Here is a 72,089-nt window from a genome sequence, read left to right on the forward strand (position 1 = left end):
AATGAAATTATTAATGTCAGCAAAGGAGCTTTAAAATCAAAGACAATCAGTGTAAAAGGACCTTTGTGCAGAATCACTCTGCTGACAATAATAACTGACAAAAATAAATTCATCCTTTCTAGGTCAGCTATCTCCCTTACCACAGACAAAAAGGATGCATGCTTATGGATTCTGTGAATTGTAGATTGGGTAAGACAGGACAGCCTGATGTTTCACCAAAAGAAGGTTTCTGGTATCTGCAGCTTCCACAGGTGTGAAACAGCTCCAACTCAGGCAGCTCCCACAACCTTAATTTTTCATGCCAGCAATCTACAGTATTTGAGGTGCAAGACAGACTATCTCCCTTCCTTAAATGGAAAGCTTCTTTTTTAGCTGTATGCCTGGTCAAAAGTTCTGGTCACATTTGCATGGTACCACCTGCACTCTCTGTGGAGTGAAGTCGATGGCTGGAGAAGATGATAAATTATAATTTAATCTTAGAAAAGAGCATGAAGTACAGTTTTGAACATGTATAAATCATACTATTGAGTTAAAACAGTTCCAAAATATTTTTTTGGGACTGACTTCTGAAAATGCTAAGTGATTCCAAAACATTCTGAATGGCAGAACACCTTTTTTTGAGCCAACATATCAATTTATAAGGATGAGGAAGGGTAGGGTGAACATTGCTTTTTAGCTGCTCTGAACACTCTGTTTTTTTCCTTTAATCTGACTCACATCAAGCACTGGATTCTTCGTGCTTTAATTTCTTATGAACAGCAGTGAATCATGAAAAGCACAGTAGCCTTCACAGACATTTCAGAGCTGACAGCTCTATTCTCTGTTTGTGCACAAGCAGATATGTTATTGCTGATAAAATTTTGGTTTTCACCTTAATCAGATTTTTTAAAAAGTGTGCTCAAAAATTCATTTGAGTGATTTGAGGGCTTCACTACAACTTTAAGATAGAGTCAAACAACCTCTGAATTATGTTTTGCTTGGTTTTCACAGCTCTCCTCCATAGGTATAACTGATGTCTGAAATATGATTGTATAATGTGAAGTTTAACAGGGGCACACTAGGATCAGAATATGCTATCATGTAGTTAACAGTGATGTAAGTATAGGGAGGACAGAGTATTTTGTGTAGTTTGCCATTTGGCTTGATTTCATTCTTCCAGCCTAACCTGGATAATATGTTACCTTACTGGTTTACTTTTGTTTGAATTATCCTGAGGTACACATAGGTCTCCAAGCGTTGACACTGAGAAATCGCAATTATTATGGAGTTGGACTTGGATATATTTCATTACACTGATATTTATTTTTCTCTTCTGAACTGCAATATATAGCTGTCGTCTTCAACTCAGAATACACCAAAGTTTTTAAAGAACTTGAGCACATTACTGAAGTCACATTGCAATAACTCTAATAAATTGCACCTGTGAACTCCTCTCTGGTTTATTTATATACTGTATCACAGGTTATTAACAGAAAATAACCCACTGAGATACAACATTCTTGTTTACAGTGAGATGCTGGTGGTGACAGCAGGAATATAAAACATAAAATCAACAGGGAACACAGAACTAATAAAAAGACAAGGGTCTATAAAGCAGAAAAAAAAACCCAAAGCCAACTGTGAAGGCAAAAATAAAATAAAATAAACTTCCATCATAAAACAATCAAAATCTGCAGTATATTTATAGATACCAGGGAGCACAAATACCCACTGAGCTTGAATATTTATGGGTGTCAGGAAATCTGTGAGCTATTCAGAATCAAAACTTGATCAGCAGGACATATCTCTCTAAAAAGCTGGTTATGTCTACGTCACTATAGCAAAGGAAAAGAAAAATAAAGAAAAAAAGGAAAGAAGAAAAGACAAGAAAAGGAAAGGGAAAAAAACCCACCCACTGAGAAAACTCTTATGTTTAAAGAGGGGGGAAAAAAAAGATTTGAGAAACTGAGAATCTTGTGAAACTGTTTGGAGTTGTTATTCCCCTTAAAGTTGTTTTCAGATTAACATCTGGTATCTTTACACCTATCCTGATACATACACTGGAGAGATGCCATGAATATATATATTAACCATTCAGTTGCTCAGCGTCAGAAGGTCTCTTTGTAGTACCAAGAGAAAAATCACCTGAGAAAAGAATGAGAAACTGGAAGTGGTGAGGATATGGTGATTATTTTATATATCATATTATATTCTGTAGAGTGTACCCTATAGAGGTCTGTAGAGCTCCTTGTCATTCTATAATTCTCCACATCACACTTTATATTGTGCTTCTCTCTATACCTGCATTTGGTATCACCTTAGTTTCAAAGGGACAGAAGGATTTGTCAGAAAGAAGAGAAAATAAAATTTTTTAAGAAAAATGACAGGTGGAGAGTATCTCTTACTCTTGACTGTTTGCAGAAAACATGAAATGCTACAATTTTTAGTACTCATTAGCTGACAAATTCAAAAGTACTATCTATCAAAATAAATGAAAGGCAGAAATATATCTTCGCTATAAGTACTATATGCTCAGGCTAGACAACATAGCCACAAAACACTGGTGGGGTTGGAAAAGGCTAAACTTTGATACAAGGCACACATTTACATCCTCAGATGTAAAAATACTTCAAACAAAATACTTCACAATATTGTCAGGAAGGCTGAAGTAGAGAAAAACCTGTGTTATTTTTTCAGCTGAAGGGAATCATCATTGTTACAAATAGCATTAGTTTATGTATCAGCTTCCCCCTCACCCCTCCTAATGAGCACAGATATCTGATTTATTCACTTCTTTCTGGGTTTAAAGTAATTGTCTATAGCAGTTGCAATGAAAGTGATATACAGCGTGTAAGTCATGCTCATCCCTTGTGAGATTTTCCAAGGAGAATGTCAGCCTTCTTGTATGTTTTTGAGGAAAATCTTCCCTTAATTTTAATTAAAAAATAGTGGGCAACAATCCTCTGCACTATTTCCTGTGCACCTATATGCAACCAACTGTTCAAGGTCGATTAATATTCACATTCTAAGTATTATATATTAAGTTGATTAGTATTATCTGACTCCTTGCCACTCTACCAAATACCCTACTGTCTTCAGCAGATCTTGGAAGTTAACTGGTCTGATCCAAAGCAGTTATTGCTTGCCTTTGCCTTGGAATAGTGTTAATATGTAGTGTAACCTACACTTTGTTCCACTTCATCCAATATATATTGGTCTGAATGTAAAATTAGGTATTTAATTATAAGTAATAATTTTAATTGTACAAAAAAGTAACAAATAAAACATATTCTCATCTGTTTTGTCTTAAGCAGTGATATGCAAATTGAACTTTAACTGCCAAATCAGAAGTGGACACCTAATCTACAGTATAAAGCTATTTAATTTATAATGGACATTTTTGCTTAGCTCATATATATCTGATGCATTTAACGGGGGGGGGGGGGGGGGGGGGGGAAGCATTTACAAAGGGGTACAATGGTCCCTGGAGACACAACATCTCATTTTAAATTCGGTTGGCAAGAATACTAATTGCATTATCACATATTCAGCAGCATTCAGCAAAGTTATTTATTCATTCATCCTTAAGACCCAGGATGTCTAGCAGGTCACTGCCAATAAGCACTACCTTGGGAATCTCAGACGATGGTATACAAAGAAAATTAGATGTAGAGCTGCTTTAAAAAAAATCTCTTACAAAGAAGCTAAACCTCTGAGATTTGCCTCTTTGCTGGCTTCATGACTGAGTGAAAAAATTTACTTGTCTCCATGAACAAAACAAAACAAAAACCCCCATGGCTTTCATGAGCATAAAAGAGAAAGGAGGAAAGAAAGGAAGGGAAAATATACAGGCTGATCTGCAAATCATAAAGCATGAGATTATAAAGGATGCAGAGGAGCTAGGAGTCAACATGCCGAACAAGAAGCTGCATCCCACAGTCTGATCCTATATCGTGTGTGTTGTGCTGAGCTTCACTGATTCTGAGGCAAGCCAATGAAATTCCAGAATAGTTTTCAATATTTTTTTATGTTTCCTTTTTTTCATTACATTTGGCATTAAATTAAAGCCTACATCTTTCACAGCATGGAGAGAGAAATTGGGAAAATAAGGAGAAAAGACAGGCAAAATTAGGACATGTAATGATATTTATTGTCTGTTCTGAGGAATAGGGGCTTCAACAATGTGTTGTTTAAACAAGACAGGAACAAATTAAGACTCAAAGAATGAGTTTAAACAGTAGTCATGCAAATGACAGTGGAATGGAAATACCTGAACTCAATTCAGACAAACTGGTTTGAGTACAAGTAACACAGCAGACTGCAGCAGAGATCTCTATGAGTTTTCATTTACTCAGTTTCTCAACATGACTTTATTATAAAACAGAAGGGGAGAAGGAGGAAAATCAAAATGGAATAGACTGGGAAAAATGGATTTTTGGTGGGAAACAGAAGCTGTAGCACACCAGAAAGATGAGAAGAAAATCAAAGCTACAGCTGAAACAGGAATAGGTTTGGATGAGCAGGGTAAGAAGCTTGGGACTAAATCTGAGACCTAGGTCCAATTCAGAGAGAAACCAGATATGGAACAAGGAGGAAAGAGGCAACCTTATTAAAAGGGAGGGGAAAACAACAGTAAGAGGGAAATTATTTTGGATGAAGTCTAGGTCACCCACTTTGGCTGGGCAGGGAGACCGGGACAGGGAACCTGTGCATCAGAGAAAACTTGGTCAGGTGTTACTGAGAAATTGTAGGTGACAGTTATGGATCTAAAGCACAGACAGGAAAGTTATGGTATGACAGAAAATTAGCTCACATCAGGAACATGAAAATGGAATTGTACCCAACTGGGCAGAAAGACTGGGGATAGACATTTTGTGGAAAAAAAGAAAGATGCTGCAACTAGGAACAAGGATTAGGTCACAGTGAGACAAGAATGTGCTGAGACTGCATATCATCCACTTGATGCCAGCAAAGAGCTGGAAAACCCACTGACCACTAGTCTGTATCATAGAATCATAGAATAGTTTGGGTTGGAAGGGACCTTTAAAGGTCACCTAGTCCAACTCCCCCCTGCAGTGAGCAGGGACATCTTCAACTAGATCAGGTTGCTCAGAGCCCCATGCAACCTGACCTTCAATGTTTCCAGAGATGGGGCATCTACCACCTCTCTGGGCAACCTGTGCCAGTGTTTCAGCTCCTTCATGGTAAAAAATTTCTTCCTTATATCTAGTCTGAATCTACCATTTTTCAGTTTGAAACCATTACCCCTTGTCCTATCACAACAGGCCCTGCTAAAATGTTTGTCCCCATCTTTCTTATAAGCCCCCTTTAAGTGCTGAAAGGACGCAGTAAGGTCTCCCCAGAGCCTTCTCTTCTCCAGGCTGAACAACCCCAACTCTCTCAGCCTTTCCTCATAGGAGAGGTGTTCCACCCCTCTGATCATTTTTATGGCCCTCCTCTGGACCTGCTCCAACAGATCCATGTCTTGGATCAAGGATAAGAACTTGTAATTTCCATTAACCTCTCACTGTCTAACCTCTCACAAGAGGCAGAGATCTGTTGGGAGGAAGTCATGGGGCTGATCATGTTAATAACCTGCAATAACATGATGCTCTGTGACAACAATTCTACCTTCCCACCTTATTTTCAGATGAAAACTCAGTTGTTGCACTCTGACACATTTAAATGTTAACATTAAAAGAAAACTATGTGACCTCTTGAGGCTGTAACACAGAGAGTTTGAAGTCCATTGACATAATATTTTCTGTATAAGCATACAGCTTATAGAGTTCTTTTGCTTTCAGTTTTAATCTAGCCTTTTATTAGATTTCAGGAAGTAGATCTTCAGCTGATGTTAACAGTAGCTATTCATTTTAATAGTTCTTCATGATTCGTTGCATGAAGCTGAAGGACAATACATTTGAACAGACCTGATTTTTTCTTGTTTCTTTTCCAGCTTCCTCTGCAAGTTTGCCAGATACCATTACACGCTCAGACCATCTTATGTTCTTCTGCTGACTCAGTCACTCATAGTAAAGCAATAAACACCAAAGGAGATGGTTTTTAATAAGTAATTCTTCTGACAGGCTCAGTGGGAGTATTTCTAACCAGAGTTAAAACCCAGTCTTACTTCAGGAAATTCAAGAAATTCAAGATAAGCTTTCCCACTAACCTTTAAGGATGTATAGTTTTGGACCATAATATGCATACTTTTTAATGTCATAAAGGACCACAATGTAAGGTGATCATGTAAAAAAGACCATAGTGTTTACCAAGGGATTTCTAAATAGCATCTCAAACTATTTATTGAGCTATTAAATATTTTTAGAAAATTATAAAATCTTAATATTAACTTAAAATGACTGAGAAAAATACCACATCTTTACTAGGTAATTTAATAAATTAATAATAATAATTATTATTATTATTATTACTATTATCATTATCATTTTCTCTTTTCCTACCATTATGCTCTCTTTTCCTATTAGATTATAACACTGTTTGCTGTCAGATAAACTCTTTTCCAGCCAGGTATTTTGAAAATCTCATTAAAATAGCTCCTCAGCTTCTTTCCCAAGAAAAAAATCATAACAAGGCAGGATTTTCTTGCCTTGACTAGCATTTTGGCAATTCTTTTCAATTTTTTTCCCTCAAAGGTATACAGTAAAACAGTATACAGTAATGACCTCATCAAAACTTCCTCAGAAACAACATCTCTAGCATGACTGAATTGCCATGCTTAACAATATCAATAACAATAACAATGCCAGTCAAACAATATCCCTTTTAAGCACAACACTATTTCAAAAGGTCATTTTTCACTGGCTATCTCAGTGATACTATATTCCTTCTCATTGTCACTGATTGTAGGATACTGTTTCCCATCTAATGAAGTGTGACCTAAACCTTTCTTTTCCTTTTTTTTTTTCTTTTAAGCTATGTGAACTTGAATTTGGCTGTATAAAAATGAACATAGTTCAGATTAATATCTTCTACCAAGCAACTCAGAGTGGTCAGTTTAGTGGACTTGTACCTACTGTTATTTACCACTCCATCAATTTTTGCTGTCTTACAGGTTTGGGGTTTTTTTATATTCCTGGTAAGTTTTTTATTATTTTTTCAGTGGTGAAAGCATTCCTGAGGCTCAGAAACTGCAAACATCAGGAGTCTGGACCTGGATATTAATTTAATTCAATTGACCTACACAGTATCTGCAACAATCCAAACCACTGGATAGAATGCAAACACATTTTCCAGTGTTTGAGCAATGGGTTCAGATTTGTCACTCTGTACTCCACCCTCTCCCCCAGCATTCTCAATGTGATCATAACTTAGCAATATCCTTCTTTCCTTACTATTTTAGCAACTTTATCTCTCAGCATTAGTTCAGTCTAACTTAACTAACAACAACTGCAGGATCTTTAAGCAATCTTTTTAGAATCCATTAAATCTTATCATTAGTGGCCTTCACAGCAATGCAGTATAAGCTAAATTCACTAAGTAGAAAAGAGTTAATTTTTCAAACAGACCCCCATGGAGATATTGTGTCTTCATAACTGATGACTGAAAAGGCAATGAAACAGCGCTTAAAACAAGTACTGTGTTTTGGCCTTGTTGTACGTTACTAATAATAATATCCTCGACAGAGCTGAGCAAACAGCTTACTCTATTTCAGTGGGGTTATTTGTGAGGCGAGCTATTATCAATATAATAGTAGCAGAGTCAAATTCATGGACGATGTTTACAACGTGCTAAAATGTTGAATGTGGTAAAGTGCTATCGAGACTGCTTTCATAGGAGAATGCAGAATGAAGTATCTTGCAAAGTCAAAGTAATGCAGCATGCCATATAGCCTGCCTTCAAGTGTGGAATCTATCTATCTGTCCCACTTGTCTTGCTGCAGGACATACAAGGTCTTCTGACATCTGTGCTGTGCTTTACTGCACTCCACACTACCACACCCCACCTTTGTCCTTCAGTGCCCATATTAATTTTTCATTATCTCCCATTTTTCCAAGTTATTACTTATGCAGTTGGGGAATGACAAGAGGTAGAGCAGCAAACCTGACAGCCATAAGGGTGTAAGGATAGCCACACCCACTGCTAGAGACCATAATCAACTGCAGTAGGTCATTTCATCTCACAAGTCATACTATCCTGAATGGTGTAAGCCTCAGCCTTAGCTGAAACCACGGTATAGGGCCTAAGTGGAAGCATGAAAGCTTCATTAATCATAAATGCTCAAGACACTCTCGTCTACAGTGAGGGTTTTACACTGATGCTGAAGACATGCTAAATTTATGCCCGCCATCTCACAATAGTTCTGAAACTGCATCACAGACACCTACTGGAGAACCATGATCTCTTACATGATCTTGAACTTCATGATCTCTTACAACAGCCCAGCACAGGATCTGAAACAGAAGAAATCTCATTTCCAGGCTGTCATTTCAGCCTATGTATAGGTGGGCATCTCTCTGCCAGACTGACATTGGTTTTAATACAGCTGTTTGGCATTAGTGAGTCCATCAGAGGTGACATAGTCAAGAAAGCATTATGGGATTTTAATACATTCTCATCTCCTTCTGTTTATCCATCTAGCTTAAGGTCTCCTGACATTGCTTTCAAAAGTGGATCAATGCTAGCATGAACAATGCTATCAAGATCAAGATGGCCTTCTCTGCCCTACCCAGTTTGTGCACCGACAGCAGGATGCCTTTCCAAGCAGAGTAGCTACTACATGACCAGTGAGGGTTGTAGAGTTCACTAGTCACTGCCTCCAGGAAGGAATGCAGAATGCCATTTCCTCATCTATAACCCTTATACACTTCATCCACACAGTCCCATTGTGAAAATTTCTGCTGCTCCAATTGTAGGTCCTAAACTAATTTTCTTTCCCCCTCCTTTCTCTTTCATTTTCCCTGCTCTCCTGAAACAGACTCTACAGCCTGTTCCCACAACATCAATACAGCATCCTGGCTTCATTGTTCAGCCCTAGTCACAGTTTTCCATCTCCATTCTTTAATAAAATCTCCCTACACAGCTCTTTTTCCATCTAGGAAAAACAGGGATAAGGATTCTTCAAAATCAAAGTAGTTTTTACTCTTCTCCCAACAACACACACAGCATAATCAATATATAACTGTAGAATGAGATCTTATACTATTTCACTATCTGCATCTGTCCAATAAAAAGACTATTACAGAAAAAGATACATATTTCAGCTTCACTTCATACATAAACCTCTTATCTATTCCCATGCTTCAGTCACATTCCTTTGTGCACATAAACAGTAAACATGAGCTACAGAGCCCTTCTGAATTTCTCACTTTAACATAATTTTCTATGTGGTTCTAGCCTCTTGGGGGTTTTTTTGATAAAATTTTATTTTACTTTATTTTAGTTTAGTTTGGGTTGGGTTTTTTATTTTGTTTTATTTTTTAGGCGTGCAATAAACCTGATGTAGACTAACAAAATTCTCCTTCCCCAAGTGGTACTTATGTCCCCATTTGCCAATAGGAGAGCTTTAGAGTTAAGAGTCTTCCCAAAGAGTATCAAACTAGGAAAGCAGAAACATTTTTAAAAAAAGAGAAACCCAACCAAAATAAACCCCTTTATTTTTAAAGCCCTAAACCAAAAAACATCAATTAACATGAATTAGTAAACTTTATAGTTCTTATACAAAGAAACTGTGACTACGGAGCACACCTTAAGAACAAGCCCAAAACATACATGTTTTCAATACTGTCTACCTCACAGACACAGACACACACACACAAAAGAACATTTGCGAATACAAAGCTTGTCCTTTCTAACTCAGGCCTTTTGAAATTATTCAGTTCACAGCTAGGGAATATTTCCATACAGACCACTCTTGATTAATGGGGCCAGCTCACATTAGTCACAGCTCTTTCAAGAAAAACTTTGATACAGGCCATCTGTTGGAGTCTAGTAAGACTATATGCACATGCAGGCTGGAGTATTAAGCAAAGTATCCAGAGAGAGATAAAGAACACAAAAACAGGCTGTGTTCTGACTTAGTTCCTTTAATCTGCTAAAAAGTGATTTGACATCAATATAAGGAAAACCAGGGCAACTTGTCCTCCACTGCTTTTCAGATAAACCTTAAATCCAGATCCTGGACTGTTCTTCCACATATTCAATAAAATGGACCTACTATCACTTTTTTTTTTAAAGTACAGTATTAAAGGCATGCAGTCCCTGTTAAAAAAGACTGGAAATCTCCAGCTTTATGCCTTTAATTTTCTTCCAAGCTAATAAAAGTGAAGGCGGCTGTGAAATGCTACATGCTGCATAGAAGCAACCTTCCTGCCTTCCTGTGAAATACCTCCCTTATAACCTAGTCGGGAAGACAGCTCTCTTTTCAGCCCTCTCCCTTATTACGTTGAGGAAGTTACTTTCCTTGGGTAAGGCCTCTTCTTTTTTTCAGTATTGCTCCAGGTGTTGTGATCTCCGAGTCAGTTATCTGTTGTTTGTTGCAAGGTGTTTGTAGCTCACCTTGCTGTAGCTGTGGTGAAACATTTCATTTTTTCTCTTTCTCTCCTTTACAGACAAAGAGAAGGGCAGGCACTCTTCACACAGGTCATGATCCAGATAGCAGTCTCCAGGTTGCTGTGAACCCTATGGCAATTTGCCTGTCATATCGAGAAGCCTGCTCATCTTGCTCTGCTATGGACTTCTAGAAAAGGTGTGCTATGCATGGCAGCTTGGGAAGGATGGGGAGAGGAAGGGACAGGAGAAGTTTTTATTTGGACCAAGTTCTGTGATTTTCTGTGGTGGACCTTCCATAAGACAGACTTACAGAACTCCATGCGCAGTGTCGACAGTGCATGTGTAGATGTCCAGGAGGGAGATTAACAAGCCAGATGCAGTTGAGTTTTCAGCCTTTGATATATAACAGGTGGAATGTCACCAGTGACCCTAAAGGCACCCTTACAGCTGTAAAAATTGGTCAGAGAATTTTGCTTTGAGAGTACTTGTGTACAAAGTATAAATGCAGACAGTAAGTATATATTGAATTTTTCCCTTTCAGTCCCCAAAGGTTCTGCAAGCCGCTTATGACTTTTCAGTTGGAATCACCCAGAGTATTCCTATCAAAACATCTGTCGTAGTCAGGTCATTTCTGAACGATGTATTGAGAGTGTTCAGTTTTGAAATGCCAGATAAAGAGTTTGGTTGTCAATGTACATAAAGGCCATAAGGGCATGCTTCTGCTCTGTCTTAAACTTATTAGCTCTTGAAATCAGGCTCAAAATGTTTCTGTGAACAGTTCTCAATCAGTGAAAATTCTGATTAGTACAATACTTTGGACAACAAATGTGAAAATAATATGAATGCACTGTTCAGATTTTTCAAGTAAATTTTGATGATTACTCCCATATGGGACTGTTTCTATATCACATGATCATAGTTTGCTGTGGAAATGCTTCTTTTCCCCCCCCTGCCTTCCAGCTGCTAGTGCCTGCAGTGAAATGAACTAGCTGCTTGGTTGTCATTCTTGACATTTTTTGTTCAAATAAAAACCAACACCTTAAACTTCCTTTAGGATGTATTTGTTACATGGGACAGCTGATGGAACAAAAGGGAAAACTCACTGGAGGGAAACAGTGTCTTAGAAAGGGGCTGAAGAATTATGCATTAGCATGAGATTTCCCAATGTTTTAAAAGTATTATCTCATGGAAAGTGCATAGCAATAATCAAACTTGAAGGGAGACAAAAAAACAAGAAGCAAAAGCTATCTAAGCAACAGCTGTGGCTTGGGTAGCCAGAAGGATTTAGAGAATCAACAAGATCTATAAAGGTTACAAATCCTTTAAACAAATGGTGGGCATACCTTGGCAGCTGTATAAATACCTCCACTTTTTCTGGTTGTTTCTCCCACTCATAAGTGAAATATTTTTTTTATATGCCTTGCATCTTAGCCAAATTAAACATCATGTATTACTACTTTTTTGTTACTTCTTTCTTTCTTTCTTTCTCCTCAGGCATCTACTGATACATTCCTCTTTTTGAGGAGGGCCACAAGGGACAAAACTGCTGAACTTGACACAATTGGCTAGCATGAGATACTTAATTAAGTACTTCTCCAACACTCTTAGCAACACTGGAAATGCACTAAGACTGATTCAGAGAGGAGACTTTATTTAGATAGGCTACACCACTGCACCATCTCAGACACAAAAGCAAAATTTTAATATCTCCGTTGTGTTTGAAAAGCATGTGGACCAAAGCTACCTTCTGGCCAAGAATATAGAGAGGTCAGTGTAGACACCTGTTTCTATTCTATGCCAGAAAGATAATATTAAATACAATCCCTGCTGGTGAAATGAACTGTAGTCCACTGTGCTCATGCTATATCCCCACACAAGGAGCAGCTATAGTTTTGCTTTTCTCCTTCCCTCCCCCATACCCTGTTAAATCCTGTGTGCACATATACAGTCATTTATCAATCCTAATCCCCATCTTGGTGAATTTCCTGAACTCATCTGCCAGCTGCTTTTCCAAGACTAAGCCTACAATATATTCAGAAAAGGATGGGCTGGTTCAGAGAGTTCAGGTAGTTTCATAAATTCCCTACAAAGCTATAAATCATATTTCTTTGTAACAGTCAGAGTCACAGTATGCTTTGCCTTATTAAGATTTCCCATGTGGCAAGACAAACTTTGATACTCTACAAAGAAATGCACAGGTGATTTGCACCTACTGGGTGCTATTATTTGGTCATCTCACTTCCTGATGGAATGGCTTTGGGTAGAAGCATAAATGACAGTATCATATTTCAGGCACCAGCATCAGACCCTCAGTGGTCTCCAACACTTTTCAAGCCTTAGAGTCATCCTTTATGGCTCATGCAGTCAGTGAAGCTTAGAACCACCTGTAGGTTCTCAATATTTCATTGCATTGTTCACTATCACTATCTTGGTAATTAGACAGAAATTTATGTAATTATGTGTCAGGACAAGATCTTCAAAAGAATTCCAGCTGGTTTGGGGCATCTGCTCTCTTCTTAAGTGATCATTTGTGTCCTATAATACTGATGCAGGTGAATGTATAGGACCTTTCTGATAACAAAGACAGTTAGAACATCGTATTTTTATTCCAGTTAAAGCTCTTGACAAAACTCCACTGGACTTAAGTTGCATAAAATATGCCTTTAATAGATAAACAAGGATAATATTGTAAGACCTACACAGCCAGCTTTCTATTACTGTATTGGGTTTACTTGGCAAGGTTTTGGTAGTGGGGTGGCCTCTATGAGAAGAGACTAAGGGCTGCCCCTGTGCTGGACACAGCTGGTTCCAGCTGGCTCCAAAACAGACCCACTGCTGGCCAAAGCTGAGCCCATCAGTGATGTTGGTGTTGCCTCTGTCATTACATAGTTAAGAAAGGTTAAAAAATGCCGTGCAGCAGCTGTGAGAGAGAGGAGTGAGAAAAACGTGAGAGAAAGAGCCCTGAAGACACCAAGGTCACTGAGGAAGGAAGGGGAGGAGGAGCTCCAAGCACTGGAGCAGAGATTCCCGTGCAGCCCACAGAGAAGACCATGGTGAAGCAGGTTGTGCCCTCTGCATCCAATAGAGGACCCCATGCCACAGCAGGTGGACATGACTGAAGGGAACTACAGCCCATGGAGAGTCCAGGCTGGGCTCAGCTCCTGGCAGGAGCTGCAGCCTGTGGAGAGGAGGCCATGAAGGAGCAGGTTTTCTGGCAGGACCTGTGACTCATGGGGGATCCACACTAAATCTTTTCAGGAGCAGTCTTTTCCTGAAGGATTGTAGCCCATGGAAAGGACCCACACTGGAGCAGAGGAAAAGTGTGAGGAGGAAGGAGCAGCAGCAATGTGGTGTTATGAAGTGACTGCAACCCCCATTCCCCATTCCTCCTGCAGTGCTCAGGGTGGGGAGGAGGTAGAAGAGTTAGGAATAAAGAAGTTAAAGGCCATGCAGACTTTAGCTAAAAAAGAAAATTCCATTTTCTTCCTAAGGGAGATGTAGGTAGTTCAGATGAGATCAGAACTAATCTGAATAACAAGTTCCAACATTGCATAAAAACAGGAGAGAAGCCAAAATTTATTTCTGTTTTACTAATTTTTTTCACACTTGTAGGATTAGGTAAGCTACAATCACCACGGAAAGGTTATTGTAGCTATTCTGAAACAGAAATGACAGAAAAATCACATGAGGAAATTTGACTACACAAAAATTTCTACCTAAGCTAAATTTGTGTCACCAAGAATCTGAATGTCTGTGCTAGTATTAAGAGTACACTGAACATCAGATTCATTTAACATAGAATTGTAATTGGTTTTTGGAAAAAGCAGCATTTTAAGGAAACTTATTAACAAGAATATCCCCTTTTTTGGTTTCTGGATACATATCCTTGTGTTAGGCAGACAGCATCGTCCACTGTTAAAAGGAAACCAGAAGCCAACATGAGTAATAAGAAGCATATAGACTGCATACATAAAGTTTTATGAACAAGTAGAGATGTATTTGAAAAAGCATGCAGAACTTGAAAATGTTCCATCCTGATGTGGCACCAACCACTGCAACATGAACTTACCTCATATGTGCCAAGAGTAAGGAAATCTTCCATCCAAGGAGAGTCACCTCACTAATTTCATGGTTCTAAATAACTTAAATCCTTGAGTTGCTGTGTCATTCTATTATCTTTCTCTCTGCTCTTGCTATTTCAACTGTGTCTTCTCAGAGTTAGAAAAAAGGTCACCAGGCCTGCAAAATTCCTAAAATTCCCCACTTCCCTTTCCTTTTTCTTTCACTTTGGAACAATGTCCTTTAAATGATAAAATCAAAAGCAAATGATCAAATCAAATTATCTTTTGCAGCTCCCTTTGAGATTCTGTGTTAGACTATGGCCTTCAAACCCCATATTTCTATTGGGAAATAATGGCCTTGGCCATGGTAGAATATTTTATCTAATAACAATAGTACTAGTGCTTATCACCACGGTGTGTTCACCATTACTTGGTTTGTTTTTTATGGCTGTTCAGCACTGTGCTATTTTTTAAGCATGTTGTAATGAACCCATAACCCCAGATATCTTATCTAGCTCAGAATATATTATGTGCTTGCATTAAATTACGTCTCCCAGACAGCTGTCTATTCACAGTAAGTAAAGTAAATCAGTAATTGGTAGACCTTACTCTCCTTCAGGCTGTTGTTCCTTCCACTGATCTGTCAAGTCAAAATAGTCAGAAAACTAACTAGTTGAGAATTCTCTCAATAAAAGTGTTTGTAGTGGTGGAAGCAGCCAGTGAGAGAATTTTATGACAATGCCTCATTCACGATTGATCTCCATTTGGGACTATTGCACTGGAGAGACTGCTAGTTACTTGTGTAATTTAAATTATCCTCAGAAACAGGGGAACACAGTGGCGAAAGAAATCCCACCATTCATAATAAACACATTGTAGGGAAACCTAAGGCTGTGATATATAAAATGACCTTGTCCTCTTCATTATTTCCTTTGGGAAGGATCAACATACATAATAGCCAGTTTCTAGGGGGTGCTTATTAGGTCATAAATGCCCATGGAGCTATTCAGATTCATGAAAGTTCAAGATATGGTTCTGTATAGTGTTCATTTATGAAGCACTCAAATTATATATATATATTCTCCTGATATATCCTTTATAACAGAACAAATCAGAATACAAAGAAATTTGCAGTCAGAGAGGTATCAGATATACTCGTTGAAAAACAAAACATGCACATATACAAACACAAAAGTTTTTTAACAAGGATGTAAAAATGAACCAGAAATCAAAACTTTACATGAAAAGGCCAAGAATTAGTAAGAATCAGAATGCATTGTCTGCTTCCAATCAAATAGAGACAGAATTGGCAAGAAGTGATAGAAGCTGATGTCACCGCAAAAAGTCAAGCATCATCTGTGTACTCAGTGTTACTATAATTTGCTGTTTCTCCCTGTCTGTCCTTTTTTCTCTTTTGAACAGTAACATGTAGTATTGATGAAAGATGTGAAAGATTTATTTTGTTTCTTCATTTCATCCCACTAATTCAGTTTCAGATACAAGGTACAAGCGTATCTTGGATGAAAAAAACACCCTCTCATTAAAAGTATATGGTATTCTTTCATGGTAATTCAGGCAGCAGCAATGAAATCCAGCTGAAATTATATCACCAATGGTAGGTAGAAACCACAAGAAAAATATCTTCTTAGAAAAAGTACAGAGAGAAGCCATTGGGACAGATCTAAAATTCATATTAATCCTTTCCATCTACAGTTTTGTTTCCATGAGTTCCTAAAAGGAAACAGTTTGCATTATGCAAGCACAGCAACGAGATCCTTTTATGCCACTGAAAACAATGATGCCTATATAATCATGGCTATTATAAGCTAAACTATGAGTATGAGTAATAGTGTCTCTGTATCTCACTGGAATGCATGCTCGGCTGGCTTCTTTGCAGTGAAAAATATGCTGTAAAGGGAAGAAACTACAGTAAGTGGGCAGATTTAAACTACAGTTTAGTCTTCAAAAAAATCTAACGACCTTTGGGAAATGTTGCAAGACTGATCTCTTTCTGCAGGCATTTCCTTATTTATTAATCTATTTTAATTATGGTCCATGAGCAAAAGTGCAAAATTGACCTTGATCCACAGCAGTGCTCAACGCTGTCACTTTGGGAGGTTCACAGAAAGATCAAGGATAGTAGCTGTAGCAACTAAATATTTAGTCATTATTATTTCTTCAGTACCCTATGGTTACACTCAGCATCATTAATAAGTGAATATTCTCATTGTTAGCTTACTATTTCTGCTCCTTATTCTCTCAATCTCTCTTTTTCTCTCTCCTTTGGGAACTTTGCCTCTTGTTCTTTAGGAAACTGCCCTTTTCCATCCTATATTAGATTTTATAGCACCATTGGTGAAAACCTTATCGCTAAACTGATATGCAGCAGAGTTAATACAATTAATTAATACTCATAATGAAATGTCATTAACTGGTCTAGTCCTTTCTTGGAATAAACAGGATATAATAATAATTCACCATTTTGTGAATGTACCATTTTGTAAGGCTTTCTACAGACCAAAGTAGATACTGCCATGTTGTTATATTCCATGTAATATGATTTATGTGGAATGAGTTACCTATTGGTCCTTATGGATAGAAACACAGTATTTGTTTTAAATACATGACAAATCCAAATTAATGCAGTGAGACGTAAATATGTCACATATTTTTGCCTCATGAAAACAATGAATTTAACAATTCTACTCACAAATTCATTTAAAAGTTTTTGTGAATAAGTGATCTTGATCTTTATTGTCAGTAATGGTTAAGTTCACCTGGCTTCTCAGACAATGGGGCCAAAATTAGTCATGGAGATGCCTTTTGGAGACTAAGGACTTGCCATGCCTGATAAAGTTGAGAAGATAAGAGCTAGCCCATGAGCGATCTATTATATTTAAGCCTTTCAGATACTCTTGAGAGCTAGTTAGCAACTTGTTTGAAGCTGCATTTCTGTGTCTAATTCCACCCCTTGTCCTAAATCCCTTTTGCAGTACAGGCTTACTGTTTTTTTAAGCTTGTGATCATATTTCTTGACCAAAGTCTTGGCTTACTACATTCTTTTCTTTGGAGCTCAGGTCACAAACTACTTTAACCTCCAGTAACTACTTGTGGTTTTTATTCTGATAGTGATAATTTAAATCACCCTCTGAGTCCTTATCAACATCTTTTTAATTCAATCTTTGCAATCGTTATTCTAGAAAAAAAAAAAAAATGCCAAAAGCTGATTTCTAAGTGTGAGTAACAGTAAACTATAAATGATCTATTGAATTAAAAAAATAATTGAGTACTCTTATTTCTATCTCAGAGGGTTATTTTTCCTGGAAGCTGATGATATATAAGAACAGAGACTTATCACTGGAAATACTACTGTGAAAGTAACTAATTTTGGATGGGTAGCACAATGAACTTGTCATGTTGACATCTTGAGGTTGCCTGTGTGCTCAGGATGGTCGATGAATAATCTTTCTCTGTGAAGAGTTCTGAGTTTATTTAGCTAAATCTACTTACATGGCATTTTAGAACAAAATGAGTGGACGGTTTTCCTTGTATATCATGTTTTTGTAAATCTCAAAGCAGGCATTCCTCATTTTTTTCCAAGTAAAGCAGGATAAAATCCAGCAGGAACAGCCTGAAACCTTTCGGTTTGTTTGTTTTGCATGAAAACTGTTGCCCTTAGACACGAGAGTCAAGAAATATAGGCATATTCCAGCAGTAGAATGCTTTTCAGCTTACAATTTCATAAAGTTGTTCCATGTGCATATTTTTTGACGAACATTAATCAACCATTTTCCAAAATGAATTATTTTGGTAAGACTGAAGAGGAAAGGAGAAAAAATACTACTAAAATCCAGGAACATGCATCTTTTCAACCTAAAAACCTTTTCAAGTCTGTTGTATTGGTAGTTATCAGACAGAAAAATTAATGCATTTGAATAAATATTTATGTATATTATAACAGCTTTCTGACTTGTATTTCTTCATGTACCTTGCAGGCAAGTTAAGAAACAACTATAAGTCATAAATAAGACATTAAATGAACTCTGTGACAATCTCCTTACTTTATTACCGTGCTCCAGCATGATAATAATTTCTTTTCTTGGTTTGTTTTTTTTTTGTGGTTTTGTTTTCTTTTTCCCCCTGCAGTATTCCATAAAAAATCTGAAATAGAAAAGCAACAGTGAATATGAATTGAGTTTAAGGTATGTGAAAGTAGAATCAAAAAATTATATACACTAGAGGCTAAATTAATTTCTATTCCTTTCTACTAAGACAGGGGTGTATCAAAATAATTGTTCAGTCCTATTGTGGTACTCTGGCAAAGATATTTAAACTTGATTTTAAAACTCCTGTTCTGTAGAGCCTAAAGTAAGTTAAGTCTTAGGGCCACGTATGTAAACTTTACATCTTCTTCTTTAGTTTCATTTCTATTTGATGTCTTAGTTTTACTTAACCTTAGATTAAGATCTAAGCAGAAATGTACTTCCTTCATAACTTCCTTTTAGATCTTGTGAAGGGCTATAATATTACAGGTCCTGCTTTTGTGTCATGCGTTTGCTGTGTTTTCATGAATTACACTGAAATGATGATTTTTGAGTTCTTTTTCTGCCTTTCCAGGTCATATGCCTTGTCTAGAAGAAAAGTAAAATATATGGTTTTTACATTACAATGCCTGAGAGTTTTGTGTGTTCTATCCATTTCTTTGGGGAGCAAGGCTCAGCTACTAGTTTGCTTTTGTCAGTACCTTGCATGAGCAGGTTTTTTAACTTCTGAATTTTTTTAATTAATTTGATTATTTCAACCATAACGTTTCAATAATATTTATGTAGTAAAAGGCTGTTCTCTGGCACCTTCTAAATCATAGGTCTTCTGATACTATTACTCAGTCTGAAATGTAACCCATTCTTTGAAGAAAATTAAAACTACTCATGACATGCACAATTATTGAATTTGAACTAAGATATCACAAAATCACAATATCATGAGTTAAAGAGACCAATGTTCCAGTCTTTCTTATGCTGGAAGTAATACTCAATTTAACATCAGTAGGAATGGAAACACTGGCTTCCTGATTTTTTGGTGTTTGCTCTTGCAAACATATAGTAAGATTATTTTATAATTTCCCAGTTCCTTTTCGTGTTAGAGATTACCTGAAAACAAGGATATTGATAAGGTTTTGTTGTCCCTGAGCACTCACATATCCCTTCCTGATGAATGTGTGAAAACAATATGCACAACACAGATGTCAGCATGAACAATATTCCCTGCAGGAGATATCTATTTAAATCCATTATCCTACATTGCAACTCTCAGACCATACGTACTTCCTAATTTTTTTTACTCCATTTTTGGGTTATAAAAAAATATGCCAAAATTACATAGCAGCTCATGACAATGACTTTCTGTCCTGTCAAGAAGACTGAAACAAGAAATCCAATGTCCTTAAATTTCTTCCCATTAACTATGAGGAATTCTTATTACATTACTTTTATGAATTTTCTAAGCTTTCTTGGTAGCATTTCATCATATGAAATGCAAGCAGTTTGCTGTACTTACATTTTGTTTACAAGTTTTTCTATTCAGATCTTGCTAATGCTCTCATTTTAATAATAACAAGATTTTTATGCCTGCTCAGTGAATTCATCCTTTCCTTTGCCTAATCTGCACATGAGAGATGAAAGGGATTTCTTTGAAATGACAAGAAAGAGAACATAATATTCCATACATAAGTATTAAAGAAATGTGCTATTTCCATTGGGGGAAAAAAGGAAGTAATTTTACTGCTCTAGTATGTATATGTCTCAGCATAATTATTTAAAATCAGTGACTCAATGCGTTACCTGTATTTGGCCAAATCATTATTTTTACTGGGAAACTGATTTCCGATTAAGAAAAAAGTTACAGATTTTAATATGCTTTAGAACATATGAAATACAGTGTAGCTGGACTGAACAAAATTTAATAAACCTATATAATTTGCTATGTCCTTGGAAGATTCAACCTCTGTTGGAGGCAGAATCTATCAAGTCTCTAAATTCATACAGTACTCACCATTTTTCATCAAAAATCAGCCAGTACACAATGCAGAAGGCTAGTGCCACAAACTGTCATTGAACATGGCTAATTGTTCTACGTCAGTCCATCAATATTACTATGTTTCTTCAAAAACATGATGATTTTGAAAACACTTAGATCTCAATTTAGAGCAAAGACTCATTTTTCATCTTTTGGAAATTATCTACAATTTATGTAAAGAAGGTTTTTCAAGTTTTCCTCTTCCCCAAGTTGTTTTCTGAAAAGGATTTTTTTTCTTAAAAAATCAGTTGATTTTTTAAGCATTTGTTATACAGTTGATATAAGCATTATACTCGATTTCAATGTTATCTTTCAAGAGCAAGTGGATTTCCTTAGGAACAACAAATAACCTACCTTGTTTCAAAAAACTTTCAAATACTCTGCTACTACTCCACCTAATATTGCCATAAATCTAATGTTACTTTTGGTGTCACCTGTCAGTGACAGTGTAGTAGCACAGATTAAGAAAGGTTAAGTACCAAGAACTGATCAAGCAAACAATAAAGAAAGAAGGACCGTACTGAACATCTGTAGTAATCAGACATGAAGTATCACCAGACACCCAGTTCTACAGTTACTTTATTTTCATATTGAAATCTCACCCATTTTGTCAAAAGTAGTCCTGTTTCTAGAAATGGTTCTGTTCATTGGTAATGTAGGCAGCTTCTGGGTGACAGTTTCTGGGGCCTCCCAGGTCCAAGGTTCTGCTCATTCATTTGTTTAAGGAAAAAGGAAAGTGAGACTGGTCACCACCTAGGCAAACCTCATCAAGATGCATGGGTCCTAGCAGCCCATGTCTTCTGCAGCAGCAACACCAGCAAAACTAAACCTCCAGAGCTCTCCACATAGTTCCCATTCTTTCCTTTTATCCTTCTTTTTTTTCTCGCAAAAAAAAAATTCTCACAGAACAATAGTATCTCTTCAGTTAAAAAAATCAGTTTTGTGTGCCCTTTGAAAATGCTCCAAACTATCTTTGCTCTTAGATTAAAAACTGACTGTAAAAATAATTTTGTATATTATGACAGAAAAAACATAGTATTCTCTAATACCACTTGAAAATTTTGGAGTCTGCATACTCCAAAGTTTTCACATCATTCCCCAGGTAGCCCATAAAAGTGCTGTGCCATGCTTGCTTTACTTTCTGGCCCAAAAAGGCACATTTTGTTTCCTGTAGTGAGAAGTTTCATAGTTCCTTCTCTTGATCCATAAAATGGATGCATAGATACTTACGGGCATACCTAGAATGCCACTTTAAATTACTGAGATTAGCACAGGCACCTTCAATAGTTATTGCATAGAGCAACCTCAGGTTTTCACAGTCTGTTCTTGATATTGGATTTCTAAACACTCTAAAATTATATTACTCTTTAAATGCTTCATTAAAATGATGGTTTATTTATATCAGTATGCAGAAAAGTACAGTTATACAAAACATACATTTGTGTCCAAATAAAAACTTGAAATTCATAAGGATTATTTTCTGGCAATGAGTGCAAACTGTACTTGACAGTTTGTCACAGAGTTAATATCAGCAGTGCTTATGTAACTGCTGGTGTCACATTCCTTGAGGTACAGAGGCATCCAAAATTGTATAATTTAATTTTGCTTATTTGAAAAATAAACACATATAATTCTAAATTGTTATTTTATGACATAAAGATGACTACTAAATTCAAGCAATGTAAATACAATTTTTATTCCATTGAGTTTTAGTTAATATTAAGAAAAGAATGGGGTGAGTTTATTTAATTTCTTATTTTTAATTTTTAAAAATAAAACCAGGAAAAGTTATACATAAATTTACTGGGGTAACAATACATTTTTTCACCCATTATTTCTACTCCCTGAGAAATAAAACAAATTCAAAAGGTAATGATGTTCATGTGGCAAAGTCCACCCAGTAGATTGAATTTCAAATTGTTGCCGTGAAAAGCCGAAATCAGGACTCAATAGTCAGGATGACTATTAAGCAGGTATTCTTTATTGCAGCGCTGGGCAGCACTGGGGATCTCTCCACCACAAGTGCTCCGCCAGGTTAGCACAACACATCAGTTCATATACAGAAAAATCATACATATTCATCAGATTTCCTGAAAAGAGCAGTTTCATGGTGATGAGTTTCCAGAATTCATTTACATAGTCTAAACATGCGCAGTAAAATTAGGGTTAGGGTCTTTTCACCCTCCAGGTGTTCTTCCATAGTCTTCCTCACGTTGTCCATTAGTTGAACTTTGGGCTTCCTTTGTCCATATATAGTCATTGAGTTAGCTCATCAGTCTTTCGGCCTCGGAATGTTACAAGGGGGTCGATTTAAACTAGTTCTTTGTTGCTTATCTTCGGCACAAACCTCCTGAGTTCCTGTTATCAGTGATTTAATTAGGAAGCCTAACGAGCTTGCTCAAGGCCTGTTTAGTCCTATCAGAGAAGAAGTTACAGGAAATGTCCTATCATCAACTTTGCTCAGCAGGTAACTAAAACTATCTTCGCAGGGGAAGAAAACAAAAGAGAACAAGGATGCAAGTGAAACTGAAAAAATGCAAGTCTATGTATCACAGTAAGGTCTTAGTCAGGGATTTAACCCTTTCAAAATGCTACAGGTAATGCCCAAGAAGAGCTGGGTAGAAGAGCCACCAGAAATACCGGAAAAATATCCTGTGGCGTCAAGCCCCGTTAATAAAATTTCCGTTATGCTGCTGTACTTCTGAAAAAGATGGAATGGCCTATGTATGGAAGTCATCTTAAAGACCCTTCGGGAATGTTGCATATTAAGCTGTCACTGCACACAACACAATGTTTCAGAACATGGGAAAAGAAGGATGAAGAAACAAATGAGAAGCAAGGATAATAAAAGCCAACCATCTCATTTTCAATCACAGAGGCTTGGTACTCGTTCATTTCAACTGTTCTGCATTTTGTATCTTTTTATGATCCAGAATTTATTATGAAAAAACTAAGTAACATTCTAATGGGGAGAACATCCAGCCAGACTTCCATGTCATTACACCATGTAAGGTGTACACCGGGGAGACCTTATGGCAGCTCTCCAGTACTTAAAGCGGCCTACAGGAAAAGATAGAGAGGGGCTCTTGATCAGGGAGTGTAGTGATAGGAGGAGGGGTAAAAGTTTTAAACTGGAAAAGGGTAGATTTAGATTAGATATTAGGAAGAAATTCTTTACTGTGAGGATGGTGAGACACTGGAACAGGTTGCCCAGAGAAATTGTGGATGCCCCCTCCCTGGAAGTGTTCAAGACCAGGCTGGATGGGGCTTTGAGCAATCTGATCTAGTAGAAAGTACCCCTGCCCATGGCAAGGGGGCTGGAACCAGATGGTCTTTAAGGTCCCTTCCAACCCAAACCATTCTATCATTCTATGTTTAAATATAGGATTAAGAAACTAAGAATTGAACTTACAGACATGTGATTTTATACAGTTCCCTAAGAATCTGCGCTGCAGATATTCAAAGTCAGGGCAATCCTTATATTGATTTGCTTCCTGGGATTTTAGTGGGAATTAAACACATGAAAATATTTTTATATTGATTCTTATCTTACATCAGATTTTTACAGATTTAAAAAAATGCCCTAATGACAACTTCTGCAGTAGGGTTACAAATCATACCAATACATTGGTAATTAAATGTTTTGATTGATGAATTATCATGGAGCTTAGACTATATAGTAAGAATGATTTAAAAGTACAGGAACATTTCATGATACTCTAGAGTTTGGACTGGCCATTTAAAAATACATTTAATTTCATACTTATGACCTGAATTTTCAAGAAAGTGTAAAGAGTTACACATCTAACTATAATTGCATTTAAACATATGTCAAGTATTTATGGTTCCTTCCTTTTGGAAGGTACCACCTAACCAGAACCCCAAACTCATGATCAAAACCCAGTAAATATGCTCACTACTACATGCTTGTGAAGTAAAGAAATATTTTGACTCTTGTTGTATGGTTGTCTCTATTTCAGTACCAAGCATAAAATGTAATTCAGTACAAAATGTTTAGCTTTTTACAGGTATTCAGGATTTAGATATTCCAGGAGTGAGTATGGAGGGCAACAGATATTTTTAGAAATGAGTTATAGGTATATGATTGTTGTGAAGCCTATGGTAATTCTACTTGTGGTTTAGGAAAAGATCTCAGGAGAAGCACAAGGCATTGCTATGTGTCAGATGCAACTGACATAGACTTCATACAATGTTAAACAACACACAAACCAGGCATAAATACACCTGTGTTCTTAATCCTCATAGGTGGTTAGTCAGATCTGATAAAGAATGTCAGTTCAGTCATCTGTTCTGTTCTTATATTGAAATATCTTTATGTATGAGAAAAGATTTGTATGTAGTGTCTTATTTAAAATTCCAACAGAGCTGACAGAGTAAACAATAACTATTGCTTTTTGATGATGTCAGCTGGATTAACAAAAACAGAGTCTGTCTTCTAAGGCTACCTGCATGGGTCAGGGAAAAGAGAAACGTGTTTGGGCTAAAGAAAATACCAGTCTTGGTTACTCTCTTGGTTACTGTTCAACTCATGTCCTTATCTTTGCTCAACATGCAGTTTGTAAATAGCTGAAGTTAATATACTCTGGTTCTTCTTTTCATTGAAATTTGCTGTGACCTTAAAGTGAGTCATGATTTTACTCACAATCATTCTTCTGAGCAACTGCAATTCACTCTTCACATGTACAGTGCAGAGTGCCTGTCAGAGTCTTGTAAATGATCTTCCATATTTCTTCCACCTCACTTGGAAATATAACAAAGAAGTATGAAAAAATTGGAGGTCAGCTTTTCACTGAAAGCAAGCTTAAGGCTTCTTAACAGAAAAGGCTTTATTTGGCTTTCTACCACATTTCCATTGTCTAACTTGCCATGGTAGTCAGAGATAAATTGGTGGCTTTCTGAGCAAAAGAAGCATCCTTCATATTAGCCTTAACGCCTCCTCTATTGGACATATGCAAAAGACTGGAGTGTGGATGATAAAACCACTACTTCAAATGGCTGAGATATTTCTGTGCAAAAAGAAAAATTCTCCTTACCTCTTTACGTAAATAGTTATTTTCTTTTTTTCTTTTCTTTTTTCTTTTCTTTTCTTTTCTTTTCTTTTCTTTTCTTTTCTTTTCTTTTCTTTTCTTTTCTTTTCTTTTCTTTTCTTTTCTTTTCTTTTCTTTTCTTTTCTTTTCTTTTCTTTTCTTTTCTTTTCTTTTCTTTTCTTTTCTTTTCTTTTCTTTTTTCTCCTTTTCTTTTATTTTCTTTTTTCTCCTTTTCTTTTCTTTTATTCTCTTCTCTTCTCTTCTCTTCTCTTCTCTTCTCTTCTCTTCTCTTCTCTTTTCTTTTCTTTTTTTCTTTCTTTTCTTTTCTTTTCTTTTCTTTTCTTTTCTTTTCTTTTCTTTTCTTTTCTTTTCTTTTCTTTTCTTTTCTTTTCTTTTCTTTTCTTTTCTTTTCTTTTCTTTCCTTTCCTTTCCTTTCCTTTCCTTTCCTTTCCTTTCCTTTCCTTTCCTTTCCTTTCCTTTCCTTTCCTTTCCTTTCCTTTCCTTTCCTTTCCTTTCCTTTCCTTTCCTTTCCTTTCCTTTCCTTTCCTTTCCTTTCCTTTCCTTTCCTTTCCTTTCCTTTCCTTTCCTTTCCTTTCCTTTCCTTTCCTTTCCTTTCCTTTTCTTTTCTTTTCTTTTCTTTTCTTTTCTTTTCTTTTCTTTTCTTTTCTTTTCTTTTCTTTTCTTTCTTTTATTTTTTCTTATTTCTCTTCTCTTCTCTTCTCTTCTCTTCTCTTCTCTTCTCTTCTCTTCTCTTCTCTTCTCTTCTCTTCTCTTCTCTTCTCTTCTCTTCTCTTCCCTTTCCCTTTCCCTTTCCCTTTCCCTTTCCCTTTCCCTTTCCCTTTCTCTCTTCTAGCTTCCCTTCTCTCTCCTCTCCTCTTCTCTTCTCTTCTCTTCTCTTCTCTTCTCTTCTCTTCTCTTCTCTTCTCTTCTCTTCTCTTCTCTTCTCTTCTCTTCTCTTCTCTTCTCTTCTCTTCTCTTCTCTTCTCTTCTCTCTTCTCTTCTCTTCTCTTCTCTTCTCTTCTCTTCTCTTCTCTTCTCTTCTCTTCTCTTCTCTTCTCTTCTCTTCTCCTCCCTTCTCTTCTCTTCTATTCCTTTCCCTTCCCTTCCCTTCTTTCCCCTCCAAATAGATCAGTATAAATGGGTGAGTGGGATTGAAGCTCTCTCCTAAGAACTGGAAGTTGAGTTCAAGTTCAAATTCCTTTAACATTTGACTAATACATTAAATAAAGCTTAAACATGGAACCTTATCATAATAATGTGAAGTAGAAAATGCACTGTGTTCCATAAGTCTACTTTGTGTGTTTTGCTGTATATCTAGCAGTAACTTATATCTAGACTAGTAAGAAATATGATAGCATTGGATATTACAGTAACAATAGTATGGCCCATGGAACAGATTGGAAACAAATAGATGGGTGATATCATCTGTTATGTAGCTTAGTTTCTGGTATTGATACAAAGCTGCCTGAAGACAAAAGACTAAACCAGTAGTTTGTCTTTTAGTTTTTATGACTATCCTCTACATTAAAAATTATACCACTGAAATTTTATTATACTTACAGAAAAGTCTGTGGGACTTAGTGATGTGTGTCCAACAAAGTACAATCTATCCCAACTTGTTTCATACTATGTTATGAATAATATATACTGTTAGAATGATAGTCACTACCTGTATCCTCTGGGATTCACTATGATGTTCACAAGGTCTTTCATCAGAAGGATCATAACATTATTAAATTGATCTAAAGTATCTTTCTCCATGCATTTTCTTAAGCAGAAGAAATACAAACTTCCTTTGGAAATGAAACTTTACTCTGACCTCCGTGGGAATGACCTCAGCAGGGTGGTTGCAGTTCTTTGCTGCCTTGCATAATGGGCCTTTATTGTGATTTTCAGCCAAATGAATTTGCCGAATTCTGATGCATTAATTAATTTCTTATTAAAGTTTATCTTTTCCAATGGCTAGAAGTTGGGTGGCCTATTTCCTTAATGACAGAAAAAAACATGGCTGATCAACCAATTCAGTATTCAAGACTTGAAGAAAAAACTCGCATACACCATGCACAGCAATAAGCACTTAATGCTCCACCACCATGTCAATTTGTTGTTTTTTCACTTTTCATTCTGTCCACTTACAGACTGACAAGCCAATTTAAATAGACACAAGTGTACACTGATTCTTGGCTTGGATAAGCAGTCTGCATAATCTATCAAACATCATCATTTTGACACAAGTTTTCTTAGGACCATAAGACTACCTTGGAAAACAAACAAAAATGAGGTAATGCCACAGCAATCCTTAAGTAGCAAGGACAAGCACTAGGCAAGACTGCAAGACTGAATTTCCTCAAAATTACCGATGTCCCAGTGTGAACACAGGGAAAAAACCTAGAAAAACTAGAGCTTCTTATTCAGCACATAATCAGCTGGATAGTTCTCTACAGTTCTCTACTATCTTTTTATGCTGATTTTCTAGTGGACTTTCTCCTTAGGAGTGGAATACTTTACACCTTTTTATTCTAGGAAAGGAAAAAAGTGCTTGAAAATATGTCACTACTTTCTCCAGGTATTTACTAAAGCTGGAGATACACAATCTTTCTCTTTCCTTTTCCTTTCCCCTTGTTCCCTGCCCCCCCTCCTTTTTTTTTTTTTTTTTTTTTGTGAAAATAGCAGAATAGAAAGTGAGTTTCCAGAGGCCAGCAGAGCTGTTTTAGGGAGCACAGTTAGCATCTGTAGGTGACCAGCTGAGAGATTAATAAAGCCATCTGAAATAGGAAATTAAAAACCATAGGGATAACACTGTGGGTCTCTCTCCTACATAAAAAGAAACAGGCACATCCAGTGGGCTTTCCCTGCAGGAGGGAGAAAGGAAATGTTTTAACAGCATAAAGTGGCTTGGTTTCTATGCAGCTGCTGAAGTTTTGCAGGGCTGCCATTATCTGACCACTCATATGTCTCATCTTCTCTCTCCTTTCTCTATGCTTCTTCACAATGACAGAGTATTGTTATTCCTGTGAGACCCAAGCAAATATTATTAGCTTTATGTTCTGATTTTCTGCAATGGTTATACATAGTAAGAAAAGAGGAATCTGATAGAAACAAATGTTTCCCATAGAATTTTCCAGATGTGCAAAATCCTGCGTGATCCCTTGTTAGTAGGGTCAGCCACTGCTACTACACTACTTTCATATCTTCCCTTCCTTTTCCTCACACAGGGAGACTCTGCAGAGTCAAGAAGGGACTTTTCAAATTCCTGTTACTTCTTCTAAAATTCCCTGTGGTAATATGCTCTATACTGAAAACATATCACAGTATCTCCTAAATGCAAATCCTAATTCTTGATTTTTAAAATTTAAACTTAACTATGTAAATAGGGAGTTGTGAAGATTCATTAACTGCTCTTTGCACAGCATTCTGCATATATAATATAAAGCAGTGAACATGTACTAAGTATTAATTATTACAATTAGAATGAGATAGAGACAGAGAAGAATCACAGACAAATATTCAAAACCTAAAAATGCCCTGCCTTAAGCTTTCAGTATCATTACTAAGCTTTAATGTTGTGTAAAAAATCCTTTGAATTTAATACAAAAATTGTACATTCGTATTTCTAACGATCCTATAGAATTTAACATAAAAATAAAAGATAAAGGTAAACTGTTAGTCATTATTTCCATCCCTACTGAGTTGTAGTGAATCTTTTTCCACGAGTACATTGTCTGGATTAAGTGGACTCAGATAAGTGGACTCAGATAAGCAACACTCATCAATCATGAAAACTGAGGTGCTCTTTAGAGCCTATATTTTATAGTAGTATTTTTCTCTAAATAACCGATTGCTGCCCACATAGCAGTGCAAAAGACTTTGTCCTGATCCCCAAAACAGTGTTTGTTTAGAGGATTCTACACATCAGTGCCAGCTATTCTCTGATGTGAAGAGGGAGTCACTGTTGGTGAAGAAACAGGACAGGCTGTATGGGAAGGCACAAGTCATTGCTGTTGCAGGAGGACAGATACCTGTGCTTAGAACTACCAAGAAAGTAGACTTAAGATCAGGTCTATTTGCAGGACCTATCCGTGGACATGTACTGTGTAGCATATGTGAGAATGAAAACTTACTCTGTAATTTATGGACTAATGTTGGATAAGGTTTGAACTATATCTTTAGTTAAGCCCTTAGTACCTCATGTGTGTAAGTTTCAGGAACTCACTCACTAAATATGGTGTAAGAGTTGTCAGTAAGAATCCTCAGAAATATGAACACAAGACATACTTGCATTTTAGGAAGAAATCTGAAACTAGATGGATATGCTGAACAGCATAAAATTTTGTATCTGTAAGGCTGAAATTATTGTTATTCTGTAACTTATTCATGAAATAGTCATAAGTTTTTCTGGGGACTTCTGTAGGCCCCAAAACTTTGAAGTCTGATGTTCTTGGAATGAATATTATATTTTCTGCTTTGAATATAGTTAAAATAGCACATGCTTATATAGTGGCTGCCAAATCACAGTATTCTAAAGAAAGCTTGTAAAGGCTTGGAAAATAAAAAATCTGTATGGACATTGGTTTCTATACAGCTTTGTTTTTCAGAAAAAACAATGCTATTATCTACACTTTAAAAATTACTACATTTATGCTAAATATGAGTGATCCAGATTATTGCAGGTGGCAACTCAGAGAGACAGGGAAATAAAGGGATTTAATTATAATTATGCATAATGATATGCAGACTACTACCTTAATACGCAGCTCCCTCATTGTGCAAATGGGGCACAAAACACTTTTGTATCCTTTGGGACAGACAGAATTTCATCTTGAATGGGTCCTTTGAGAAACACTTGGGAGATATGTAAATAAATACTGGACCATTTATTTGCCAATGTGGACATTACGGTCTTTTTTTCTCACTAAAATTAATGCCATAGCATAGTCTCCTTGAGAACATGACATAACAGGAAGGATAATTTGTCTAGTCCCAAAGGTGACTTTTCAAACACTGTTAAAAAAAACCTGCTGTAGGGATAAGGAGGCATAATGAGGCAGGGAAGCCAAATGAAGTTCAGCCCACGCACTACAGCATGTTTGATTTAGAAAGTGAGTTTTCACCTTTCCTGTCAGAAATTCTGCTCACATTAAAACAATGTGTTGAATTTCCAGATCTTTTCTTTCTCTTGCCTGAATGCAAGAGGGTTCACAGCTTTTTCATCATAAAACAATTTCCTTTGGGAAAGATGAAATGTATCCACCATTGATATTGCAGTGTTTCTAATGGCTGCTGCGGACTCAGAACCATTTGATAGCTCATTGGGTCTGAAAAAAAACAGAAGACAGTGTGTCCTCCTACAGAGCTCACTATCTCATATTATTTTTTAAGTAAAAAGTAAATTGTGACTTTAACTGCTAAGGACTACACATTGTCACTACACAAAGAACTGTGGCTGCTTAAAGTCGAGGAAATTCCAGTAGAATCTGCTCATGACCATTTTTCTGTACAGTTAGTTTGCTCAAGACCGTGTTTCCCATTAGGCTAGGAAAGGAGATTGTGCCTTGATGTACCAGGTATAAGTATAATGTGGAGACCCTGGGACATCTTTATAACAGCTGTAACTAACACTTCTTTGACAGCATACTTCCTGAAATATTCCAGTCTCACAGGTAGTAAGTGAAATGATCACCTCCACTTCATTGGAGGTAATGAACATCACAAACTTTAATCAAGGTCTGTTGGAACTAAAGGAGACTTTTTTCACTGTGCAGAAAGTACCTCACAAAGTCAATATCCCCTACTTGCTATATATGATTGCACATGACATATCTGATTGGCAGTGCCTAGGATAAGATTTTACCTATAAAGGGTAGCAGTGAGCTCAGACAAAACGTAAAGCAAAATATACTTCAGAAAAAAATCCTGTAGAGTCCCTATGAAACTATTGGGAAAATCTCATCTTTTAGCCTTTAGACTTTCAGACAGTGTGTCATCTTCAAATGAAGATCCAACTGCCATGAAGTTTAATAAAACATAACTGTTAAAGGACATATACCAAGAAGGTTGAAATGTAAAAGACATCACACTCATTATTAAGAAGAAAAAGAAAAGTCTTTTAGTCAGCAGAGACAGAGAGAAACCTTTCTTATATTCACAGAACTGTACACAATGTCATAATGGCAAATTAAGAAAATCTCAGCTAGAATTTTATCTGATTCATTTTAATTTCATAATTGCTAATTTATTTTATTCTTGCTCCACCTTTCTCATGTATTTTCACCTATGTGAGCTGAAAGGTAACCACTGCAAGATTGCTCATTTTCTCTCATTTAAAAAATAAAGACAACTATCCCAGAAACCTGGTCTTCCAGCTGTTAAAGAGTAAAGAGATCCCCATCTGCTGAGATGACTCGGTGGAACAATCTCCATTTAGTTTGTCCTTCCAAAGTCAAGAGTGTGATTATTCTATAATTCTCTCACCTGATTAATTCTTAACTATGAACATAATTGCACTCTCCAGAAGGTAAATCACTCTTATAAATCAGTTGCTGCTGACAGTTCACTCTTCTGCACTCTAGCATACTGCAGCAAAGTCAGTCTGAGATTGTAGAAACAGATGATTGTTAAAACACAGATTTTGCAGAAGGTCTAGTCATTAATGAATTACAGGTAACATGATACTGCAAGGAAAAAAAAAAAGAAAAGAGAAAAAGGACAGAGTAAGGGAGTTACAAATCTTTCAGCTACTGCAGAAACCTCTTTTATCACCAGAATGAACAAAGAAAGCAGTCCCTGAGTATACACTTGTCCTGCTGCAAGCTGAGGTGAAGAGACCACTTGACATTTATGAACTCTAATCTACTATTACCTTGCCAAAGGTGGGCTTGGAACTGGGACTGGCTTCAAACAACAAATTGAATGAAAAGATATCCAGTGAAAAAACTGCACAATACATATTTCTCATATTTCATCCCCTCCCCCCCAGATTTAGCAAAGACATTTTTTCCTGGTTCTAGCTAGTGATCAATTTATGCCCTAACAGATAAGTTTTAATAATACCATGTGACTGCAGCTCCCCATTGTATGAAAGGCACTCCAGGGGGCTTCTCTTCACATGCAGGAAAAGTCAGTCTTTAATAACATCTTTTCCAATATTTCTCCATTTTTTCTCAAGTAGCTATAGATTACAGCCCAAGCTTTGGCTTAAGAAATCAGAAACTTTTTAATCATGTTTTCTGAAACATCCAAGACAAGAAGAAAACCTACATTGTCCCATTATACATGGAGCAACAGCTCCCACTGCCTAATCTTGAATGGTGGAAGACCCTCATACATCTGAATCCTGAGGAATGTCTTTGCAAGTCATAGAGGGACAAACCAGCTTGACCTAATGATAGATATTGAATTGGTTCTGGCCTTGAAATGATTATTTTTTTTTTTTCCATAGGAGAATATGTACTGACCTTTTCTAAATAACTTTACATATTTGTTTCCACAGTATCAGTGAGTTCCATGGAGTGATTCTGATAAATGCAATATATTTAGCCTTTGCTAAATAAATATTCTAAGCTACTGATGACTCAACTTTACTATTTTAGAAAGGATAGAAAAAATTCTTATGATAAATCTTCTGTATCTTAGCATTTGATGTATTATTCACTTTATTGCATCTTCTTTCTGTCTTTTCTGTAGAAAGCTAAATGATAGGCTTTAAATTCTCTTTGGGTACAGAAGAAATAACTATCACGAGTACTTTTAATTGTTTCTGATTCCTTTTCCTGGTCCTTTTGCATGTCTTTGGTTTCCCTAGTGAAATGAAAAATTACTATGAGATAATGAAACCTTTGAAAAATATATTTCCAAATAAGTGGGCCAGAATTACTCTTGAAATCAATGACACTACATCAGGGATGAATTTATTATCTTACATTTATTCTTTGTGCATAAGTCCACTACCTCAAAACCATACTTTGAAAAGGAAATGTAACATAAACGTGCCACGATTTCAGTTAGATCCAAGGATCTATAACACATAGCTTAGAGAGAGACTTCAAATGAGGCTTGATATACAAGCAATAGGTTAAAGGAGATATTTTTTAAAGGACAAAATTCTATGCAAGACATATATAAAAAACCTAAACTTTCCAAGCTTTATTTTCTGTCTTTTTATATTGCTTTTACATACTTCTATTTGAACTCCTGTAATTGGCTAAGGGATAAAAGTTTAAGGAAAAAGAATGAGAAATCTTCCATTAGCTGTACAGGATTAGCTCCCACCAACTTTACCATGTACTGGAGGATACCTTCTTTAAGTCCTTTCTGTACCCTCTCACCATGTTTGGCTCTGAGCTCTACACTCCTGAACGCAAACTGGTGTTTTCACAGCTGTCTTTTAGTTCAGAATTACCTTGTATACAGTACTGGAACTACTTCTTCACTTTACTGTAGATACATCTTTAGCTTATATATGGATTTACCTAACTAGACATTTAGTCATAACTTGTTCTTAAGATCACTCTCTGTTGTAGAGAAGCTCTGTATAGCACATGTTGAAGGAACTGTGAATGTGTAATCCTCCAAACCTTTATATGATAATGCCTTTCAGCTTTGTTCTTGATCCTATGTCATTTCTGAAATCTCTCATTATACCCAAAAACAGAAAGAAAACTTGTGATGAATCTTCTATGAAATTCCTAAATCAGGTATTGAAAATCCACTTGTCATCTTATGTTCAGAATACAGTTCTTTATATTTTATCTCTTTTTTTCTCTTAGAAAAAATTTTGCAAAGCAGTTGCTCACTTTTATTCACATAGCTTTACTCTAGAGCTAAGGTTTTGTCTCTACACTCAGCTTAAATATTTTGTGTGGGTGGGAGGTTTCCATTAAATCAACATACTTGCTTCTCAATAAGGTTAGCACTGTAAAAACAAAGCAAAGCAAAACAAAACAAAACAAAACAAAACAAAACAAAACAAAACAGAAACACCACTCTTTTTTCTTTTATTTGAATGATGAATTACACCAGAAAAGGACAGACATAAAACTTCTTTGCAAAAGCAAAGATATGAACTGCTCCAAAACTGAAACAGACCATTACTGATCCACAGTTCTTACTTAAACTTTTATTTTCCAAGCTACAAGATGTGTTCTTCCTATAGTACAATACATTACTCAATTTGATCAATATTCTGTGAAATAAAATGTCAATAGAAATCCATTTCTTCTTTCTTAGCATGTCAATCTTTGGACAAATCTTTTCCAACTGTCAAAATCTGTAAATGAAAACAAGACCTTTAATCTTTCTATTCCCCTGAGTTATAGGAGTTGGGTTTGGTTGTTTTGTTTTTTCCTGATATTAATTTAGAAAATGAAAACCTAGTGTGTACCCCAGTTGCTTTCAAATTTTTTTGCTTCCTCTTTTCACAAACTTTCCCTGTTTCCACTAAAAAGGGTATAACTGCAACATAGAAAAGAGGTTGTGGTAAAAAGCTAGATAGCAAGTATAGTTTTGACACAACTGCTATCTTGTGATTCTAAATGAAAACTACTGAAGTTAACAAATTCCTGAAACTTGCCAAGCTCTCTCTACTCATATGGGACCCTTCCATCTGCTCTCATCAAAGGAATGAAGCTTTTTTTAGTTCTTAAAGCCAGGTTTTAGAAGTCAGTAACACAGCTATGAAAACATAGTATTTTGCATATTTTTTGTCTTATATATATACATACTAAGATTCACATAGATGTGCTGTGACTGTCTATAAATGACTACTTTCATTTGCTTGTCTGTAGACACAATGCAAAGCAAAATATGTATAGATGTAATGCAGCCAAATTCTCACAACCTTTGAAACTATTTAGATCTAGGATTAATACAGATAGGTGCACTCCTGAGAAGCTCAAATTTGCATTCACACTTTTTTGCAAAAGGAGGTATCCACTTCCAAGGTTTTCACGCAGACGTGTCTTTAATTAGAAGGCAGATCAAGGTGAGAAAATCCCTTAGCCTGCTTATGCTATTGCACAGTACAGTGGTTTGAATCATATTTTATAAACCATACCTGACTTATTTTAAGGTTCTATGATACCATATGTGCTGCACTTACTTGACAGATGGATATCGATATTTGTTCTCATCTGTATGAACACTAGCTGAAGCATATGCAAAACTCTTAATGATATTAAAGCTGTGCCAATTAAGATCATATTCAAGCCTCTGATGAAACCTGATAGCATATTTCACAAGCTCCACTATTGAATTTTTAATTGTGATTTTAATATATCATTTGTTGCTACTGTGTAGCTAAAATTAAAATTAATACAATAGACATATTATAAAAGTATATCCAAAGACTTTATTCCTCAAAAAAGTTAATTCTAAAGTATAGTCAAGCCACTAAGAACACAAAGAGGAAATATAAAGGAAAACTATAATGCAGGTATGTATAAAAAGTTAGAAGTGAATTGGAGTTTTATCCACTTCCTGGTGCTAAGGAAGTTGGCAATGTAGGCAAGTTGGCCAGGTTACTGGTGCTCAGTAACCAGGCAATGTAGGACATTGACGGGTAGTTCTGGAAAAATTCTAGGTATAAATCTGCAGACAAAGCAGATGCTTCCTTCTATTGTCTTCTTTTTGTTTCACTAGAAGTTATTTTTCTTCAGCAAAATAGGTAGTATACCTACACATTAGTAAAAAAGTCTAGCATCTTCATTAAGTAATAGCTTAGGGTAAAGTCCTTTGACTTAGTATAGTGTAACTGAAATATGGGCACCCTTTCCATTCTGATGACTGCTGGAGAGATGGCAATCTATACATAAAACAACGAAGGCAGTGATGAGTAGTAATTTTTTTCATATACTGCAGCAAGAGTCATCAGACCTCAACTGTCAATGCCCTCAAACAAGATACTTTTCCCCTCTCTGTGTCCCAGTTTAAAATAAGGATAATGAAAGCTTCTTTTTTTTTTAAAGAACTCTGAGAATTATTTGCAAAAATTACTGTAAAAGAACAAGATATTATTATTTCATTTAGCCATACCTTTTTGGCAGTTAATGGTAGTTATTAAATCAGATACTGAGGAACTGATGACATCCTTGTTATCAGATTTACACAATAATTAACAGGGACATTAGCTCCCAATATATACATGTATTTTGTTCAGCTGGCAGATTTATGCTACAGCTATACTGTGCATTATAGAGTAGGGAAGAAATCCCACATTAACTACAAATTTCTTCTGCTTTGCTTCTGGTACCCACACCAGAGTTTGATTAGACCTAGTGTGAGCACTCTTTTACAGCACTTGATGCATATACATATTGAAACAGTGGCTCAACTGTAAACATAGGCAGAAAAAAACAAAGACTTTCTGACACAGAAAATACATTTTGTTACTGAGAGAGAGAGAGAGAGACTCTAGAGATGAAAAAACCTCTAGCAAAGCCTCTACTCTCAGATTCAGGTCACACTAGTCAGATAATTACATAAACATTGCTGAGTTTAATGCTGGTACTTGTCCCTCTTCTCATTTCTATTCTCCATTCTCTCCCCAGCTACTCAGCCCACTAAAGTGTACCATTCTCCTATTTCACATAGGAAATCTTTTCCAGACAGGTCGCATAGCCTTACCAAAACATGAACTCATTTATGCAAAAATGACATTCTAGGAAGACCTGGTAACTTTTCCAAGTGTCTTCAAAACTGAGCGTCATATCTTAACAGGCTCAGAAGCTTACAGGTGCCTAACTACTATGGTATGCCTGCCTATCTGTTAAACTATTCTAAAGCCTCCAAAAAGCCCATAGCTGAATTCCTTATAAATATTAATGAACAAGTTTGCACAACGTTGACTGGGAAAGGTAAATAATATTTCCAGTGTAGGTTGCAACCTGAGATACTGAGAAGCTAATAAAATAAATTTATAGAATTAAAATAAACTTATTTTCCATAACAATACATTTGGCTTGTGGAAGAAGAAAAGATACCTGAAGCTTCCTTAATCCCAATGTAGGACCTTAGTCACAAGGGTGTTCTATAGGATCACCAGACACTGGAAACAGGACATAAAAAACACTTTGTCTTTTTCCACATTGAATGTTAAGTTATGTGATTACCCTTTCTCCAGAATATATTGGGGAGGGAAGAGGGAGTCTAAAGCATAATTATCCATCTTCAGAGACTTGGGGGCGGGGAAGGGAGAGGGTGGGAGGGGGGAAGAGAGACAGAGAGGGAGAGACTCTTTAGGTCTAGAAATGTTTTTACTTCCGTAGTTTCTGAGAGGAATGTAAGAATCACATTGGCACTTCAGCTTACCATCCAGGAGCCAAACGAAAATATGAATCTCTAATCTGAACTTTTATCATCTCGACAAAGCATGAATCTTTTTGATCCAATTTGTGGTCAAAAGTTGAGGAGGGAAAGATAATGAGCTACACAGCTGTCAGTTTATTGAATTTCTACTAGCAGAGGTTTACATCTTGATATTCTATAAATGTTCATAAATATCTTTTTGATTCAACACCTAAAGGTTCCTCAGTCTGTTTGCAGAAGGTGTCCGCATATTCTGTGCTAGCCTTCAGTGCTTTCTCACAGCTGTGTAGCCTCCTGGTGAGTGTCTCTTACTACCATGCTTTGTCCTATATCCACAGGATATGAGAGAAATTATACTAATGCACATAATAATTCACATATAGAACAGAAATCAGGTGGGAAAATGCTAGTCTGAGATAGATAAATTCTGAGCAGAATTCTACATAGCTACATTTTCAACTTCATTGCCTGCTTAACTACTGACTGTTCACTGGAGCATTTTTTAACATAATAATTGGACACAACATAAAATTGTCATTCTACCAACAAAATGTGAGATATAGATTACATTAGTGACAACACAGGTGAGACGGTTCAGCATAAATGAAGTTCAGAGACAGATAAAGACATGTAATCATACACTTTGGCATATATGGCATATATGAAATACTTTAAAATAACTATATTTAACATTCAAGTATTATCTGAGCTTATTTAATAGAACAGGAATGTAAAAAAAATTGATTTTGTCCTTGATTTCTTCATATATACCTAAAGGGCAACAACTGTAAATCTGAATAATTTTTTTTAATGTCATGATGTTTCCAAAGCTAAATCCCTTGATTATTATTATTGATTTCCAGCAGCCACTTTTTTAATTTAAATGTAAATCTTTTCAACTTTACCCTTTGTATTTAGAGCTGCATCTCTTTATATCTACCCTCAGCACTGTCAAAAACTGTTTCCCTAAAGAAGATGAATCAATAACAATTTACCTTGCAGTATTGTGCTAGCACACACCTTTAATACATGGATTATGTCCTTTGACTCACACCTTGCTATAATAAAAATGTTTTTGGAATGGATGAAGATCAGATTGGATAGTGCTGTTACTCTGACATCATAACTTGTATCTATTTATAAAATGAGAAATAATGATAAAGCAAAGCCTCTGCCAAGGAATGTTAATTTAAATAGATATACCTGTGGATATATAGATGCAGAAACTAGAAATTCTAATCAGCCAGCATAAGGAGAAATGTTGTTTTCTATTCCATTCTTATATGTATTCATTTAAAATTAGAAATTAATTTTACTAGGAATTCTGACAACTGTGAATGTTTCACTTAAAATATTCAGTAGCAGATGGAATGATAAAGTCAAATCTATTTGACCATATATTTTTGATGCTTCTCCAAAAGCTTAAAATGTTATTCAGTATTTGATATCAGCTTTCTGTTTTTTCTTCCAGGTCCTAAATACCTCCAAAAAGCTACAAACAGTTATGATTACCTAAACTTTGCTCTTGTTGTGGAAATGTTCCTAACCTTTTGGAAAAATTCCAATTTTTGCTTGCAAAGACAAAACAAATAGCAGGATGTTAAAGAACAAGTCATAGCATAATTAGCAGATCAAGATGTGAGTAATTTTCCACAATACCACCCTCTCTGTATAAAAAATATGAAACTTTAAAAACCTATTCACCTCCTAGATGATGAGTCTCAATAACCCAGTAGTGTTTCAGTTCTTACCAGTGCAAAGCCAAAAATGTAACTGGACAAGTAAGTTAACTGCATGAGGAATCACAGTGCTCTTAACTGTGTTTAGGAGCAATTTCTTATTTTCCATTGATTGTTAACACTTTGAAATATTGGCTTTCTTATTTATATTTTGGGGATTTTGTTTATTTGTTTTGGGGTTTTTAATGAAACTGGAGATACCAGAATGTTCATTTCAGGATTCTAATCTGGAATATCCTGTTTCTCTCACAAAGTTTACTGCATTTCCCAAGTCTTGAGGAATGCAACAAATGCTGCTGCTTTATGAGGACTCCTGTTGAAAAATGGCAGTTTTCCTCAACATCTGGGATGTGTTCTGTAGTAAACATAATGTGAGTGCGATGCTGCTTTTTTTTAGTAGTTAACTAACATTCTTATTATATTTTGAAGGAGAAAACAGTCCAGGCAAGTTTGTCATCAACTTAATTTGAAGTTCCTCTTGTTTTCAATACATTAACAGGACTGTCACCATATATAATGTTGTGACAATTTTTCACTTGTAAGCCATTTCATAAAAAGACAAAAATGACCAGCAAAAGCATCTGTGAATAATCTACGCCAAAGTACTGTGGACCAAACTTTTCTAAATGTTGTTATTACTGCTATGAGAAGATGACTAAATTCAAGTGGAAAAAAAACAAGCAAGTAAAACCCACAAAAACAAAATAGGAAAAAACATAAGGTGGGAAGAGTGACCCTTTTTTTTACTCTTTTGACACTTTTTAAATTACATATTTAACCTGATGCTACCGGTGTAATAGAATCTTAAGGTTCCACTGAGGGCAAGCACAGATTTCCACAGGAACAGTATCAAGGCTCACATAGATAATATCTTCATTAGCTTGGCTGTCCTGGGAAACAATAAAGCTTATATAATCGCATGCACATTTATAACAAATTCTGTACCACTTTGTTCTGGGTCTGGCTATGACAGAGTTAACTTTCTTCATAGCAGCTCATATGTTGCCATGTTTTGGATTTGTGGCTAAAACAGTGTTGATGATAACACACTAATGTTTTGGGTTTTGCCAAACAGCGCCTGCACAGCCTCAAGGCTTTCTCTTTTTTTACCATTCTGCTTTCCCCTCTGTGCACACCCCAGCAAGTAGGCTGGGAGTGGGCAAGAACTTGGGAGGGACACAGCCAGAACAACTGACTCCAATTGTCCAAAGGAATATTCCATACCATATAAAATCATGCTCAGCAATAAAAAAATGGGGGGTAGGGGAATAAAGGTGTTGGGAGGGTTGTGTTCCAAGGTAGATATTTCTCAGAGACTAGCTGGGCATTAGTCTGCTTGTGGAAGGTGGTTGCCTTTACATCACTTGTTTTTTTCTCTTTCCTTCACTTATTAAACTATCTTTATCTTGACCCATGAGTTTTCTCACTTTTGCTCTTCCTATTCTCTTCCCCATCTCACTGAGAGCAGCAGAGTGAGCAAGCAGCTGTATGAGTGCTTAGCTGCTGGCTGGGGTGAACCCATTACAGCACTGAGTAATTTCAACCAAATTTGATACATCCTACATCCCCAGACGTTCCTATAGTTTCTGTACAAAGAAGATCTTGCTAATACCTCTATTAACAGAGAGGCTGCAAAATGAACTCCTTTCTTTTGAGCTGTAAAAGAATCTACATAGCACCACAAGTGTAAGACCCAGACTACTGGAAACCAAACTTCCTTTATCTTTACTGACACTATCACCTCTGTATTTGCAGTAATTTCTCCCACTCACACTATTTTTGCTCTAGAACAGTTTCTGTTCATTTCTACATTGTAGGGCTGCAGATGGGATGAAAGGAGCTTTAGAAGAATTGTTTTAGGTTCAACAGGAGCCATAGTATGAGGTCCGCTACTTTGCATGTTAAACTCGGGATGCTGTGCTCAGAACAGGAAACAACATGATTGCCATTTGATACCAGACATTTATCTCAGAGTGGAGACACTCATAGATCCCCATTTCTCCACTGTGTCCAAGCTGTAGGGACAGATTTATGCAATAGCTCAGTGTATTGCAGAGCTGTGTTGAAAAGATATTTCAAACTCCTTTGTAGTACTGCGGTATTACTTGCATTTGCAAATGCAGCCTGAGTAAACAAAAACATATCTAGATTTATCTGTTCTCATCTGTGACATACTATGCTTTCTGATTGAAACATATTGTCACTTGAAATGGAGATGTCAGGCTTATTCGGGTATGATGATATATGTAATTAAGTCATCTAAAGAGATCAGAAGAGGAGAGGGGAAAAGTGCTGACCAAGAAATACAGTCTGTGAAAGGTAACAGTGCCAAAAGGAAGAACACAGAAATTACCAAAATGTGACAGACGATGGGTCCACCTCTTCACCTTGTAGCACAGAAGGTGGAGGCATGCAGACAGTGGGTAGTTCTACAGTGAAAAGTCAAAGCGTTTCTTTCCTATCATTCCTCAGTTAACAGCTGACATGCTTAGATGCTCGTGTCTGCATCCATTCTGAAGGTAATAAATATCAAATATATTTTCTTTAACAAAAACAAACCAAACAAAAAAAGGCTTTGAAGGAAACTATTTCATAAGGAATTCTTCTTCATTTGTATGCATAATACTATGCATCTTGTTATTATTTACTAAATAGACATGCATGACTGGATAGTTCTGGAAAAGTTATACAGCACATACTAGAGGAAAGGGCAAGTAAAGCTGAGTACGTTATGAATATTATGTTGTAAGTGTCTAACAAGAATAGGTTCAGAGCTCAGTCAAGTCACTTGGAAGGCTTTGGTTTTAGGGCAGAATGGTTAGCCATTAAAAGAAGAAACAATATACATTTCAGAGGCAAAGCTGACATCTTGAAAGACAGTATAAAGATTTTAAACATTTTATGATGCTATCCTGTAACAGCAAAGAATAGCAAAGAATTCTTCTATTTATCATCTGCAATATTCTTTATCTTCTCTACCTTAACTACATCATAATTAGAAGAGGAAGAATCTATGAGGATTAAAAAATATTTTTTATATCATCACTGTTATTTTCTCCTAATTTGTACATTAAAATGCCATTTTGACAGTAGTAAATTTTGCTGGAACATTCAGAAGCCACTAGAGGTTCAGTTCTGAGAGATTTTATAGCCCTTATCAACTTTTATATATATATACATATATATATATGTACTGTGATTATAATATAATAAATTATAGTAAGTATTTCCCAATTTTATCAGTAGAAATTAAAAACTTAAGACCCTCACAAGGAAGGTTATAAAATAAAAAGTATGGGAAACAGAGGAGAGGTCCCAAAACTGTTGAAGGAGTAGATGGCAAAATGCTTTACAGCTGCTTGAATTAAGACAAATATATTTTTTGCAGTCTATTGCAGAGGCAGAGGAGGGATATAAAGCTTTGTTTAAGAATAGATCTCAAACAAAGCGCTATACACTATCAATATCCAGCCCTAAATCTGAAGTACTGACAGTGAAAACTCTGAAGGCATGTAAAGTAGCTACCTTTTATTTACCACACAGAGTAGACCCTAAGACACTGCTAAATTGGATCAGGTGATAGGAAGAAAAATTGATAAGGTAAAAAGACCAGCAAACTAGAAAAATGAAATTGAAAGAAAAAACATATAAAAGGGGAGGAACTAATAAAACAAGAATTTCCTCACATATCTTCGCACTAAGCCTTACATTAGCTGCTACAAGGTTTCTATTCTTCATTTGTAAAAGGTAATACTTTACAATTTGTGGAAGAAAAAGATTCTTTTTTTAAAGTAGAACGTCCAATGTATGAAGAGAGGCCACAATAAGCCTGTGGCAGTTTATGTAGGAAAAAGATATGTTCTTGTCACTGCATCATATTTTGCTGGGGAATAGAGGCCGTTAACAATATGAAACAGTGTTTTATAACTTCAGAATAAAATCAGTGAAATGGAAGGAAAACATGGTGAAAGCCAATAGAGGTAACAGAGCTGCTGATTTGCCTCAGTATGTCTTTGCTGGCTGGGACAGGATGCATGCTGTTTTGAATATTCCGTTCAATTTATTGAAATCATCAATGTCTTGTACAATGACATGCAAGAAGGTAATGAACTTATTCTATAACCTGTTCTTTACCTTGTAAATGCATGGAGGGTAGAAGAGATCTGGAAAGACAGCAGGTATGAGAGTTGTCTAGGGCACGTCTAAGAGGTTCAATCATTTCTTATGTATCTCATAGAATGATACTGATTTTGGAAAAAATGGAAACAAAAGCAGTCTCAACATTTCTGTATAAACATGGGTTACATCATAATATCATCAAGATTCAGCAGAAGGAAAAATACCACCCATACCCTTCCTTCCAAGTATGAAATGCTCAAGCATCCCTAAACAAAGCAAAACTGAAATAAGTGCAGAACATGTGAGCAATTTATAAAAGATTCTTTTTATCAGTAGAAGCAACTTTTTTAAAAATTACTCATGGCAAGATCCAGTAAGGGACTTGGCACATACATTGAAAATTGCAATCTAGAAATTCCCACTCAGCTGCCACAGAACCTTTAATGGTGCCTAGGCTACATCCTTGTCTCACTTTTTGACTGTTCAGTATCTTTGGGACTGGAGTTGCACTTCTGCACATGCCCAGTTGCCCTAGTTTGGGCAGTTAAATACCTAGTCTGGCACAGTGTTAGGTTTAGCTTTCTGACAAAGTGGAAGCTGAGGATCTACTCATTTCTCTTCTTAACTTAGTGTTCAAGGGAAGGTGATGTTGCTGTTGCTTCCTCCACATCTGTTTCATTTTGTCCCAACACCAAGCAAAGAAAATTTTAAAATAAATAAAATTTTAAAACTGAGTTAATAAAATATGCTAACAGCATAACATATTGACAGTCTGGAAAATACATATATGGATCCCTCTATTCAGAAGTGGGGTTTGACCTATGGACAGAAACTCAGATCTGACCACTTACATTACTTGAGAAGAAATATAGAGTGTGTTTCCAACTCCAAATGCCTCTTGTGTTCACAGATTTTCAAAATTATTTTGCTATAAGTCTGTGAAGAATATGTTAAATCAAATTATAGTACTATTATAATACCTTTCTAATTCTTTGAGACCTCCCTGTAGTTAGAGATAATGCAGATTGCTTCAGTACAGAAACTGGTTAAACCTTCCTTAGATTAATTTTACTTTCTAGCAGTCTCTAGAAATAAAGAAATTCATCCCTCTTTTTTTTTATGACAGCAAGAATAAGTAGTTTCAAGACAAACATTAATCAGCCGATGAACCCCAGTATTATTCACTAATCCATGCCGTATCCAATCGTTCAAACATCAAACACTGCAGAATTATTCTTTTACTACTTGTTATTCTCAAAAGGGATATTATTTTTTATTTGTGTTTTCATTACACGAATGCAATATAGACCTGTGCTACAAATAATTATTTAAAACCTTGCACCAGGAAGTACCTTCTCCTAATGTGGGCAAATAACTTCAGATCCAGTCATCCTGTAGCCTAACACTGTCAGAAGAATGTAGAGGAACCATCTCCCTCAAAAACCTAAACTGATGTAGACAACCAGTATGCTTTGTGTAGCCACAGGATTTGGAAAAAGGAGAAAGGGTTAGAGGGTGAAAGAAAAAATAAACATTCCTATAGTATAGTATATGTATAGAATTGACAAACAAACCAAAGTTTAGAAATAATGCAACTGGAATAAAAGGGTTAAACATTCTCATGTAACTGGGTGCAGAGCCAGGGAAATGTTGTGATACAATAGAATTATAGATTAGGTGTTTGTTCTAAAATTATTCTAGCACAGAAAAGAGTACATCCTGAACACTAAGTACTTAACAACTAATGCTAAGATGATTGGTATGTCAGAAAAAAAATATAACTGCTAAGTTATATTTTCAGTGTGTGTCAGATGTCCTTGATAAAGGCACATGAATCCTCTCAAGTGAGGCGTTTACTTCACAGAGAGAGAGAGAGAAAAAAGGACAAACCAAAATCTCCTCTTCATTCAAGGCAGGAAGCTGTCTCCAAAGGATAGTTCCAAGAATGCAGACATGCATGAGAAAGAACCATAAATTAGCAGGTGGAAAGAATGGCACACAAAGGGCTATTAAATGATTTTGTGATAGCTAACTTTTCAATAGAGTTGAGTGAAACCAAAAGCCCTGTGAAAGCATTCGTGCATGGAGAAGATGTATTTTTGAGGGAGTTGTAGGCTGGGAGTGGGGGGGTGAAGGGGGCATTAATTAGAGACTGTTGCCAGGCGAAATACATGAGGTAAATTCCCCTCTGATGTGGTGTTTCAATGTACAGACAAAAAGTCCACTCACCTCAAAGACATTGCTATAGTCCCTTCATTACTTTATAAACAGGTATTAGTAATGCCACTGAAGCTGTTATACATCCTGCACCTTTTAATAGGCAAAAAAAAAAAAAAAAAAAAAGTAATTACAGGAGCAAGGAGAAAGAGAAGGTGAAAAAAGATGGAAACACATTAAGATGCCAGAATGTAAATAGTTTCCTCTCTCCTGAGCCTCTTATACATATATCTAAAGTAAATGTAGTCTCTCAGTGAAGCCAATGATCTTATCTCATGTTTTCAGCAGTCCAATGCAGCCCCAGAGGCACACGAAAAATTAGTGCTCATTGCTGTTATCTTTTCTTACCTAAAGAAAATGCAGCATTGATGAATAAGAAGAAAAACATTGTGCCTGTCTGATAAGACAGCATCCCTCCCAGCATTCTGTCTCTGTAAAGTGCAAATGAATACACTGGAGAAAGAAGACTTGAAAGTCTCAGTTTTGGGGTAAATTCTTTGAAATTCTGAATATAAAGAATTTGAGGTAGGATAAGTAAAAGCCTAAAGCTACAAACCTTTGGAAAATCGTATCCAAGGCATCCAAAAGATGAAGTGACCTACATCAGCAGTACATTCTGAAAACTCTTAGGGCCTCCATTTGATATTCACAAAGCAAAGGTAAAGACAAAGACATACTGGGACAGCTGTAGATTTGGAACTATAATTTGTGTTTACTGGCAAGAGCTCTATGGTCTACCCTTTCAAACTGAACCTCTACCTTCAGACAGAAAGGATTAGAGAGCAGTAGCAAGAAGGATTTGCAAACATGTAGCTGCATTTGTTGACATGACATGACTCATTAAAGTCAGTTGCATTACTTTTATTTTTATTTTCTGTAAATACAAGTTTTCATGGAATTCATAAGAAAATGCAATATAAATAAGATTTTTTTAAAAGCATGTGAGAAATAAAGAGTAGTCTTGCTGAAGGAAAACAGAAACAAATCTTTTTCTGCTGTTCAGTTTTGCTGTATTCACATTTATTTCTCAGTGAGCTGTTTGCTGAACTCCCTAAATTGGTGAGATATAAAAAAACATTGTCTTATGAAGTATCTACTTCTAGATACCAGGTAATATATCCTCTTCTTAGGTACCTATAAAGGAGTCATCATTAAACAATAATGATCTAAGTGTATGTGAATGACGAACTATAAAGATACTCTCAAAACTCACAAAAGGGCCAATAATCACTTGATTTTCTGAAGCATTGAAGGGAGTAAAAACACCTGTTTAAATTCTCCATGCTATTTACTTTGGATGAAGGTGGCACAGTAGGTGACTTTGCTGTCATTGTAGTTTGTGATGAGTTAGTGAAATGAATTCAGTGACCCATAAGGTCATGCTGAACTCTCAAAGCACAACCAAAATGATTATTACACTCCACATTCTATACTGGCATGTTAGAATAAAAAACACTGCAACTTTGTAACCTGCATGCTTTCCTGCAGAAAATTAAATTAATAAAATTATGCTTACCTCTACAGTAAAGATTTTTTAAAGTTTAGTTTTAAAAACTTCCTTATAAATTAGTACTGAAACAATATTTGTGTGTTTGTCTAGACATGCATGTAAATGCCAACACCTAAAGGAAGTCAGTGAGAGAGAGTTTTTGGTATATATATTAATTTACTATACTCTGTGTGGGGTTAGGAGTACAAGATTGCCAGGATTTGAATTGAAGAATAGCTGTAGTTTAAGCCTTTTGCTTGGGGCTGCAACTCAGTTATTCTTATTTACTTTATTTATACTTTGTTTATTTATTTATTTATAGGCATTTTACAGCATTCAGTTTCTCAGTATTACATTGTGCAACACTGACACATTACTTTGCTATCAGTGCAATGTACAACGTGGTAAGGACATTAAAATGGTGCCCAAAGTGCCTCTAACAGTTGGTTCAAGAACAGAAGAAAACAATTAGATTAGATCATCCTATACAGCATGATATCTGTCATGGTGTATTACATGAACACAGAAAACTCTAATAGGCATGAGTCTTCACTTGAGTTATAAAACAATATAGAAAGTCACAGAAAATTTAAATATAAAATCAAGAAAGTTTCAATTGATACAAGATTCTTTGTCTTCATCTTGATCGGCTTTAACTACATTGGATCTGGAACATCGTCTTATATCAGCAAAATACGCCTTTTTCTCCCTCTAGCTACTATTAAAATAATTACTTGACAGGAGATTCCTTTATTATTATTATTATTAATAATTCTATGCAATTATTTTGAGTCTTTGCTCCAGAATATGTGTTAGCAGAATGGACATTAAATTTTTCAAAAGCCAATTAGGCATCACATTTTATAATATATTTTCTGCAAATATACTGCTTTATAGCACCAGATCAAACAAAGCAACAACAAGGAACTGTATATTTATTCCCCTTTGCTCTTTGGCAGTTAGCAGGTTTAGGTACGCTGTAGAATTTCTCTTGAGCTTTTTCCTTGTCTGCAAAGAATGGGACAGATGTCTTCCCACTTCTATCTTACAGCATTTGAGATATTACTTAGAAGGAACAGTGTTACAGAGGCTCATCATTTTGAACTTGCCTGCAATGCACTTAGCTATTCCAGTTATAATTTCTAACAGTAGCAAATTTATGGTCCTTTTATTTTCTTTTTGGTTTGGCCAAACTCCGCTTACTGTCACACTTGTTGCAGCAGTGACTGTACTTTAAACAGCCTTTATACATGAATGTCTCATTACTAACCAAGACCCAAGCTGCTGTCTGGCATCTTTTGGGACAGATGAGTCAGCTGTCCAAAGCCCTCAAGGCTTCTGAAAGCTGTGGAAAAGCCAGATACTGGGAGGCCCAAGTGACAGTTCCTTCTGTTTCAGAGCAAAACCCAAGCACTCAGTGTCTGGGATTAGAAAGAGTCTCTGCGGGTAGCCTGCTCTAACATCTCCTCAGAAACATCTGGTGCTTGCCACCAAGGCAAAAAGAATTACAGATCAGATGGAATATAGAGTCTGATCTATGTCTGCTCCTGAAGAGGCATGCCCTGAGCCATCAACAGGAAAGGGGTCAGACTCGCACAAGTGGATGCAATATTCAAAGAAGGAAGCATGTTTTCATCCATTGTTTTTTAATGCATCTGCATTCAGCATTTTCCAGCAGGATGTATTTACCTAGGCATGACATTATGCTGATCCTTCATTTCTACTTTTTATACAGCTATATTTAATTACAAAGGGGGTGGCTAAATCAAGCCCTGTGAATGTAGATAGTGACAATCTTAATGGAGAAGCAGAGATAACAAAATTCTTTATTCCTCCAAAAAGCACATGACGTGTTAAAGTTATCAGACTGCATCAGGCTTAAGGGACATTAAATGTCAAGAGACCAGACATACTATAGAAAGCTGATGGGAGCTCCGGGAACCTTCAGTATCAAATGTTCTCCTCTATAATAATGGGTGGTGACACCAATCTCAGGACTGCTGCTGCAAATGTGAAAGAAACTCTTACAATGTACATAGATTAAAGTTGTAGAGAAAAGCAGGGATCGAAATCAAAGCCTTAGTGTTCTGTCACTGAAACCTCACTGCCAAAAGTGCAATGTCTTACTTATCAAAAGATAGAATCTGTAGCATGGCACTCAAACTTTCACATTTTTGGTGTTATCAAGAAGGTTTATATGAAAAAAAGCTGTTTTCCTTCAGGTTACTATAGCAGAATCTCACCTGTTTTTTTTCCTTCCTGTTCTTTTCTGAAGAACAATGTTTACTTCAGAGCAATTGGCTTCCAGACAGAGTAAGTTGCTCTGCAAATATAGTGATACTCAGTGTAGCACTTCAATGCTTGTTTGCAGCTCCCAGAGGGGATACACACTTTTAAAGAAAAATAAACCAAAACACATTTATGTTTCCATGTTGCTTCCCCAAGTTGTTCATGGATAAACATGCGCTTGTAGAATGGCATCAGAATTTGTAAATAATGTGGTGGCAATAGGGTCAGATAAGGAGCCACCACAGAAGTGGATAAATAAAATACAAACCTGAGTTTTAACATGTAAAAGCTGCTAGGATTTTATCACACACTCAACTCTGACTGACTTGTTTAGACTGTTTTGAAGACCTCTGCCAAAATGTTTTAAGGTACTTTGGTGATCTAGACAGATGTTATCAGAAGTGATTTATACAGATTTCTAAAGGTATCTTCAAGCATAAAGTTTTTGATCAGTGTAGTAGGATTTACAAAAGAAAGAATGTAAAGTAGAACTCAAAAAAGCACTTTAAATACCTGCAAGTTTATAAAAATGGAAATATACATCTGGACCCATGAAAACAATCTAAAGAAAGTAAGTAAGTGAAGTATATACATTGTATATACAGTCACAGGGGAAAATTAATCTCCCTAAGAGAACTTCTAGGATCCACACTTGTCACTGAACAAACTTACATTTCTGGTGAGTTCACCTGCAGCAAGGTCTTTTTATATTACTTTTAAGGATCTTGGTGCCTAAATTCAGTTTAAATTTTTTTTTTCAGTCACCCACAGTACCTTTCTGGAAATCATACTTAACTGTCATGGATTTTGGTGATTACTAGATAGGCAAACCATTTAGGTAGTATTTCTTTTTACTCTCATTACTTGCTTTTTTTAAGGTTTGTTTCTTTTTTTCCTCTGTTTTGTTTGTTTGTTTGTTTGTATCCCTAAGTACCTAAATTCCTGAAAGTCCTTCTCTATGAATTCAAGTCCTATTGTTTGCTAGTGACCTAAAATCCACATACATATACCACCGTGTTTAGGAGTCTAATGCTACACTGGTATTACTATCTGTGTACCTCTATCCATTCTTCTAAACTCATGCATGTGTTCTCTATCTGTAATTCCTGGACAAGTCAGGAAGCAGAGGAGGACATGGAGCAAGGATTTAGCTTGATCTCTGTTTCAGACCCCATAGATCTCATGGACCTGACTGAACAGGTTTGACTCAAAAATTGCTACTCCTTATTCTCATTGGTCTTGCACCTTTTTCTTCCTACTCCCATTTTCAAGCTCTGCCCTGTGCCAAGACATTTCAGGCTGACTAGCCCATGACTTCTTGTCATAAAAAATGTTCACATAGCAGGCTATAATGCAGTTCATCTTATAAAAAGAGTAATATTTTGGAATTTATGTCTGGAGCAGGAAACTGGGAGCAGGCTGAAGAAATGGGCTGACAGGAACCTCATGCAGTTCCACAAAGGGAAGTGCAAAGTCCTGTATCTGGGCAGGAGAAACCCCAGGCACCAATATATGTAGGGAGCTGACCAGCTGGAAATGAGGGGAAGAGCATTTGGGGATTGCACAAGACTTCTTATGGGAAGTTTAGAGGAGGGACCAATGTCAGGGAAAGGGATGGATTTAGGTGATTGGAAAGGAGCAAGTGTGGGAAAATAAGGTTAAGGAGATAAAAGTGGACGCCACATGTAAATTGTTGGCTAATTGGTACAATTGTCTGGCATGCTATCTATCCTGTCTTCATATTAATTTCCTCTCTAACTCTTTCCTGGGTGAGGGATTCTCACTCTCTCTACTGAGTGTGTCTGTATGGGGGTCTGGGTGCCAGCAACTGGAGTCAGCCTACACGTTGGAGGGCCCATGTGCCTGGGTGGCGGCGGCTGGAGAGACCCAAGTGAGTGAAACCCAGTGCCAGTCACAGGACTGGGACCAGCAGGCCTGGCTGCCAGCAACTAGATCTTATACCAGTGTGCACGTGAGTGTGTGTGCACTAGTGAATCATAGAATCATAGAATCATTAAGGTTGAAAAAGACCTCTAAGATCATCTAGTCCAACCGTCAACCCAACTCCTCCATGCCTACTAAACCATGTCCCGAAGTGCCACGTATATACATTTTTTGAACTCCTCCAGGGATGGTGACTCCACCACCTCTCTGGGCAGCCTGTTCCAATGCTTGACCACCCTTTCAGTAAAGAAATTTTTCCTAATATCCAATCTAAACCTCTCCTGATGCAACTTGAGGCCATTTCCTCTTGTCCTATCACTTGTTACCTGGGAGAAGAGACCGACCCCCACCTCTCTACAGCTTCCTTTCAGGTAGTTGTAGAGAGCAATAAGGTCCCCCCTCAGCCTCCGCTTCTCCAGACTAAACAATCCGAGTTCCCTCAGCCACTCCTCATAAGACTTGTGCTCCAGACCCTTCACCAGCTTCATTGCCCTTCTCTGGACACACTCCAGCAACTCAATGTCCTTCTTCTACTGAGGGGCCCCAAACTGAACACAGTATTCGAGGTGTGGCCTCACCAGTGCTGAGTACAGGGGGACAATCACTTCCCTAGTCCTGCTGGCCACACTATTCCTCAGACAAGCCAGGATGCTGTTGGCTCTCTTGGCCACCTGGGCACACTGCCAGCTCATATTCAGCTGGCTGTCAACCAGCATCCCTGGGTCCTTTTCTGCTGGGCAGCTTTCCAGCTACTCTTCCCCAAGTCTGAAGATCAAGCCGGACTCACCTAGGAGTGGGTGAAGTGGCTGAGGAGCCAGGGAGGGCGGGGGTGTGTGTCTCTAACGGTGAGACTATGGGGGAATTGACTACTGGGGACCAGGAGAGTCCTGGATGGCTTTGGCGGGGGAGGGTGTGTGAGTGTGAATGTGACTGTGAGTGAGGAGTCTGTACCAGCAACTGGAGTGGGGCTATGGCCTTGAGGCTTGCATGTCCATTTGACAGCAACGGGGGAGACTGGGATCGAGGGTGTGCTGGTTTTGGCTGGGATAGAGTTATTTTTCTTTACAGTAGCTAGTATGGGGCTATGTTTTGGATTTGTGCTGAAAACAGTGTTGATACACTGATGTTTTAGTTGTTGCTAAGTAATGTTCACACTAGTCAAGGACTTTTCAGCTTCCCATGCTCTGCCAGGCACACAAGAAATTGGGAGGGGACACAGCCAAGATAATTGATCCAAACTGGCCAAAGGGCTATTCCATACCACGTGACATCATGGTCAGTATATAAAGCTGGGGAAGAAGAAAGAAGGGGGGCAAATTCAGAGTGATGGCATTTGTCTTCTCAAGTAACCATTATGTGTGATGGAGCCCTGCTTTCCTGGAGATGGCTGAACACTTGCCTGCCCATGGGAAGTAGTGAATGAATTCCTTGCTTTGCTTTGCTTGTGTGCACGGCTTTTGCTTTACCTATTAAACTGTCTTTATCTCAACCCACGAGTTTTCTCACTGTTACTCTTCCGATTCTCTCCCCCATCCCACCGGAGAGGAGTGAGCGAGCGGCTGTGTGGTGCTTAGTTGCCGGATGGGGTTAAACCATGACAGAGGGGCAGCTGCTGGGCAGACCGAGTGTCAGCCTGGCTGTTGGACAGATCTATATTGTACGTGTGTGTATTTATACTCTTACTGTGCACCTCCACCTTCCTCAGCCAGATAGGGGAGCAGGATGAGGCCATTGGTGCTGTCTGTGTTCATGTGAGTGCCCTGTGTGTCTGTCCATCTCTGTTGATCTTTACAGAGGGCCACGTATATTTGTGTGTGTGTGTGCTCTGTGTGCATGTGCCTACTGGGAATACATGCTCAGCCTCAATGCTGGTGGGATCTGGGGCATGGAACTGCAGTAGTCTCACTCAGCTTGTCAAAGCTGGCACGATATATTTTCCCCTAACAGGTACCAGCCTGGAGAATACATAGGAAAATCCATGGATGATACGTGGATGAGACCAGCGTTTTAGAGGGCTGAGATTCTGGGGAGTGTAGGTACAAGGAATAAGTTATACACTGTTGATTTAATTTATTCACCTCCACAGAAATATTTGAAACTGAGTCCCCCATCCAGCAGCATTTCTGTTTGCCATCAATATATAGAATGTGGAACTGCAGCTGCAAGGCAGAACATTGATACTTTTTCTTTAAGCCCTACATTGATTTTTGCATCAAGATTAGGGAGAGAGGGAACAGGCTGAAAACCAGTAGCATTTGGCTGAACTCCACTGAAACATCCTGGAACATGATGGGCAGCCAGGAGGCAAATGCTGAGTGAATTCTTTGATCATAAAACCAATCTAGTGCCAGACAATCCTTTTGATAGTGTATGAGTCATGAAAAAACAAAGCATTAAGAACAACATAGCACCCAACCGTGTTGCAGGGGAGGATTCAAGATTAACTTTTGTTTTCTCCTCAGGTAACACACCTCATAATGCCATCCAAGGAAGCTCAGTGCAGAATGAATAGGAAAGAGGTCTCCTGACACGACTGTACTGCTTTCTGACTGTTTCAACCTGTGCAGCTTATTTTGATAACCTTACTTGAGTTTTCTTTTTACTTTGGGTCTTCTTCCAGGGAAACCTTACTGACCGTGGGCTGTCGCTATCTTGAATTTTAGATCCTTGAACTAAATCATCAGAACGGAAAGCCCATACATTTTATATTTCTGAAAGTGTTCACAGCCACATTGACTACATGTGGGAAGAGAAAGAAAAAAATTGTGAATTTCAAGGGATGGAGTGTTTTAAGCACAGAGTTAGGTAAGAGGAGCACTAGGCTTCTTCGTGACGATTTGCCTATCAGACTGCCCATCTCTTACGGCAGCTCAGTGATCACAGCTGTGTCAGGCTGTCTGGGAATGACTTAGAGTGTCCTGTCTTATTTTTTAAAAAAAGGTCTTGAAACAAATTGGAATGATGCAGAGCTTGCTAATGTCACCATGAGCTGTTCCTGTTCTTCAAAATAGCACAGGAAATGTTGGAGACAAAAATGTTTTCAATATTCTTAGAAAAAAGAACAAACAGAAGAGTCCTAATGAAAACAGTAACATATATTCTCTTGCCAGACAAGGACACCTCTGTAATACCACTAAGCCAAATGGTCTGAAGACAGATTGTTAAGCACAGAGGATGACAGTCGCTTTATTCAATGACTTGAATTGCTGGCAGAACTTGATCCCGATATTTCAAAGTGTCTGGAAAAATGACAAATTCTGGAGAGAGAGCTTTTCTAAAACAGTATCATAGAAATAATGGCTCTTGAAATTGCAGATGTAATTCTGAAAAAATTTAAACGACTTTCCAGAAGTTATGGTCAACTGGACAAAATACTTCGAAAACAACAGCAACCGCATTTTATGTCTGTGGTAAGTGGATGATGATGCAGAACTTGGTGAAGAACTCATGAAGAGTGTACAATAAGCCTGGGGTATTGGAGCCAACAATTAAAAGTGTAGGAACAGGTTTAGAGCAGTGAATCAACAGCACTCGTAAACAAAGAATGAAAATGCCACTAGTAGGGTAAGGATATAGCAAATTGAATGCAATAACACATATTACAGTTTAATATACACATTATTATGTTGCTATTTTAGAGGTAATACTTTTCTAAAGGACTCTTAATTATTCATAAGATGAAAAATTAACATGAAAAATCCTATTATGTTCCAAGATACAATGAATGTAAGTAGTAAGTCAACGAGCACCAGTATCTTGTCTCCAACAAGTTGAATTTTTTGTTCAAGAAGGCTTGTTTCAGTTTCAGAGAATTATCTTGCAAAGAGGACAATAAACATTTGTTGCAACAGCAAAAGACTGAAATGGTCCCTTTAATTGATGGTGTGGCAGTTTAAATGGAACAGTTTAACTTTTTGAATGATTTATATAGCAATTTTTCAAGGGCAAGTTTCATCAGCACAACTCCAATCTTTTATGAAAATGCTGCTTCATTCAATCTATCAGTCAGATGAAAGCTTGCACCTACTCTCTAAAAAATCCACCTAAGAGGCTGAAAGTTGAAGATAGATAAAATATCAGGGCTTCCAAAAAAACCCAACCAAACAAAAAGAAGTTAATATTGCAAATAGGGATAGGTGATAACACCAATTCAAGCCATTCAAGTTCAGTAAAGGAATCCATTATATACATCTATTTCAAAATGATTGATTTTACAGTGCCAAATATTCAATCCAGATCTTGAAAGAAAGGCTGCAATTTGATTGAAAATATTGAGAAACATTCACAACACTACCAAACATAAGAGAAATGCATGTTCATGACATGTTTTGGTCTATAGTTCCAATTTCAGCCACAATCGACTGATTACTTAGCTTCATCTGCTTCAAGCTAACTGTCATATTACAGAAAGAGCACTGAAGTCCGTTCAGAAATATCTCTGTTTATTCAGCCAAACTGAATGTCAGCTCTTTTCAGAAGTGGTGAAGTTGATAGAAATTGTTTTAGAGATACTGGCAGCACATGCTGTAAGTGAGAACTATTTCAGTGCTCTCTGCCGTATTAAAACATGGCTTTGATCAACGATGAGATAATCCTGACTCATGTGGTACGTGGTTTTATTCCTACAAAGCATAGAGCTGGCCTAGTCATTACAGATGTTATAGAAGGGCTCACTTTTGAACAAACACAATTCAAAATTGTTGTTTGGAACTTTACTGGAGTTGCAAAGCATTTTTCGTATTTGTTTTAAGGATCACAATCTCACTATACCTTGTTTTATTTTGGTTTTGTTTAGTAAAGTCACTACATTTTGAAGTGAAATAAACAATTTTTTACCCCAGACCTTAGGTTTTTAATTTATTAGCTGCTGCTGTGTGGCAGGGGAAGGGGAAAGGATGGAACACTGCAGGAGAAAAGTCAATGAAAAGTCTTTTGAGATTGCAGTCATCTCTATTAGAACATTATGTTTTGTGTCCACAGAACACAGTAGTCCCTGGTGGAATCTACGTATTTTAATTAGCAATCTCTTTTCACAATCTAACCTAAATCTGCACTGACCTGAATTTAAGGGACACATCTCACACAATACATCTGAGAGAGGGGACAACAAATATCATTGCAAACACTATTTTTCTAAGTATTTGCAATAACTGTATTTTTTAAAAAACATCTATAGAGAAAAAAATCTTTGTTAATTATTTACATATTATTTGTCTCTTAACACCAGACAGGGTAACCTGGACAATACCAAGATACTATACAAGCTGTAGAAATAAGTCATAGGGCAGTCTTACCTCCAGGTAAACAGAGCATGTAAGTAAAAATGAAAAGGGAAAAAAAAAAAGGTGGAAGTGATGCCATTGCTGAGAGAGTTTCTCTACTGTTCTTTCCTTTCTGACTCCCAGATCATGATCTGGTACGTTCCAGTGCCAAAAATACCCTATTGCAGGTAGGAACCTGTCCAGTAAGCAAGCCATAGTAATAGGGGATTCTGTTATCAAGGACGCAGTTATATAGAAGCTTTGAGACTCCAGCAAAGACAACGTGTTAGCTTGCCCACTGGGTACAAAGGCAGTAGTACTCACCTGAGCTCTGGGGAGAAGTCACCAGTTACAGTCTGTGTGGGGCAATGAAATTATCAGAACTGTGGAGTGGCTTCTGAGCAAGAAGAGACTGCAACTGTTTGGTGCTCTTCAGTTTCACAAAGGAATAAATAGAACAGTGAATATGATAGAGGTCTCTGGAATCATAAAAGTCATGGATAAAATGAATAGGAATGGTTATTCACTATTTCCCATAGTGTAAAAACTATGAAATGACGAACTTAATACACTGTCATTGAAACATAGTGTTATGGTGTTGAAAGGGGAATTCAATGGGGACAGAATTCATTTTACACATACATGAAAAAGGTAGAAAATAATGAACAATTTTTTTCCAGATAAATATTTGGATTGTTTCTCATTTTGGAATAAAAAGCTTTCAAAACTTTCCACCAGATTTTAAATACTAGATTAAATAGAATATTACATACATAATGTAGTTTTTCTGTAGCTGTGACACTTTTCTCTGTGGAGATGTTGACTCTGCTATGGAAGTCTTAGACAACCACAAAGAGCACACACAAAGAGAAAAATACTAATGCAATTCAGTCAATTCACCTTCATTAAGGAGCACACTGAAGGTACAACACTTGGATTGAAATCCAAAGTGTTCAACCCCCCAGAATGTGAAAGTATTTGGTGTTGTTTTTATCTATTTATATAGGTGAAAGTCTGTTTACACAACAAAATTATGAACAGTGTGAGACTGTTTACATCTAAGGTTGTGTTTTGGAATCATTTCTACTCAAGAGCTGAATAAAGAACAGCAATATATTATGAGTCTTTGGTAAGCAGTTAATGCAGCTGCTTATTTTATAATGAGAAAGTAAAGTGCCAGATAAGCTGTATTTAAAGTTTTTCACTTGGGGAGGTCAATATATTATTCTGTACTTTCAGAGAGTGATGATCTGATAAAATTTCAGCAATGTTGGCATAAATTATATTATACATGATTCACATAAATTACTATTAATATATTTGCTGAGTTACTTGCAATTTGTCAAAAGCTATTTCCACTTATAGTTTAAATACTGTGCAAAAGAGATATGATGAAAGTAGTCATTTTGTCTCTATATGAGAGTGAGTAAATGTCAATTACCTTTTCTTTCTACAGCTGAATAATCAGAGAAAATTTTGCTGTTACAAGAATGCTTCCTTTTCAACCTCTCCTGGCTACCTCATATGGATGAAACAAATATTTTTTTCACTCTGCATCAAATAAAGTGAACTCCTATAAATAATTTTTATTAATTTTATTATGTTAAAAACAATACAGTAGATTTATCTGAAAATCCTTTAATTGAATACAAAATTATGGAATAATTTTGCAAGCAGGAAGGAAAATCTACATCTGTAATTGAGTCATGATAAGTGCATGAGAAATAGAGAAAGAATTATTATTAGAACTATTAAAGAAGATACTAGATATATAAAGGGGAAAAAGGATACAGCTAAGAAAAGGAATATAAAAGTAGAAAAGAAGAAATGACAGTAAAAGTATTCATACATATCTTACAGAAAGGAATAAGATATGCTCTTTGGTAATTCTAGAGATGCATTCCAGATGTTACAGAACAGAATTAATCAACCTTGCTTCCATGAATACAGAAACCCTGTGTAGTAGTTCTTATGAAACAGTTTAGTACAGAAAAAAGTGAAAGATTTCTTTGTAAACATGAGCACTTTACATTAAAACAAATAAAATCTTTTATATTGGTTCATATAAGGGTGTGAGAATATTCTCTAACTACATGTTCTTACTATTGGACTCTTGGTCTGATAGTCTGAACGGAAGTGGCTAGAAATCAAATTCTGTTAAACCATCACCACCGGTCACACCAGCCTCATGGCAATATCTCAGGGCAACTGAGTTTCAGCAAATATGCCAGAGGGCATAAAAAATACTGTTAGAGCATTGGAAACAAAAACCACTGGGCTTCAGTTTTTTCATTACCTTTTGCAGAAGGGCTGTCGACAAACTAACAATAAAACTACGTATGTGTATAAGATTAGATACAAAATATTATGATTCTCACCTAAATGTATGTGTATCACAGCTGATGTACATGTATGTTCTATCTTTAAAATAATGTGCATGACCTTATCTGAATCATGTGATGAATACCATGCTATGCTGAGAATTCTTTCTTTTCTCCTCTGTAGTAGTTTTTTTCCTTTCCAGATCTGCATAATATAAGCAAAAAGATGAGATGCACATGATTTTATTCTGAGAAGTGCTCCTCTCACAGTGGCTTATGTTATCTTCTTGTTCTTTTTCCTTGCCCAATATAAACAAGAATATTGGCATGCATTAAATGGAAGTTTTCCCTATCTCTTTTGACTAATGTTGACCATCGAGTATTATGCATAAAATCTAATTAGTGTGTTGATTTCATTCACTATCTTTGGAAAAAAATGCTTCATTACTATGCTAATAGAAATAGCTCTTGTTTCCACGCTGTCCTTATAGACTATAATATGAAGCCACTAAAAGTCAGATTCCTTCCTAATTTGTAGCCTGTGCAGTCCTATCCAAGTCTCTGAAGTTATACCACAGAATTTGGCTATTAGTGGCTCTGTAATAGTTTAAAACTCAGTTCTCTACATTAGCATAAAACAATATATAATGTATAAAACTCAGTTTTATATGTTAGATTCTGGAAAACAAATTATGCTTGCAATCATTTATTACAGGTGGCTGGTAATATGAATATTTTTTTCAATCTTAACAATTATTAAGAACTAGTGCAGATGAGCCAGCACAATTTCTATAAAATCATGCCATTATTCCATTTGGATCGTAGCTTACATCAAGTAATGACTAAATGGACAAAACCAACACCTGACAATTATTTGGTGTGGTGCAGGGAAAGCAAAATACCATTTGTCTTTTATATACAGAGTGAAGAAAAAGGTGCAATGAAAAAGAACCATCAGGTTGCATATGTAGATTTCACAGTCACGCAAATTACAGTGCCAACAGCTAAAGGCACAACCTGTATTTGATTTTGCCATCTCACCACTGTGAGCCCTTCAGTAATAATTTTTCCAGCTAGCAAAACTTGTTTTTCCTCAGCTATCATCAACCAGCCCAGCTGTCATCCATAATCTTTCTGATAATGTATGCTGCTTTAATACCCTAGGACTGGATTTTTTGTGTGTGCAGTTTGTTGAAATTTAGCCAAAAAGACCAGTAAATAGATCTGTATTATTGAGTGAAATAAAAACTTTAATTAACCTAAAGTTCAAATACTTCTCTGCTATTACTCCATTTTAATTTTTTTTTTTTAACTTTTAGATATGCTTAAAATATGATTATTTAGTACAGGGAAATTAGAACCTCTATTCAATAAACAAACAAAACAAAACGAGCACACTTAAATGCATTCATCCCAGTCTTGTGACCAACTCATTGTTATGTTTAAGCTGAGCTATTTCATTTCCTGAGGCCTTCTCCCCAGGGATCCTATTTCCCAAGCCATTTTCTCAGAGCTATGCCTGTATTTTGAAAAGAAATCTGCTGGGATAAGAACTGAGAAAATGAAATACAAGGCAGGGGATCAGAAAGTGTGAGCATGCATAAGAGAATAAAAGATGGGAGCAAAAGGAGATAAATAAAACAGTTGGATGAAAGAAAACAAGCAAGCACATAGCTACAGGCTAAAAAAATTTCTTTGCCAACTCAGACTCCTGAGGTTGATTACAGGATACAAATATAAGCAGGATCGCTCTTGGAATGGAAAAAATCATTTATTAAAATTTTAATATTCCAACACACAATTTATTTTTATTCTTCAGTATTTCTGTTTTCATACTAAGTGGAATCAACTTTCACCTGTTATTTGCATCTAAGATTTGCAGCGTTTTATTTCTTCTGAAATTACAGATGTTATTTTTTTAAGTTACAGAAAGGAAATACTCTAAAACCAGATGTTCAAAGAAACACTTAAATATTCAATTTTTGAGAGACTTGATGACAATGATTTATTTTTCTTATTTTGCAAAATTGTTAAATTATATATGCCAAACACCAAACCTACTGGAAACTGCAACAGAAGTCCCAAACAATTTCTTTTTCAGTATACAAGTCTTCAAGATTTCAGCCAGCATGCTCTGTTCTGGGCTTGTAGTAACACACTGATCTAATCTAAAAATCTCTTGAGTATATTTTGGATCATTAATTATAAAAGATTCCTTACCACTTTATAAGGAATGAGTAGCACTAGACTGATTTTATCCCATGTTCTGATAAAAAGGAATCTAACAATGTTACAGAGTTATTGTATGCTTGAATTCTAATCATCAGATAACATGTCACCCACATGTACCATTTGCTGTCCTCTGGAATGGATTATTGTTGCTAAAAATGTAAAAACTGGTTTAAGATGCTTAGGTCATTCCACCAAAGGCAAAAGGAGAACATGCAGATATATACACACTGTGCCATGTCCCCTGTAAAGGACCATTATTTGCCCCTACAGTGCCCTAAATCTGAAAGGTTTTTTAAGAAGACTGTTCTTGGGTTTGCACCAGAAGAAACACAGCTTTCATCCCAAACTCCCCAGGAATTTTTATAATACTGTGTGTATTGATTAATCACATTTAGACCATATTTGGAGTCAGTCTTGGAAGGTCGGGGATGGAAATCCTTAGGATTATATAGAATCGGAAAATACCAAAGCAAGTAATGCTAATCTTGGACCCTATACCTGCAGCATAGCCTTGGGTAACTGAATAAATCTATCTTTATTTCAGATTCCCTGTATGCTGTCTGGGAATATTAAGGCTTGTTAAAAGCTACTTTTGCATCTATCATAGACAGGTAATGGAAACAATCATTTGTTTGCATCAGCCCTTTGGACCCAGTGAGTAGATAAGATAATAAATGGCACAAAAATGTAGGGTTGTATGGAAAATGCTGAGTAGGTAATTCTCCCTCCATCACAAAGTGAGGAGGTGTGCATGTGGGCCCTACCCCCAGGATTATTCCCAGGTCTCTCTCTGCATACATAAGGAGGACAAGTTAACACCTGTGCTGATCATCTTACCTCAGATAAAGCAGTCTAGTACAGACCCAGCAATAAACCTCTCAAAGAAAAATGTCATAGAGTAGCAATGGAGAACTGTCAGCCCCTGGAAAAGAGAAGCTCTGTACAGCGTTGGGCAAATGCATAACAATTTATTCAGTATTTTGGATTTTCTTCATGGAAAATCCATTTGTTGCTGGTGTTTAATAGAAAGAAAGACAAAAAGATTAAACATTGTATTTCTCCTCTGCACATTTTTCACTTCCTATTTTGACTGTGACAGAAAATAGAAAACTTTGAAGGCATTTTTGAAATATTTGTAAGTTGAACAGGACTAGGAACACTGAATGTACCAAGTGAATACGTTTCCTGGAAGAATTTCTAAACCATTTTTCTGTTTTATATCTACCATTTCAGGAAAACAAGAGCAATTCCATTTCTTTTACTGTCTGCTCTAGGAGTAGCATCATAAACTAGGTATATAGTAAAATTCTAAAATATTATTTCTTTCAGTTAAAGGCTTTCTTTAATAGCCTATAGAATCCAGTCCCAGTTTTGAAACCAATATGGCCTTCCAGAAAAAAACTTTGCTGAATTACTTCCCTTATCAAATTTTTTTTTAATCTTGTAATCTCCCAGTTACATCTAGAAATGTAGAGTTAATACCAAAATACCACAAAAAATAATGTTCTGATATGTCCACACCGATAAACCCATAAAATATGGAAATATTTTAAGAAATCCTAACAATATTTAAAGACCAGACAGAGGTCCAGATAGGTGTCTAAATTTTGGATGCTTATCAGAGCCAATGTCGTGGTTTAACCCCAGCCGGCAACTAAGCACCACTCAGCCGCTCGCTCACTCCTCTCCGGTGGGATGGGGGAGAGAATCAAAGAGTAAAAGTGAGAAAACTCATGGGTTGAGATAAAGACAGTTTAATAGGGAAAGCAAAAGCCATGCACACAAGCAAAGCAAAACAAGGAATTCATTCACTACTTCCCATGGGCAGGCAGGTGTTCAGCCATCTCCAGGAAAGCTTCTCCATCACGCATAACGGTTACTTGAGAAGACAAATGCCATCACTCTGAACGTCCCCCCACTTCCTTCTTCTTCCCCATATTATATGGAATATTCCTTTGATCAGTTGGGGTCATCTGTCCCAGCTGTGTCCCCTCCTAACTTCTGCTGGGAGTGCACCCCCAGCCTACTCACTGGGGCGGTGGTGTGAGGAGCAGAAGAGGCCTTGACTCTGTGTAAGCACTGCTCAGCGATAATGAAAACATCCCTATATTATCAACACTGTTTCCAGCACAAATCCAAAATGTAGCCCCATGCTAGGTACTGTGAAGAAAATTAACTCTATCCCAGCCAAAACCAGTACAGCCAAACTGTCATATCGAGAGAGGTTCATGCTTCTCTAATTTCCCCTTGAGAAATGTTTCCCATTACAATGTGTAATTGCCCACATAACCAGGATTAGATTTAAATTTAGATGCCTCAGAGATGACAGTCACCTTTTAAACAAGAGGAACCAAAAGCCAAGATTTAGCCACCATGAACAAGTTATATATTGCACTGAGTCTGAGGGTACCGCACTAAAGACAGATATATTGAAACATGACACCTACACAGGGCAACTGCCAAAGTCAGAAATGCTAAGCTGTCATTCTATACTATAAATTTTTTCTTGATGAAGTAATTCCTAGATAAGGAATTTCTAGGTTTTGATGAAAATGATAAAGCAGCCAAATGGGTTTGAATATGAAATAGCTGTTTATCACCCTTGTAGGCCTGACTTTTTGAAAAAGCCTATGTTACTGTAAAGAGTATGTAAGGTTGATGACATCTTGCTAGTCTCGGCCAACAGTGGAAGGGTATAAAGACACTAATTTTTATTAAAAAGGGCAGAGAGAACCTTTTTCAGAAATAAATTTGATTTTTCAGATTTTGCTATCCGAAGTAATGTCCGAGACAGTTTTTTGTGTTTTAAGCATGTCACTAATTCAACTCAACAGAGATCGAAGTATAGAGTATTGCCTACACTGCAACATTTGGGGGCTGAGAGGAGAAGTAAAAATGGTTTTAGTGTAAAAGATCTTCTGGGCCTTGGTCTTTCCTAATTTTACTGATTTTACTGAATAGACTGAATATATTAATTTTCCCTGAATTTCCCATTGTCTTTAAAACTCGGAAGAGGAAAGAGTGAAGACAAACCTGAAACCTCACTCTTCACATTATTCCAAACAGTCCAGCAACCCAGCCCTTAAGGTGCATGAGAATTGACTGAAAGTTCAAAAACAGAAGGTGGTTTTCTGCAGCTTTGTTCACAAAATTAATAATTTTAATCTCACATTGTGAGAATCAGTTCGCACTCAAAGTATTTTTCTCACTTCCTATTAATCAAATGATGTTTTAACTAATACAAAAATTGGCCCACTAGTTATTTCAGATCCATGCATCCGTATCAGCTTTGTGATTGTGCAGGGTGAACACTTGTAACCCATCTAAACAGACTAATATTTTGAGAAGATAATGTACTGTAATCTCTTACAGCATACAAATGTCTTTCTCACACGATTTTGTTTTAGCTATAAGGCATATAAGTGGAGAACGACTCATTTTCTTTTTGTAAAGAAAATATAACACTAAAACAGGTATTGGAGATGTCAAATCAGCATTGCAAAGGCTGGAAAAATAAGATGACTAGTCTGTGAAACTTCATTAAAAAATAAAGGGAGATTTTCGACTATCAATTTCCTCTTTAAAATTTTATCACAACTGTCTAAAATTCAATTTTAAGTTTAATTTCATTTTAATGTTGTGTATTAACTTGGAGGCAATTTAGCCTATTGAGAATGTATCTTTGGGGCAGTACAGGTTTCCTTCAGTAACTGTGTATCTCACATTTCTACTGGTTTCTAGCAAAGTGCAAAGGGGAGGAGTAAAGATAAATTACCATTGGAACTCTATCTGATGACAGGTGATATTATAAATGTTATTAAAGATTTAGCAGTAGGAGGGTGATGATGGAATACTGTCAAAAGGCTTTTTTAGCTGCCAGATAATATACTGGAGCATTGCTATTGTAATTAGGACAGAAATGAATTGATTGTTAGTCTTTAAAACTTCCCAGGATCATAGATACAATACACCTAATTTCCCTGTTTCAGTGCATGCCTGAAACACCCCACTATACAAGAAACAGTGACACACATGGACATAGCCTACCTCAAGAGAAAAAAGGCACCTCAAGTGCATTCAAGTGTCTGGGAATGGAAGCCAGCAGCACTGTGAAAGCTTGCATAATGCAGTTCACAATGTAATTACTGTCTTAATTTCTTGTGGAATATACACCAGTGTCTAAGAAGTGGTAAATCTGAAAGAAAGACTGATACAATCTAAGTTTTTGAAATGTTAAATAAACCAGAAAATAAATTTTAAAAGTCTTTCCCAATCCTACACTTTCCTTCTGTGAAGAACTCAGCATTCCTACCAAACATTCCAAGGAGTTATTTGGGTAAGCCTAGACCATTTATTTTTTATTTATTTGTGTATACTTTCTCTTTATCATGTGAACTCAAGTATAACAAAAGAGTACTCTTCAGTAAGTGTGGTTCCAGAATACGCGAACTTTAAGACCACTGTGATCTCTAAGGCAGATTAGGGCATACAAAGCTGAGAGAAGTAGGGTGACGTACTCAGTAATAGTACTAAGACAACAAGGTAAAAGGCAAGGAAAGCCCATCAATGAGTGCAAAGTTCTCAGGCAAAAGATCAGTGAATCATTTATTTCTACTCAGAACATAAACAACACATGGAAACTTTTATAGTGACATTTCCTCAAATGCTTCATTACTGCTTACATAGAGACACAGATGATAAGAATAGACCAGATTTTGATCTGTCTCATCAGTGTTGTTTTGCAAAAATCTGATTATTTCACTAGAATCAAGAATTATTCATTTTATTGATTTATTTTAAGTCAAGTCAGTATGCAGTACAAGAGCTGTGTGCTGTTATTCATGGAAAATATAGCTTTGTGTTACTTTCTCTCTTTTTAAAAAAATAATTTTAGGAATTACAAATAAGAAATTCAGGCATTATACTCAAAGAAAAACTGCAGAAGATTATTTTCTATTAAAATCTGAAACCAAATACATTAAAAAAAAAAAAGAAGGAACTTTTTAATTGCTGTTTTCTTAAAGACTTACATAGCCTTATTAAATCTGGAACCAGTGAAGAAGGATGAAGCAGCTGTTAGGAGTCTGAACAGAAACCAAACAGCCTCTTAAGAGCTTTATTGTTTTCTTTTTGTTCTTAGAGATTTATTTTATTTTATCCCATGGCAGTTTAGGAAAGAACAAGAGGAAAACATTTGCTTATCAGAATGAAAACCAGCATCAAAATTGAAACAGCTGAAATGAAAACACTGTTATTGTTTCATTTCTCTAGGATACATCTTCATGTAGAACATTGGACACCTGTCAAAGAGTAAGGAGATACTGATGAGATTCAGAGACAGATTTTCAAAGAAATAGTTCCATGAGCCAATGGAGCTTGATTTTCGACATTTCTGCTATGTGAGAACTCTCCCTTAGTAAAGGCATTAATAAAGTCTCTCTCCCATATCTGACTGCCTATTTTCATAAAAGTCATAGGAAATTTTACAGTGTTTGAGACCTTAACCACCTTGTCAAAGTAGTGGATGGATTCAAAAGTTACTGATATGAGAGAAGTTCTTTCTCTCACATGAAGAATTTGACTATGCATGCCTTGTTACCTGAGCTAAAAAACCTCTGCATTCTTGCATTAGCATAAAAATAAAGTACTGCAAATTACAACATAAGCAGTGAGACGAGACCAAAGGCATTTTGAGGGGGATCCTGGAGATCAAGTATGTTCAGAAAAGCATGATCACAAACATAAGGTTTTCTGTCTTTCCATATTTGTTAGGAGACATGCAGCCTAGCTCCAGAGCACACAGCCTAGCTCAATAGCAGTTTCATTAAAATATTAATATTAGTTAAAGGAAGGTTGGTACTTTGGAAAAATTGCAGTTTGCATGATTGCATTCTATGTCACTAACCTTAGAAAAGATTGGATCCTTAGTGCTGGCTGATGGGTGGTAGGTGGCTTCCATAGCACTTGTAATTTGCAGACTAGTGGAGTGGCTGCTTGGAAGCTTACTGTTCTGTCTAGCTGCAATTTTTTCATCGTATTTACGAATTCTGTTAAAAAAACAGTACACACAGTACTACTAATTATTTGTAACTAATATGCTAACGAATACAGTGATGTTACTCATGAATATGAATATGAATGGCAGATGAAGTAACAACACAGGCAGAAGGTCTTGTAATGCAAAAGAAGACATCCTGCTTAAAATAACCTTCCTTATATAAATCTATACGCAGTAAATCTATCATGTTTTCTAGAAAGATTTACAAAATATTTACCAAATAAGCCTTGGGGGCCTTGAACACAAATGTTTTTTTCTGGTTCTGCCACATCTGTGCTATCTGTTGGGGCAGAAAAAGTTGTATCAAGGAAGTGGAAAGCAATATGCTAGAGCCACAGCAAAGTCAGTACTCTGCTGGTAAAAGCAGGCTGAGTTTTATCTGAGGAGCAGAGCTGGATTTTGCTGTTCTAATTTATGCTATTTCTATGTAAATAATGGTCAAAGATCTTAGCTCCTGATGGCTGTCATTGACTGTGGGCTGACTCAGGCTACACCATACAAAAAGAGGGCCAGAAAGTGATAGCAGGTGCCACCTTGCACTGTAATCCTTCCTAACTAACAAATGTAATCGATACTAAATGGACTAAAGGCATTTTAGAAACCAATATAAATTTAGAGAAGTTAGGAAAAATAGGATTAGTAATGGAGTGAGGAACTGAGAAGTGTTTCTTGTTTGCAGCAGAACAGTGTATCCTCTGCAAAACCTATTCACAGTACAGGAATGAAAGAGATAAAAAATAAAGATTACTGTACCAACATATTCATCAGGTTCACATTACCTTAATATAGCAGGATATTCTTTCTCCAGCAGAGTGGCTGATGTTGGCAGTACTACAGTAAGGCTGGCAACTTAGGTTAGTTAATTTTGCTTGTATTCCTTTTGGGAATACACATGCTGTATCTTGCCTAATTTGCTTTGCATTGATATGGCACAAAGATACAAAGCATAAAAATGAATCCAAGCAACAACCAAATACGACATATATTAATGGGCTCAGCCTGGAGGGAGACTAGACCAGAGATGATGCTGTACTGAAAACTGATACGGACAAACTGACTAAATAAGAATATCAAGCTATTTATATAATGTTAATCCATTGACTTGAGAAGCTGAAGGTTCCCAGGAGACCACAGTTTGTTCAAATAAGTTTTATTCCAGCAGCTTGGTTAGTAAGAAGCAGAAAGTTATTATGAGGGAATATATGCCTGTGGAAATATCAGCTTCTGCCTCAGGTAATTTAAAGCTTATTCACAAGCTCTTTATTTTTGTTTATAAAAAAAGGATAATCCACCTAATGTATCAACGCCAGTGTTCTGAGGGCTGTTATTCTTCCCATAATTTAAAGGACAAATTAAGATATGAGGTGTATGAGACCACCTTTAACACATTCCTGAATGGATCCAAGCTGTTATAAGTGACTTACAGAGCAGAGCAGGAAGTACAATGTACACTAGATAGTGATACTTCAGTGTAAAAGTGTCATTTTATACATCTCTTCTGACACTGGTTTTCCTTTTCTAAAGTAGAATCTTCCTTGTTGCAAAATGGAATGTGGTAACCATGAATGCAGTACCAGCCTTTTGAACTATATGAACACCACTGCAAAAGATTAAAATCAAAATCATATTGCCTTCTACTTAGTGGAGAAATCAACTGCCTCGTCACAGAAAGGTGATGGCAAATTTCAAATTATAAATTATTCACAAGATTTGGAATATTTAGACTGTTTTAACTGTTATAAGGGAAATAATTTGGAAGATGCATATTAGGAAGGCTCACAACCATTTCTATTTCTAATTTCCATAGAAAACAGGAGTATTTTGGAATCAATCCTGAAGATGAAAGAAATGGTATCAGACTGAGAATAAAATGAAGATTATCTGAAAACTAGAGCAATTCAAGAGCAACTGAAATACTGATGTACCCAAGTACTTTCCAATGTGCTCTAGAGAGACCCAAACCTGATGTTTCTTTAAAAAGATGCCCTGGATATCAGCACATGTATGCAAGGGGAAAGGAAAAAGATTTTTTTTTTTTTTTACCCAGAAAAAATAGATAAATAAAGAGAACACATAAATTCTGTTCTACTCAGAACACAGGCTTGACATTTTCCAGTTTGCATTTGAAAGGCCTACCTCCTCTGTGGGAACTCTTCAAGTCATGGACTTATGCCATGACTGAATAAACACCTCAGCCTTGGATGACACCCTTTCACTGAAAAAAAATACAGTAGATAGTCTTGGATAGAAAATATTCCAACCATCCTAAAACTGATATTTTCCTAAGTCATTCTGTCCTGCAGTAAAGCTGACCACTAACTATTGGACTTACATGCTCCTCAGTGATAAAGACAGGTGCTAGCCTGCATTTACCCTTGAAGCTTTCTCTAATACAGCTACTCTACCTTGACAAACTTGCTGTCCAGAAGAGGTTTTCTATTCCCATGAGAGAGACATAGCAGTCTTAAATGCAGCCCTCTGATGGAAAGGAGAATTCCCCCAGTGAGAAAAAGAGGTAAAATTGACTTGACAGCTTTGCACTGCAAATATAAGCCACCCAAAAATCAAAGAACATCAATAATTCCACAGGACTCCTGTTCAAAAAAAAACTAGGGTTTTTTGCAGTTTCAATTATAGGCTGCTGCATTGAAGTTGTCTTCTTGCTAGAAATCACCAAAACATCACTTCATTTTGACAGACTTGGCTGAGAACTTGGCCTGAATTTTTTTTCTGGTTTCAGTCATTTGTTGTCTATTGCTGAAAAATGAATTATTTAACTTCCCTCCAAGCAAAGGGCAGAAACTCATGACTGACATGTCTCTTTTATAATTTATAATAAAGAAGTCAGATTTTCAGTGATAGGCACCTGTTGCACTTAAAACTAGGTTTGCTGACAGATACCATGCATGACTGTAACAAATCACAGTTCCCAACACCTGAATGCTGACTAGCATTTATTCATAGCATGTCTTTCTCTTTCTCCTCAACAATTTAGTGCCAAGTGTTGGTCTCTGAATGACTAATAGGAACCCAACCAGATGGCAATCAGGATAGTATTCTGATTAAAGTTGATTTTAAGAGTGCTAGAATTGAGTTTAACAAAATACTATGAAGTTATAAAGACTTTGGATTTTCTTATTCTGACAGGCATACCAGTCTTATAGGTGTCTGTGGTATTTTTATCACCCTATTCTTACAGTATTTTAATGCTGCACACTTTACTCTTTTCATAATAGCCTAAAAGGGAAAGGAAATGTCATTATGCTCGTTTTACAGGTGTGGGGAGAATTGAAGCGTAGGAAGATTAAAAGTGCGATAAGTCTCACCTCACTTTAAGTATCTAGTCCAAACTACTTGTAGGAGTGAGAGAGATTATCTCTAAAGGTGATTCATCCTATCCTAGAATACGTGGAAGAAGTTACCTGTTTGCATTGTCCTCTAGTGATTAGATATATCTAGATTAATCTAGGTAACTTGGTTGGTGTGCCTGCCTGGTTTTCAGACCACTATAGGTAGGCAAGAAAAATTCCACTAGGTGATTTGTTCAAGGTCACAGAGCAAGTCTACAGCACATCAGGGAACTTAACCTAGATATCACATTCCTCAGATTAGCACCTTAATTGCCAGACCAGACTTCCTCTTTAAACTGCTGTTACCTTCTTTCTGTATGACAATTTACCATCACTGCTCAAATCTTTGACAAAGAAAAAAGATTGATATAAAATCTCATTTCTTTTTCATTATATGCTGCAGTGCAGTCTGTGATTAATTGGCTTCACTTTCACAGTTTTAAAACAGAGACTTTATGAACTTTGGAAACAAAATACTGAAGAATTTTCAAAAAGACTCTGTCTTAAAGAAAATGCCTTAGAATTCCTATATCCATTTGTCAGTATTGGAATTGAGTTGCATAATATCTATTAATGTTAACACATTCATTGTGCATGCTGGTGGGCTAATTCAGAAAACCAAGGCTCAAAGATTAGAGCACTGAAGGTGTTTTCTTCAGAGAGTAAGGTCTTTAAGAAGAAATCTACACAGAAGACCTGACTGTCCCCCAAAGTCTTGTTCCCTTATGTCCTCTCCAGCTCTGTGAAATTAAGTACCAAACTCTACTGTGTTTGCAATCTCCAATTTATAATTTTTCCTCTATTCACCTGTGCAATAGGAAGCAGGTAATGGAGATTAACTCTGTCAGCCACTGCCTTGATTGTGCCTTCAAAACTATACATTCAACATTTTCAAGAGAAGTGTATCTGAGGTTTCTTTCTGTATTATACTAATTATTTTCTTTTTCATATTTTTTAACTGCTGTATAGCTTCAGTTGATGAATGCAGGAGTTCAATACTGGGTTACCAGTGACATTTACAGCTCAAAATTCCCAAGACAGTATCCAATATGTCCTTTAGATATAGCTTTTGTTTCCTTTGAATAGTGTTTGAGC

The sequence above is a fragment of the Ciconia boyciana genome, chromosome 6, assembly GCF_034638445.1.
Source record: "Ciconia boyciana chromosome 6, ASM3463844v1, whole genome shotgun sequence".
Lineage (NCBI taxonomy): Eukaryota > Metazoa > Chordata > Aves > Ciconiiformes > Ciconiidae > Ciconia > Ciconia boyciana.